General features: G+C 34.9%; 2 protein-coding genes across 2 annotated transcripts; one reads left to right on the top strand and one right to left on the bottom strand.

Moving 5' to 3' along the window:
* The first annotated feature begins 40,447 nt into the window (after positions 1 to 40,447).
* LOC139839863 (CDPK-related kinase 4-like) lies at positions 40,448 to 44,648 on the top strand. Its single transcript, XM_071830060.1, has 11 exons — positions 40,448 to 40,840; positions 41,008 to 41,138; positions 41,270 to 41,311; positions 41,409 to 41,517; positions 41,610 to 41,688; positions 42,338 to 42,634; positions 42,774 to 42,883; positions 43,720 to 43,824; positions 43,931 to 43,993; positions 44,087 to 44,254; positions 44,410 to 44,648. The coding sequence occupies exons 1-11, from the start codon at positions 40,541 to 40,543 to the stop codon at positions 44,545 to 44,547; spliced, it is 1,542 nt and encodes a 513-aa protein (XP_071686161.1). The 5' UTR covers positions 40,448 to 40,540; the 3' UTR covers positions 44,548 to 44,648.
* Positions 44,649 to 48,541: 3,893 nt separating this feature from the next.
* On the bottom strand, positions 48,542 to 57,915 carry LOC139839865 (cytochrome b5). The gene is made up of 4 exons (XM_071830065.1): positions 57,823 to 57,915; positions 57,543 to 57,641; positions 49,488 to 49,554; positions 48,542 to 49,007 (listed from the first exon to the last, which is right to left on the bottom strand). The coding sequence occupies exons 2-4, from the start codon at positions 57,627 to 57,629 to the stop codon at positions 48,751 to 48,753; spliced, it is 411 nt and encodes a 136-aa protein (XP_071686166.1). The 5' UTR covers positions 57,630 to 57,641; positions 57,823 to 57,915; the 3' UTR covers positions 48,542 to 48,750.
* Positions 57,916 to 72,089: the final 14,174 nt, after the last annotated feature.

The raw sequence follows: 72,089 nt of genomic DNA on the forward strand, positions 1-72,089 counted from the left end.
TCATAATCATTTATTTCTCTCATTTTAATAGACCACAAGAATTTCATTTTCAGTTCTCATAAATATACGTCCCATGTATAGAGACAAAAATAATCATTCATATGGCGAACACCTGGTAACTGACATTAACTAGATACATATAAGAATATCCCCTATCATTCCGGGATCCTCCTTCGGACATGATATAAATTTCGAAGTACTAAAGCATCCAGTACTTTGGATGGGGTTTGTTAGGCCCGATAGATCTATCTTTAGGATTCGCGTCAATTAGGGTGTCTGTTCCCTAATTCTTAGATTACCAGACTTAATAAAAAGGGGCATATTCGGTTTAATAATCCAGCCATAGAATGTAGTTTCATTTACTCGTGTCTATTTTGTAAAACAGTTATAAAAGCAGCGCATGTATTCTCAGTCCCAAAAATATATATTGCAAAAGCATTTAAAAAGGGAGTAATGAAACTCACCATACTGTATTTCGTAGTAAAAATACATAAGCCGATATTGAACAAGTGTAGGGTTGGCCTCGGATTCAAGAACCTAAATTAAGTATATATATATTTATATGTTGGTCAATATTTGTCTAACAAATTAGGTCAAGTCATAGTGTACCACAATCCTAATGCTCGAGTCTAATATGCAAAACTCAACAAAAGTCAATTTGACTAAAAATGATTTCCAAAATTTATACATGATTATTATATAGTTTAAATATCGTCGTTTTGTATTTTAAAATATTTTTAAAAGATTTATTAGAGTAAATAATATAATTCATTCATTAATAAATAAAACTTTATATAAAAATATACTTTTATATATCTTAAGTAATAAATTTATAAAGTTTATTTAATATCATAAAAATATTACAATATGTTTTATTAAGGTAGTTGTATTACATATTTATTTGATAAAATAGCATTGATAATAATAACAAATAAAAGTTGTATTATTTTGTAATAATAATTATTATTATGCTATTAATAAAAATATCAATATTTATTTTTACTAAAAATGATATTATGGTAAAATGATAATCCTAATAATGGTAATTTTAATATTTATGATACTTTTTAATATTAACTTTAAAATAATAATTTTATTTAAAAATGATAATAATAATAATAATGATATTTTATAATAACAATGACATTTCTATTATAAATGATATTTTTAGTATGAATATTAATAATACTTTTAATAAAATGATAAAAATAATACGAACGATAATTTTTATCTAAACCAATATCTTACAATATTTTAATTTCATCATGATACTCATACTCATTATTTCCTAATTTATTCATTTAATAGTTTTTAATCTTCTTTTATATCGTTTTTGTGTTAATGGTAATAATAATAATTATAATAATTTGGTGTTACTAATATTAGTTCTAACTATAATACTAATAATAATAAATATTATAACAATATTAATACTAATAACTATTTAATGATAATAATAATATAACTTTAACGATAATAGTGATAGTAATGATAATAAAATAAATTTTTTTAAATGATAATACTTCTTATAGATAATGATAATAATAATAATTATAATAATAATGATAGTAACAATAATAATAATAATAATAATAATAATAATAATAATAATAATAATAATAATAATAATAATAATAATAATAATAATAATAATAATAATAATAATTAGATAAAAATTATAACAACGATAATAACGACGATAATAATAATAATCATTTTTAATAATAATACAAAGATTCAATTGACTATAACTTCTAATCCGTTCATCGAAACTATTCGAGTTCTAAATGAAAAGTTCTTAATTTTTCGTTAGCTTTCCAACGACATGCATATCTTATACCTTATCTCAACCGCATATGTAACTAATTCAAGATTCAACATATCCTATCACATGGCAATATCAAAAGTACAAGAATGCATAATCCTAAATACTCGAGCACTAGTCAGGGATACACTAATAATATATAAAAGTTAAGTTATGAGTGCTCACATATCAATATTGAGATTCAATATTGCAGGAAAGTTACGTAGACGCCACGGAGATAATAAACACTAGATTGACCTCATGAGCATACCCATGATCCATACTCATAACCTCCATAGTTATAACCCATAATTTCCTTAACCCTATCCAACTCGAAAACTCATTTTTGAAATCACGCGAGCAGAACCTCGTCGTAGTATTTTATGTATAATACTTATAATAACAATACTCCTTAACATAAGATTAATAATAATATTAATCTTAATATTAATAATAATAATAATAATAATAATAATAATAATAATAATAATAATAATAATAATAATAATAATAATAATAATAATAATAATAATAATAATAATAATAATAATATATCTATGTTTATATGCGTATGAAGTGAAAGATGAATCAGTAAACTAGAATGCTCACATTATATACAAGTTTAAGCCACCTAACCCTACTCATGTGCACTTCGATTAACCTGCCGACACTAATATAATTTATTTAATATTTATTTATTTAATTTATATATTTACTTATATATTATATTATATTTACGTTTATGGTAAAAATGTAATTTTCACTCAAATGTCACGGACGTTGTCACTTGACTCATGTCCCGCTTTCGGTTTTTCGAACGACTTTTCGTACGCTGAGAAAACTAGTCTTTTATGTTTAGTGACTCGTACCCTTAACAAAATATAATCTTAAATCATTAACAAACAATATTACACGAAGTATAACTTATGCATTTGAGTGTTGTGGTCATTTACTTCTATAAATCAGTGACTCATTGTTTATCAAAATATATTATTCTAAATCAAGACGTTTTATGACTAAGTTAAAATATATATATTTTTATATTTTTTATTTCGAAATATAAATTTGGGACAATATATAGTTTTTCATAATTAATAATATTCAGATTTATATATCTTGAAATCGTTTAAATAATAAGAAATATTATTTCGTAACATTTGTATTTTTAAAGTTTAAAATTGATATACTTTATTTATATAAAAACGTTTAAAAAGATATTTTAATATTCCAATTACTTTATATTCCAAAACATTATATTACAAAGGTTATATTAGTAGAAGTTGATATGTCATAAGACGTTCTTTAAAAAGTCTATTATATCGAAAAGACGTTTTCATTTATGAACGTAAAATCACATATGAATTATATCAGGTTTCAAGGTTAACTTCTAGTTTAATAATGACTCGTAGGATTAAGTCTAAAGGAAAAATCAAACGTAATGAATCATCTTAATGTAAAATGTCGATCTATTTAACTTGTCAACATCTATTTTCTAATTACTTATATCCCCTAATTTCACTTTCACAATACCTAAATTGAAGGTTAATTAATTTATCTTATCAAAAGTTACGAGGCAATTATTGTAAGGCATGTATTGAAATTTAACAGGACTTTCCACCAATCTGTCTAGCTCTCACTACTTGACACTTTGTCCTTACTCAAAGATCACTTTACCATTTATTCCGAATATCGTTAAAAAGGAAAATTGTTCTAAATCAAAGTGGACCTCTTAACAGAGACTCGTAATCATAATTTAATGTGTCTAATAAATTAATCGTTTGATATCATCTCCTAATCCCATTGATAATCATATTAAAACAATTACGCTTATGTAAAGTATTACAAGTTTAATACTTTGTTAACGTTCTCAAGTTATAATATATATACGTATATACATATCCATATTCAATTATATAATGGTTCGTGAATCGTCAAAATTTGGTCGAGGTTATAATGAATGTATGAACACAATTTAAAATTCTTAAGATTTAACTTAACAAACTTTACTTATCGTGTCGGAATAATATAAAGATAAAGTTTAAATTTGGTTGGAAATTTCTGGGTTGTCACAGTACCTACCCGTTAAAGAAATTTCGTCCCAAAATTTGAATGGGATGGTCATGGCTGACAATAAGTATGTTTTCATGACGTATACGAGTTGAAATTTAGAGTTTTATTATCATCAAATAATATAGATAAAGCAATTTGATTTTTGTGGAGAGTACGAGTGAAGTTATCACAAGAGAATGAAATTAGTAAATGCACGTTCTTTTTAACCAATGACATAGTCACGGTTGATTTCCGGAATTCAAGGAATTTAGAGAAAATCTTCGTAATAAGATTTGGTTCTTCGGTAATTAAGGAAGTTAGGATCCGCTTTGATTAAATGCGATAATCTGTTTTGATTTCTCTGTTGGATATTTTACTATATATCCACCCCCTTCGTTTCCTTATTTCCACAGCTCACACCTTTTATTCTTTCTCCCTCAATTCATACTTTATAGCATTCGCTAATATGCTCCATCCAGTTCTGATTCTTGATATACTCCTAACTTTCATATCTGTCATTCTTCTTTTTCATCTACAGTCGGAAGAATCTATTTACTTCTACTATACTCTTGGTTTTATTGTGTTTTTAGTTCTCCCGTGTCTTTATATTGCTATATGCATCGATATATATGGTTTGTAATTTCTGGGTTATTGTTGGGTTTTATATCTTCCCTTATACTTCAAAGTCCCTGCTTCTGTCTTCTATAATCATTGTCATCCACAGTTAATACTCCCTCCTATTTACTGCGATTTATACTCCAATTTCTATTTTGGAGCTTTGTCCTTTCGTTTCTTCTTCTTGCGATTAAGCATCGCTTGTAATATAAATTTCGGAATGAACATTGTTAATGTTCTCAGAAGGAAATGGTAATGGCACGGTCTTGATTTGTTAAATTACCAGAATATCCTGGAAAATACCGAATCATCAAGAAATATTTTCTTAATATTTTATAGGTTAAATAGAATACAAGAGTCGTGTAACATGGCATATGATGAAGTTATGATCTGTGAATCATCACGTTTCATTTAAAAACTCAGCATGACTTACTGTAATATAATCACGTTGATCAAGTGTCATTATATTATACTAACTCATGCTTCAGTTCCCAACACTACTTCAATAGTATACATATTTTAAATTCGAATTTTTCAGAATTTAGAACTAAAATAGTTTCTTTTATGATGTAACACAGATAGCGCAAAGAGATAAATGATTTCGAATAACAATAGTTATGAAGATATCTTCAGAAACATTGAAGATATTTATAATGAAAGATATGATGATATCTTAGAATATCTAAGATCAGAGGATGATGAAGAATATTATTCATAAGGGTTTAGAGTTATGAGTAAGGTATTTGATAATAATTTCAGCAGACACTGAATCATTTGGATTCTTTGAAGGCAGGTTTAGTCTTTGTGATTTGTCCACAGCCTCCTTCATGGTTTGCTTAATCCATTTTCCAGTTCCAAACCTTCTCTTTTTCTGAGCTTTTCCAACACACTATCCTTTATTATCAAACTTTTGACTATTAAGGTAGTTTACAGTTTTTACTGCTTCATCAGCATTTTCCAAACTTCGGAGAACTAGTTCGCAGTTTAAGGTGTTTTTCAGAAACTTCACATTCGAAGTATATAAGTCTAAGAGATAGATGTTATATATACACCTATAATCGTTGGCGGAGACATGCTGCAAGATTTCAAAATACTGATTGCTGATTCCCAGTAATTGGCATGACAATTCTTGTTACAAGATGCGGATGAGTAAATGATGGGGTTTCGATAAATATAATGATATTTCAGAAAGTCAAAGATCAGTGAAGTTGTTGGTAAGTTTATTACTAATGTGGTGAGACATAAAAGGTTCTCCGGTCACAATGACGAAAGGGCAACGTCTATATCAAGATTATAATAAGACTGTTTCAACTAAAAAGTCGAAGTTGACTTGCTGGAGCTGTGACAAAACTGACTAATTTGAAAAGGAATCGCAAAGTTATTTTTGCTAATAAATGCCAAAGAATCTGACGCGGATACATTGTTTAAACTTTTACTTTGGTTTCAAGAGTTTTTCGGGTACATAACTGTGGGTAACATGTGGTTGGATCATCATCTCGATTGTTCACCATTCGAAGTGTCTTCAGAAATTTTCGAAGGGTTTGAACACAGATTGTAATCGTTAACATACATTTGATATTCTAACACAGTTTTGAAGTCAAAATATAGCTTGTGAAAGATGTAAGGATCTAAGAGTGATGATTCTGGTCATATCTCAAGTTGAATTTTGAGATTTCAAAATCAGAATATGTAATTAAATTTTGAATGAGTATGGTTGTTTTGATTTCTATAAAAGAATGTATATTGTTGTGAAAGTAGGGAGTATAATGGATGATTTGCTGAATCAGATTCGAAGAATGTAACATATTAATTGTGAATTTATATATCTCTCGGGTATTACCTACCCGTTAAAAAAAATTCCACAATTAATATTTTGTACAAAAGAATTTTATTACAGTCTTTATGAAAATATATATATATATATATATATATATATATATATATATATATGTATATTTTCTTCAGATGTAACATAGATTTAATGAGTTAATGTTAAATTAAACTCATTTGATTTACGGTTGAAACTAGAATTGAATATTCCCTAAAGGCTTTAAAAAGTACATAACTTTTACGCAGTATTTCTTTAATGACATTGAAATTATGAATCAATACTTCGTTATTTGTTGATGTATGATGTTCGGTTCACGGAATTCTTGTGAATTTTGCAAAGTACGAATGATGTTATCTGAAAAGTTTCGGGTACATCGATGATGAAAGTGTAAAATCAAATATATACTTGATTTATTATGAATTGGAATTTGTTGAATTGCGACAGAGATTGTAGTTAATGCTGGTTAAGTTGCGGCCGAAGGACGTACATTATTGCATATTTGTAATATGAATTAACCGAGTAGTTAAGATTCACACACAATAGCTTAGCACGGAAAGATTTATTTCAATATATATATATATATATATACATATATATATATATATATATATATATATATATATATATATATATATATATATATATATATATATATATATATATATATATATATATATAATATACATATAATTTCTTCAGAGGGAATGAGTTAATTCTTCATAACTCGTTGATACAATATACACGTTATTGATTCGTAATGATGTCCACAGTGATTCTTGAACTGACGAAGTTTGTGATGTTATCGGTGTTGTTGATTCGGATGTTGACTGTACTGACGATGCTGGTAACGCTGACGGTACTGTTGATGCTGTTGGTAAAGCAAGTTTAGCTTGTTAATCACACACCATTTTTGTCAGGGTTTCTACTCTTCCTTCTATCATTTTGGTTCGCTTAACTGATTTATGGTTAGGGCTAGGTTAGATAATCTCTAAGACTTTAGAGATTACATAATCGCCGCAGAATGTTTCTCCAATGAAGTTATGAATTAATACTTCGTCAGTTATTGTTGTTGGTACTCCTTGGTATCTATGGTGCGTATGACGTTGATGCTCGTGGGACAGATTGTGAAGTTGAGGTTTACGATGCGGTTGTGGTTGGAGGTGGTAATGGTAGTGTTGGCGTTGATGATGGTGGTACTGGTTATGCTGCTGATGCTGCTGCTGGTGTTTGTAATCTCTGCACCATATTCTCCAAAGCCACTTCCCGAGCGCGAAGCTCGTTGACTTCTTCTATTACAACGGGGTGATTGTCGGTTCGGACGAGCGGATAAATAAAATCTAAAATTTGATGTAATATATAATCGTGACGAGATACTCTGGAAATGAGCGAAAAAATGGTGATTCGGACAGGTTCGCCGGTAAGTGCTTCAGGTTCTTCGTCAAGAAGGCAATGTGGTGGATGGAAGGGATCACCTTCTTCTTGTCTCCAATGATTGAGGAGGCTACGAACCCATCCCCAATTCATCCAGAATAGGTGATGACTGATTGGTTGATTTATTCCGGTCACACTGCTTTCGGAGCTTGAATGGGATTCCATTTCGGAATCTGAGTGACTTGAACTGATGACGAATTCCATTTCGTACGATTGGATAAAGGATTTTTTTTTTCCGATATGAAATGATTTTGGCTAACGGATGGTATTCTAATTACTAAGAATATATATATATATATATATATATATATATATATATATATATATATATATATATATATAGATCAAAAGATTTCGTAGATTACGGAGCACTTTGCGGGATATGTCAGGCAAAGTTTAAAGTAACAGATACGATAAGATATGATTTAGCAGATATGCTAAGATATGAATTTTTTTGTCTATACACTATTCATGCAATCAATGCAGCAAGACGTGTCTTAGACTAAAAATGATAAGCAGGTAATTTCCTGAGGATGATAAGTAGTTAATTTTCGACACAAAATGATAAGCAAAACTTTTGACATGCAGACACAGTCGAAGTCCAGACTCACTAATGCATCCTATCGACTTATCAGTTAGACACACTAATGCAGACCTGATTCGCTAAGACCACCGCTCTGATACCATTCTGTAACACCCCAGCTTAACATGACCACAATATTGTCCGCTTTGCCCGCAGGCGCACGGCTTTTTCTTGGCGACCACACACGAGAAGCACTTTCCCAGGAGGTCACGCATCCTGGTAGTGCTCTCGCTCGAGCATGCTTAACCACAACGTACTCGCACTTCTACTTAGCCTGTGATCCCAAAACGCGTTGTGTCATTTAAGCGTGAGTATTACCTTATAATCCCATGATCACTCATGTTCGTGGGCGATGTGGGATTTGCCTAGGGTGTTACAATGTAATTGTAAGCATTTTTGTTAAGTAGAAGTATTTTGATAAGTGTATTGAAGTCTTTCAAAAGTGTATAAATACATATTAAAACACTACATGTATATATATTTTAACTGAGTCGTTAAGTCATCGTTAGTCGTTACATGTAAGTGTTGTTTTGAAACCTTTAGGTTAACGATCTTGTTAAATGTTGTTAACCCAATGTTTATAATATCAAATGAGATTTTAAATTATTATATTATCATGATATTATTATGTATGAATATCTCTTAATATGATATATATACATTAAATGTCTTTACAACGATAATCGTTACATATATGTCTCGTTTAAAAATCATTAAGTTAGTAGTCTTGTTTTTACATATGTAGTTCATTGTTAATATACTTAATGATATGTTTACTTATCATAGTATCATGTTAACTATATATATATATATATATCCATATATATGTCATCATATAGTTTTTACAAGTTTTAACGTTCGTGAATCACCGGTCAACTTGGGTGGTCAATTGTCTATATGAAACATATTTCAATTAATCAAGTCTTAACAAGTTTGATTGCTTAACATGTTGGAAACATTTAATCATGTAAATATCAATCTCAATTAATATATATAAACATGGAAAAGTTCGGGTCACTACAGTACCTACCCGTTAAATAAATTTCGTCCCGAAATTTTAAGCTGTTGAAGGTGTTGACGAATCTTCTGGAAATAGATGCGGGTATTTCTTCTTCATCTGATCTTCACGCTCCCAGGTGAACTCGGGTCCTCTACGAGCATTCCATCGAACCTTAACAATTAGTATCTTGTTTTGCTTAAGTCTTTTAACCTCACGATCCATTATTTCGACGGGTTCTTCGATGAATTGGAGTTTTTCGTTGATTTGGATTTCATCTAACGGAATAGTGAGATCTTCTTTAGCAAAACATTTCTTCAAATTCGAGACGTGGAAAGTGTTATGTACAGCCGCGAGTTGTTGAGGTAACTCAAGTCGGTAAGCTACTGGTCCGACACGATCAATAATCTTGAATGGTCCAATATACCTTGGATTTAATTTCCCTCGTTTACCAAATCGAACAACGCCTTTCCAAGGTGCAACTTTAAGCATGACCATCTCTCCAATTTCAAATTCTATATCTTTTCTTTTAATGTCAGCGTAGCTCTTTTGTCGACTTTGGGCGGTTTTCAACCGTTGTTGAATTTGGATGATCTTCTCGGTAGTTTCTTGTATAATCTCCGGACCCGTAATCTGTCTATCCCCCACTTCACTCCAAAAAATCGGAGACCTGCACTTTCTACCATAAAGTGCTTCAAAGGGCGCCATCTCAATGCTTGAATGGTAGCTGTTGTTGTAGGAAAATTCTGCTAACGGTAGATATCGATCCCAACTGTTTCCGAAATCAATAACACATGCTCGTAGCATGTCTTCAAGCGTTTGTATCGTCCTTTTGCTCTGCCTATCAGTTTGTGGATGATAGGCAGTACTCATGTCTAGACGAGTTCCTAATGCTTGTTGTAATGTCTGCCAGAATCTTGAAATAAATCTGCCATCCCTATCAGAGATAATAGAGATTGGTATTCCATGTCTGGAGATGACTACCTTCAAATACAGTCGTGCTAACTTCTCCATCTTGTCATCTTCTCTTATTGGCAGGAAGTGTGCTGATTTGGTGAGACGATCAACTATTACCCAAATAGTATCAAAACCACTTGCAGTCGTTGGCAATTTAGTGATGAAATCCATGGTAATGTTTTCCCATTTCCATTCCGGGATTTCGGGTAGTTGAAGCAGACCTGATGGTTTCTGATGCTCAGCTTTGACCTTAGAACATGTCAAACATTCTCCTACGTATTTAGCAACATCGGCTTTCATACCCGGCCACCAAAAATGTTTCTTGAGATCCTTGTACATCTTTCCCGTTCCAGGATGTATTGAGTATCTGGTTTTATGAGCTTCTCTAAGTACCATTTCTCTCATATCTCCAAATTTTGGTACCCAAATCCTTTCAGCCCTATACTGGGTTCCGTCTTCCCGAATATTAAGATGCTTCTCCGATCCTTTGGGTATTTCATCCTTTAAATTTCCCTCTTTTAAAACTCCTTGTTGCGCCTCCTTTATTTGAGTAGTAAGGTTATTATGAATCATTATATTCATAGATTTTACTCGAATGAGTTCTCTGTCCTTCCTGCTCAAGGCATCGGCTACCACATTTGCCTTCCTCGGGTGGTAACGAATCTCAAAGTCGTAATCATTCAACAATTCAATCCACCTACGCTGCCTCATATTCAGTTGTTTCTGATTAAATATGTGTTGAAGACTTTTGTGGTCGGTATATATAATACTTTTGACCCCATATAAGTAGTGCCTCCAAGTCTTTAATGCAAAAACAACCGCGCCTAATTCCAAATCATGCGTCGTATAATTTTGTTCGTGAATCTTCAATTGTCTAGACGCATAAGCAATCACCTTCGTTCGTTGCATTAATACACAACCGAGAACTTGCTTTGATGCGTCACAATAAATCACAAAATCATCATTCCCTTCAGGCAATGACAATATAGGTGCCGTAGTTAGCTTTTTCTTCAATAACTGAAACGCTTTCTCTTGTTCATCATTCCATTCAAATTTCTTCCCTTTATGCGTTAATGCAGTCAAGGGTTTTGCGATTCTGGAAAAGTCTTGGATGAACCTTCTGTAGTAACCAGCTAGTCCTAAAAGCTGGCGTATGTGTTTCGGAGTTTTCGGGGTTTCCCACTTTTCAACAGTTTCTATCTTTGCCGGATCCACCTTAATACCTTCTTTGTTCACTATGTGACCGAGGAATTGAACTTCTTCCAACCAAAATGCACACTTTGAAAACTTAGCGTACAATTCTTCCTTCCTCAATACTTCTAACACCTTTCTCAAATGTTCACCGTGTTCTTGGTCATTCTTTGAGTAAATAAGTATGTCATCAATGAAAACAATGACAAACTTGTCAAGGTATAGTCCACACACTCGGTTCATAAGGTCCATGAACACAGTTGGTGCATTAGTTAAACCAAACGGCATGACCATAAACTCATAATTACCGTAACGTGTTCTGAAAGCAGTCTTTGGAATATCATCTTCTTTCACCCGCATTTGATGATACCCGGAACGTAAGTCAATCTTTGAATAAACAGATGAGCCTTGTAGTTAATCAAATAAGTCATCGATTCTCGGTAGTGGGTAGCGGTTCTTGATGGTAAGTTTGTTCAACTCTCGGTAGTCGATACACAACCTGAATGTACCATCTTTCTTCTTGACAAACAAAACAGGAGCTCCCCACGGTGATGTGCTTGGTCGAATGAAACCACGCTCTAAAAGTTCTTGTAATTGGCTTTGCAGTTCTTTCATCTCGCTGGGTGCGAGTCTGTAAGGAGCACAAGCTATTGGTGCAGCTCCTGGTACAAGATCTATTTGAAATTCAACGGATCGATGTGGGGGTAATCCCGGTAATTATTTCGAAAATACATCGGGAAATTCTTTTGCAATGGGAACATCATTGATGCTCTTTTCTTCAGTTTGTACTTTCTCGACGTGTGCTAGAACAGCATAACAACCTTTTCTTATTAGTTTTTGTGCCTTCAAATTACTAATAAGATGTAGCTTCGTGTTGCCCTTTTCTCCGTACACCATTAAGGGTTTTCCTTTTTCTCGTATAATGCGAATTGCATTTTTGTAACAAACGATCTCTGCTTTCACTTCTTTCAACCAGTCCATACCGATTATCACATCAAAAATCCCTAACTCTACTGGTATCAAATCAATCTTAAATGTTTCGCTAACCAGTTTAATTTCTCGATTCTGACATATATTATCTGCTGAAATTAATTTACCATTTGCTAATTCGAGTAAAAATTTACTATCCAAAGGCGTCAATGGACAACTTAATTTAGCACAAAAATCTCTACTCATATAGCTTCTATCCGCACCCGAATCAAATAAAACGTAAGTAGATTTATTGTCAATAAGAAACGTACCCGTAACAAGCTCCGGGTCTTCCTGTGCCTCTGCCGCATTAATATTGAAAACTCTTCCGCGGCCTTGTCCATTCGTGTTCTCCTGGTTCGGGTAATTTCTAATAATGTGTCCCGATTTTCCACATTTATAACAAACTACATTGGCATAACTTGCTTTGACACTACTTGCTCCGCCATTACTCGTTCCGACACAATTTGTTCCTTTCGTTCTATTAACCCCTGGTCCGTAGACCTCACACTTCACCGCGCTATGACCATTTCTTTTACACTTGTTGCAAAATTTGGTGCAGAACCCCGAGTGATACTTTTCACACCTTTGGCATAGCTGCTTCTGATTGTTGTTGTTGTTGCGGTTATTATTGTTGTTGGGATGATTGTTGTAGTTGCTGTTGTTGTTGTTGTTGTTGTTGTTGTTGTTGGGCCGTTTGTTGTAGTTGCGATTGATGTTGCGATTGTTGGGATAATTGTTGCGATTATTGTTGTAATTGCTGTTGTTGTTGTATTGGTGATTCTTATCATCGTTTTCCTCCCACTTTCTTTTGACTTGCTTCACATTGGCCTCTTCAGCAGTCTGTTCTTTAATTCTTTCTTCAATCTGGTTCACTAGTTTGTGAGCCATTCTACAAGCATGTTGTATGGAGGCGGGATCGTGTGAACTTATATCTTCTTGGATTCTTTCCGGTAATCCTTTCACAAATGCGTTGATCTTCTCTTCCTCATCTTCGAATGCTCCCGGACACAATAGGCACAATTCTGTGAATCGTCTTTCGTACGTGGTAATATCAAATCCTTGGGTTAGTAACCCTCTAAGTTCTGTCTTGAGCTTATTGACCTCAGTTCTGGGACGGTACTTCTCGTTCATCAAGTGCTTGAATGCTGACCACGGTAGTGCGTATGCATCATCTTGTCCCACTTGCTCTAGATAGGTATTCCACCATGTTAACGCAGAACTTGTGAAGGTATGCGTAGCGTACTTCACTTTGTCCTCTTCAGTACACTTACTTATGGCAAACACCGATTCGACCTTCTCAGTCCACCGTTTCAATCCGATCGGTCCTTCGGTTCCATCAAATTCCAAAGGTTTGCAGGCAGTAAATTCTTTGTAGGTGCATCCTACACGATTTCCTGTACTGCTAGATCCAAGGTTATTGTTGGTATGTAGCGCAGCCTGTACTGCGGCTACGTTTGAAGCTAGAAAAGTACGGAATTCCTCTTCATTCATATTCACGGTGTGTCGAGTAGTCGGTGCCATTTCCTTCAAAATAGTCAAATGGAACAAGTTAATCATACAGAATATTAAGAGTAGTTAATAGTATTTTGTAGCATAATATGAACTCATTTATAAAAGCTTTTTCTTCATATTAGCGTTTTATAAGTTTAAATTCGGGTAGTACCTACCCGTTAAGTTCATACTTAGTAGCTAATATACAATTCAACTACTACAATTCTATATGAAAAACTGATTATAATAATATTTCGCGTTCAAACTTTTACACAATATTTTACAAACTTACAATACCGCTTATTTTACATATAGCATGAAATATAGCACACAATAAATTTGATACAAGATGGTTGTGAAGAAAATTCTAGCTAGTACACAAGTCATTCAGCAAAGGCAATAAAGACACGTAATTCATACGTCCAGAAACAAGTCATGCATTCTGGTTTTACTAGGATTACTTCCCATGCTTGGTCTTGTGGAACATAACCGTTATGGTCGTTGATAAGACAGCGTGTTGTAACGTCGTCAAAGGGACGAGGGTTACGTAATGTCCAACAGTCCCGTAACAATCTAAAAACCTCATTTCTTACCCCAATTACCGACTCCGTCACTTGTGGGAACGTTTTGTTTAATAGTTGTAGCCCGATGTTCTTGTTCTCACTTTGGTGAGAAGCGAACATTACTAATCCGAAAGCATAACATGCTTCTTTATGTTGCATGTTAGCCGCTTTTTCTAAATCACGAAGTCCAATATTCGGATATATTGAGTCAAAATAATTTCTTAACCCATTGCGTAAAATAGCATTTGGGTTCCCCGCAATATATGCGTCAAAGTAAACACATCGTAACTTATGGATTTCCCAATGTGATATCCCCCATCTTTCGAACGAAAGCCTTTTATAAACCAAGGCATTCTTGGAACGTTCTTCGAATGTCTTACAAACTGATCTCGCCTTAAATAGTTGTGCCGAAGAATTCTGACCGACTCTAGACAAGATTTCATCAATCATGTCTCTGGGTAGGTCTCTTAAAATATTGGGTTGTCTATCCATTTTGTGTTTTTATACTGTAAAATAGACAAGAGTTAGATTCATAAAAAAAATACTTATTAATACAAGCAATTTTTACATATATCATAAAGCATAAGCACACTATATTACATATATTACACCACACGAATACAACTATCTTATTCCGACTCGCTTGTTTCTTTTTCTTCGGTTTTGGTTCGTTTTGCCAGGTTTCTAGGGATATATGATGTTCCCCTAATACGAGCCGTCCTTTTCCACATTGGTTTAGAAAAACCTGGTGGTTTAGAGGTTCCCGGGTCATTGTTACAACTTAAGGACTTCGGGGGTTGACGATACATATAAAGTTCATCGGGGTTGGAATTAGATTTCTCTATTTTTATGCCATTTCCCTTATTATTTTCTTTTGCCTTTTTAAATTCAGTTGGGGTAATTTCTATAACATCATCGGAATTCTCGTCGGAATCCGATTCATCGGAGAATTGGTAATCCTCCCAATATTTTTCTTCCTTGGCGGAAACACCATTGACCATAATTAACCTTGGTCGGTTGGTTGAGGATTTTCTTTTACTTAACCGTTTTATTATTTCCCCCACCGGTTCTATTTCTTCATCCGGTTCCGATTCTTCTTCCGATTCCGATTCTTCTTCCGGTTCCGACTCTTCTTCCGGTTCCTCTTCGGGAACTTGTGAATCAGTCCACGAATCATTCCAATTTACATTTGACTCTTCATTATTATTAGGTGAGTCAATGGGACTTGTTCTAGAGGTAGACATCTATCACATAATATCAAACGCGTTAAGAGATTAATATATCACATAATATTCACATGTTAAAAATATATAGTTTCCAACAAAATTTGTTAAGCAATCATTTTTCAAGTAAACACGGTCGAAGTCCAGACTCACTAATGCATCCTAACAAACTCGATAAGACACACTAATGCAAAATTCTGGTTCTCTAAGACCAACGCTCGGATACCCAACTAAAATATCCCGTTCTTATTGATTAAAAACGTTCCATATTAATTGATTTCGTTGCGAGGTTTTGACCTCTATATGAGACGTTTTTCAAAGACTGCATTCATTTTAAAACAAACCATAACCTTTATTTCATTAATAAAGGTTTAAAAAGCTTTACGTAGATTATCAAATAATGATAATCTAAAATATCCTGTTTACACACGACCATTACATAATGGTTTACAATACAAATATGTTACAACAAAATAAGTTTCTTGAATGCAGTTTTTACACAATATCATACAAGCATGGACTCCAAATCTCGTCCTTATTTAAGTATGTGACAGCGGAAGCTCTTAATAATCACCTGAGAATAAACATGCTTAAAACGTCAACAAAAATGTTGGTGAGTTATAGGTTTAACCTATATATATCAAATCATAATAATAGACCACAAGATTTCATATTTCAATACACATCCCATACATAGAGATAAAAATCATTCATATGGTAAACACCTGGTAACCGACATTAACAAGATGCATCTATAAGAATATCCCCATCATTCCGGGACACCCTTCGGATATGATATAAATTTCGAAGTACTAAAGCATCCGGTACTTTGGATGGGGTTTGTTAGGCCCAATAGATCAATCTTTAGGATTCGCGTCAATTAGGGTGTCTGTTCCCTAATTCTTAGATTACCAGACTTAATAAAAAGGGGCATATTCGATTTCGATAATTCAACCATAGATTGTAGTTTCACGTACTTGTGTCTATTTTGTAAATCATTTATAAAACCTGCATGTATTCTCATCCCAAAAATATTAGATTTTAAAAGTGGGACTATAACTCACTTTCACAGATTTTTACTTCGTCGGGAAGTAAGACTTGGCCGCTGGTTGATTCACGAACCTATAACAATATATACATATATATCAAAGTATGTTCAAAATATATTTACAATACTTTTAATATATTTTGATGTTTTAAGTTTATTAATTCAGCTGTCCTCGTTAGTAACCTACAACTAGTTGTCCACAGTTAGATGTACAGAAATAAATCGATAAATATTATCTTGAATCAATTCACAACCCAGTGTATACATATCTCAGTATTGATCACAACTCAAACTATATATATTTTGGAATCAACCTCAACCCTGTATAGCTAACTCCAACATTCACATATAGAGTGTATATGGTTGTTCCGAAATATATATAGATGTGTCGACATGATAGGTCGAAACATTGTATACATGTCTACGGTATCTCAAGATTACATAATATACAATACAAGTTGATTAAGTTATGGTTGGAATAGATTTGTTACCAATTTTCACGTAGCTAAAATGAGAAAAATTATCCAATCTTGTTTTACCCATAACTTCTTCATTTTAAATCCGTTTTGAGTGAATCAAATTGCTATGGTTTCATATTGAACTCTATTTTATGAATCTAAACAGAAAAAGTATAGGTTTATTTTCGGAAAAATAAGTTAAAAGTCATTTTTGTAAAGGTAGTCATTTCAGTCGAAAGAACGACGTCTAGATGACCATTTTAGAAAACATACTTCCACTTTGAGTTTAACCATAATTTTTGGATATAGTTTCATGTTCATAATAAAAATCATTTTCTCAGAATAACAACTTTTAAATCAAAGTTTATCATAGTTTTTAATTAACTAACCCAAAACAGCCCGCGGTGTTACTACGACGGCGTAAATCCGGTTTTACGGTGTTTTTTGTGTTTCCAGGTTTTAAATCATTAAGTTAGCATATCATATAAATATATAACATGTGTTTAGTTGATTTTAAAAGTCAAGTTAGAAGGATTAACTTTTGTTTGCGAACAAGTTTAGAATTAACTAAACTATGTTCTAGTGATTACAAGTTTAAACCTTCGAATAAGATAGCTTTATATGTATGAATCGAATGATGTTATGAACATCATTACTACCTTAAGTTCCTTGGATAAACCTACTGGAAAAGAGAAAAATGGATCTAGCTTCAACGGATCCTTGGATGGCTTGAAGTTCTTGAAGCAGAATCATGACACGAAAACAAGTTCAAGTAAGATCATCACTTGAAATAAGATTGTTATAGTTATAGAAATTGAACCAAAGTTTGAATATGATTATTACCTTGTATTAGAATGATAACCTACTGTAAGAAACAAAGATTTTTTGAGGTTGGATGATCACCTTACAAGATTGGAAGTGAGCTAGCAAACTTGAAAGTATTCTTGATTTTATGTAACTAGAACTTGTAGAATTTATGAAGAACACTTAGAACTTGAAGATAGAACTTGAGAGAGATCAATTAGATGAAGAAAATTGAAGAATTAAAGTGTTTGTAGGTGTTTTTGGTTGTTGGTGTATGGATTAGATATAAAGGATATGTAATTTTGTTTTCATGTAAATAAGTCATGAATGATTACTCATATTTTTGTAATTTTATGAGATATTTCATGCTAGTTGCCAAATGATGGTTCCTACATGTGTTAAGTGACTCACATGGGCTGCTAAGATCTGATCATTGGAGTGTATATACCAATAGTACATACATCTAAAAGCTGTGTATTGTACGAGTACGAATACGGGTGCATACGAGTAGAATTGTTGATGAAACTGAACGAGGATGTAATTGTAAGCATTTTTGTTAAGTAGAAGTATTTTGATAAGTGTATTGAAGTCTTTCAAAAGTGTATAAATACATATTAAAACACTACATGTATATACATTTTAACTGAGTCGTTAAGTCATCGTTAGTCGTTACATGTAAGTGTTGTTTTGAAACCTTTAGGTTAACGATCTTGTTAAATGTTGTTAACCCAATGTTTATAATATCAAATGAGATTTTAAATTATTATATTATCATGATATTATTATGTATGAATATCTCTTAATATGATATATATACATTAAATGTCTTTACAACGATAATCGTTACATATATGTCTCGTTTAAAAATCATTAAGTTAGTAGTCTTGTTTTTACATATGTAGTTCATTGTTAATATACTTAATGATATGTTTACTTATCATAGTATCATGTTAACTATATATATATATATATATCCATATATATGTCATCATATAGTTTTTACAAGTTTTAACGTTCGTGAATCACCGGTCAACTTGGGTGGTCAATTGTCTATATGAAACATATTTCAATTAATCAAGTCTTAACAAGTTTGATTGCTTAACATGTTGGAAACATTTAATCATGTAAATATCAATCTCAATTAATATATATAAACATGGAAAAGTTCGGGTCACTACAGAGATAACATGCTATTTCAAATTGTTTTACATATTAGACACGAGTAACTTAAACTAATATACATATGAGTTCAGATCAAAAATCCCTTAGCTTGATTATATTAATTACTTTACGTAAGCTCGACTTATAGGGACGGTACCGTTAGGTTTGACAAACCTCGTCCCAACACACGGGGGTGCTTATGTAGTTGTAACTTGTACACTTGATCGGTGTATGCTTAGAAAGGGTAAAAGGAAGATGTGTAGCGAATGAGCTATCCGCAGGTTAAAGTCTTATAATCAAGTGCTCATGACAAATGTATACATTTACGAAGCTTTCAAAGAAATCTCGTGGCCTAACTTACGATAAGTGTTAACAAAGAATTATTACACTGAATACTGTTTTTTCAGACTGTGCTTTATGCTACTTAAACCTGTGGTTTACGAACTAGAAACTAGACATGGCAATGTCTACAAACATTTGAAACAAAACCTTTTTGATGTCACACACAGTTGAAACTTGATGTCGCTGATTACAAACAGTTTAACACTTGACATTTGCTGTATGCAAACTTTTGACATTAAACCCTGGTGGTTTTATACTGATAAATGTTTACTGATTTCTGAATATTGATTTTCGGATACCGAATACTGATAAACAATTAAGATAACTGATTTTTCGATAAACGAGTTTTGAAAACTATTTTATGAAACATACGAGAACTATTTACTTAAACCTGTAGATTCACTCAACTTTATGTTGACCCGTTTTGCATGTTTTATGTCAGGTATTAATTGCTTCCATTGTAGATCATTGATGTTACATAGAAGTCAAGCCAAGCATTGGGACCAAAGTTAACATTCCGTTAGTGTGTTCTGACGGGGTGTTATAGTTTGCTATAGATTTTTAGTGTAATTGAGGTAGGTTTTTTTTTTAAATGCAAAGATATTAGATTATTATTATAAATCAAAAATTACAAAGAGGCATTTGAGATCATGCCGAACATATAAGCTAAACATTAGCATCGAATTTTTCCTGACTAGAGAGGAGTATCATTATATATCTTCTAATTGTGAGCCTATATTGGCTTCTTCCATTGGTCCATTTTTCACTATTCACCATTTTTATCCCCTTGAATTTTTATTTTTTTAAATGCTTTATAATAGGTTTTAAATTTTTTTTTTTATATTTTTTTGGCTTGTGTGAGCTTCTTCTCAAGAAAATACTCCTTAAATGGGCTCTTTTGCATCAGTTGAACTATTATTTTGCTTAATTGGGCTTATTTCAATTAGTGTTGAAACCCACTCTGCCCAAACACCGAATCACCGTACTGCCGCCCATCACTTTCGCCACCTACCTGTCACAAGTAGCGTCGCCACCGCCACCGCCACCGCCAACACCACCTCTCTCGGCAACCCAATTCCTCACCTCCATCGCCACACATGGCGAGCAACGCCAACACCACCTCTCCCAGAAACTTGATTCTTCACCTCCATCTCCACCAGTGACGAGCAATTACCTGTCTCAATGTGATGCCCCTAATCTTCAAAAAAGGTACTTGCTTTATCCTATTTTATTGATTTTGTAACTTGGGTTTTTTCTTTTTGGTGTGATGAAGTGGGTTTGTAGAAATCTGTGATCAATTTATTTATTTTGGTGGGTTTCACAGGTGTGAGAATTGGAGGTAAAAATTGTACAAATCATGTTGTGAAGGGTGTTACTAACCACTTTCACCTGAGCTAAGTGAACTCAAGGCCATATTCAAGTAATCTTTGAGTACTATTATTAATAATAAGCTTATTCTCTGATACTCTAATTTACACCTAACTTTTGTGCAAATTTGTTTATTATAGGTTTTTTACATATGACATTTGTTTTGGGTTTTTTTTTTTTTTTTTTTTTTTTTTTTTGGCGAATATGACATTTGTTAGATACACATTGTATTTCACATATGGTTTATGTATTTATCAATCCAATTAAGTTTGTAATTTATTTTAGTGCTTTGTAATGTCAATTCCGTTTGTTTGTTTTGGATTAGAGTTGTTTTGATTTTCAATTTGTAATGGTCAGGTTAGGGAAAAGCGGATATTCCTTGCGCACTGAATAGTCTACATTGGTAAGTCTCTTGCTTGCTTATGTATTTATTGTTTAAATTTAATTTTGTAGCTTATAGTTCTGTTGACTAATTAAGGTTGGTTTATTTGCTTTTGTATTTATTAATTGCATTGAGTTCTGCTCAGGTTGTTTGTGTTTCTTGCTGCAAGTTTAGGTACTTTCACTTTTTATTTGTGTCGTTTCTTTTGTTTTGGGTTTGTTTTATTTTATGTCGTTACTAATTTTGGGTTTTACAACGGCTTATGCAATTAGTATTCACCTGAGTACTACAACGGGTTTGTTTTGGGTTTGATTACATTGTTGAATTTGTCCCAACATCGAATAGTTTACAGAATGGGAAACGTATGGAGGTAATCACCTGAGTATGCAATTTTTATCACGTTTAACGTGAGTTTTATAATATTAGTTTGTACGAAATTTTGATAAATATTACTTAAAATTATTTGCAGGTGATGTCTAGCCGGCCAAGAACGGATATCTATGTGAACCTTCCAGCGTGAAAGAAACTTGATGCTCTACTCTTAGTAAGACAATCACATCTTCCAAATTGTGATTGTGTTAAATTTACTTTTTTCTTATAATACAGAAAGATATATTTATTATTTCCAAATCTCATATTCTTTCAAATGTCAGATTCTTTCAAATGTCAGATTAGAATCCATTATTTCTATTTCTTTGCTTTAAACAAATTAAAAAAATTTGAGAAAACATAAATTTGAGATCAACCTATGTGCTAGAGTTGTCATAAGGGGAAGGTTGGCTAGCAAGCTGAAATGGGTAATGTTTGCTACATCTGTTGGGTTGGGTCGACTGGAACTTTTGGTCTTCCAAGTTTTCATCTTTGTTTTTTTATGTGGCGGATTATTGTTTGTTCTGAATTCCATTTTTTTTGCCGCCGACTACGATCTGCTGCCAATTAATGCAATTGAAGATGGTGTAAGGTGAGGGTTTCCTTTCCGTTTATTTCTTGCAATTAACCTTTGTGATTGTTCAAATAGCACAATTGCTTTTACCCTGATTATTTTACTCGGTCCTCTGGCCCATCGATGATTTTTTACCCGTTTGAAGCGATCCACATGGTGAAAGGTTAGGGTTTACTTTCAGTTTGTTTCTTACAATTAATAATTTTTAGAGTCGTCGGTATTTACGTTGTCCTGGATGAGCAAAATGAACTGTTGAATGTGGTTGATGTTATGCTCATTGTGTTTATGAAGCTTTATATTTTTTATTTTTATTTTTGTATTTTAACGGGATGCTTTTGGCTTATTCGGTATCTTTAGTTTTCATGTTGTTATAATTGCTATCATGGTTTTTTACTTTTTAAGTTGATGTTAATGTTGGTTGTCGCAGGTGAATCTGGATTTAACTTCGTTCATCAGTTTTTGGTTAGTATGTTTCATTGTTTCCGTTTAATTAACATCAGCTTTTATCATGTGTTCTTTGTTTCTTATATAGTCACTTTTACGAATTTATTTTCTCCTCTGTTAGGTTTGACATTCTTGCTGCTTCTATTGTGAGGTATTTGTATTTATATGCCTAATTATGTTATACCTATTTATTTTATAAAGTTGTTGAACAGTTGTTAGTTATTTTTGTTTCTTTTTTTTTCCTTTCTAAATCAGTTGATTACCTATCATGCTTCTTATAATTTGTGGTTTTATGATGTTCTTCATATTTGTAGAGTTATTATTGTCATGGTTGATTATTGGAAACGTAAAAAATATGGAATCAACAGACCATCTTCAGGTCTATTAACACTCAAAAGCAAACAACAGGGGAACACCCAGTCTTGACATCGGTATACTAGAAAGAATTCAATCGGGTGACATCAAAGTTGTACCCGTGATCAAGAGATTTTACCGGGGTTCAGTCGAGTTCATCAATGGTGAAATTCTTGATATCGATTTAGTTGTTTCGGTATCTGGGTATCGTAACAATGTTCCATATTGGCTTTAGGTATTACTAAAGTTCCAGTCTTTGTTATGCTTTCATATGGAATTGCAGTTGAATGTAGTTTAACTAATTAAAGTTTACTTTTTGCCACCTTTAAAAAAGGTTTACTTTTTGATGGTCAAGAAAAAGCTGTTTGAAAAAAATGGCTTCCCAATGAGACTGTCCAAATGTGTGAAAAGGAATCACCATGATTTGTTGATCCTGAATTCCATGATTTGTTTATGCTAATATGATTATGATCTATTCTGCAGCCTCATCACCATCCGCAACTCATCAACCGTATCGACATCAGCACGAGGAATGTAACACCCTGTTTCTGTTTCTGGCATTTTATTTATTCGGGACGCCGTCCAAACATTCGGGACGCCGTCCAAGCAAAGAAGGACGGGACGCCGTCCAAGATGTGGGATGCCGTCCAAAAATAAAGGACAGGATGCCGTCCAAGATTCGGGACGCCGTCCAAAGTGTCTGTCGAGCCAGCTGTTTTAATTAATTAAAAAGGGGTAAAATTGTAAATTCACTTGGGTGCCGGTTTGGAGCCTTCAAGGCTGATTCATTGATCACTTTGGATCATTTCTCACCAACCAAAAACACTCTCAACCTTATCTAGAGAGAGAAGAGAGGTTTTAGAGAGAGATGTGGATTTGGAGAAGGAGGAGTCGGATTCTCGCAAAAGCTCAGGTTCTAAAGTTGTTCATCTCGCTCCTAGCTACTTTGTGGTGGTATTGGTAAGCTCAAACTCCGAATTTCATTTGTTAGATTTGATGTTCAAGTTAGGGTTTTGAGCTAGATTGTTGTGAAACCCTTTTAGATGATGAAGTAGGTTCATGGTGACTTGTTAATCTTGTCACTTGGCGGGTTTTGGGTTGGTTGACGTTTTAGCCTTGATTAGGGTTTGATCTTGAGTTTAATCACTAGGTTTAGTGATTATGGAAGTGTTGAAACTCTTTTGGGTGAGTTTGGCTAACTAATTTTGAAATGGGTCAAAATTAGGGTTTTGGTGTCAAAATGGGTATGACACGTGTTTAACACTTGTGTTCGGGTTTAATTGGCGTGTTAGGACCATTTTCACTCGTGTTAGTGATTATTGGTTAGTTTGGGCGCGTTTCGTGCTTAGAAGTGCAAATGGGTCGAATTTGCACTAAGGGTCAATTGGGTTGGTTTGTAAGTCAACCCTGATTGTGTTGTTTGTATTGTGATAATGGAATAGGTACGTTCCATTGACGAGTTGCGGATTATTTGGAAGCATTCATCAAGGCGACAAGGTGAGTGTTAATATCCTATGTGCATATGTATGTGTAGGATGGGTGCGGGTCGGGTGAAGTGGTTCTCGGTTATAGAGCTCACTTCACATATAGGTGGATTTAATGGACTTGTGTATAGGTCCAATTGGCACGGTTGTGCGTTTTGGTTGTTTACCTTTGGCGAGGTACACGTTGTGTGTACGTTATCACACGTGGTTGTGATTTGGATGTTATAACCCCAAAGGCGAAGGGTTGATATTGTTGTGATGTGGATAACCCCGATGTGGTGGATTTTATAATCCCGTGACCGTGGGTTTGATGTTGAGAAGTGAATCTCGGGTAGTGCGGATTCATGATGACTCGGGTTGTTCGGTCATCTTGTGATGAGGTAGTGAATCTCGGGTTGTGCGAATTCACTAAGGCTCGGGTAGTTCGGCCAACCTCGGTTGTTGAATTGGTGAAGAAGTGAATATCGGGTTGTGCGAATTCACTAAGGCTCGGGTTGTTCGGCCAATCTTCATTGTGGTGTTTGGTATTCGGTAATGGGTTAAGGGGTTAACCTTATTCGTTTATATATTGTTATATATATATTGTTTTATTGTCGTGATGTAGCAAACTCTCCGGGTGTAGCTTCTTAGCGTTGTTCACATCGTCGTTGGTGAACTTATATTTGTTGATGTATCTATAGCTTGTTGCTTAGTGACTACGGTATGCTTAGCTTAGCTTGCCTTATACTTGGATGCTTTGGTATGCGGTATCTGATATTTGTGTGGCGTGTCTATTTTATACATATATATGTATGTAGTATATTATCATTCACTAAGCGTTAGCTTACCCTCTCGTTGTTTACATTTTTATAGATTGCATGGATGCGGTGGCTCGGGTAAGCGCGGGGACTAGTGGACTTGCGTAGTTGCTTTAGAAGACTTGCTTTTGGATTTGATTAGGATTGGGTAGCGTGTCCCCAATCCCATGCTCGGTCTATATTTTTGTATAAACTAATGGGTCGAAATAGTCACTTATGGTATTTTGGGTCGATGTGGGCCCGGTGTCGTAAAACTCGGTTTTTATTGTGAAAAACTCTTAGTTTAAACTATTGTAATATGTTGTGAAAGTGTTTTGGTTTAAAAGTGTCGGGAAGCGGGTTTTCGCCCGCGTGAGTTCGAAAAACTGATCAGAATGTTTTAGTACATCTGGACGTCGTCCCAAATGTCTGGACGCCGTCCCAGTCTTAAGAGCTGGACGCCGTCCAAGCTTTTGGACGCCGTCCAGATCAACTGTTTCAGAAAAAAAAATTGTGGCACGTTTTCGGATGGTTAACGGGTTGGGTCGTTACAAGTGGTATCAGAGCATGGTCTAAGGGATTTAGGTGACTTGAGATAGGTGCCTAGACTTAGACTTTTGTGTGTGCTTATTTGTTGCGGGACTTGTAGGATTACGGGCCAGAATGGGAATTTGGTTAGTGCCTTAATTGATAGGTGGACTAACGTGTATATTAATACGTGGATATTATTAATACACGATTGTGTTATGTTTATGTTTATGTTGCGTTGCGAATATCATCGAGCAAGATGGTCGTTGTACTAACGAGGGGATACGATGTGTGTGCGTAATAAGGACTTGCAAACCTTATTTCGGGTGCAAATCGTGTTTAACAAGTGATGTACGACGAGTGTTGAGCAAGATGGGGCGGTGTTATGCGTGTTGTTTTATACGTTCGTGGACTAATAGTTTTGCATTCTTTAGAATGACGACGCGAAACGAGATCGAGACGAATGACGAGGAGTTTAACTCTAGAGTTGCGGCCGCCGTTGCGGAGCAAATGAGTGCGTTTCGAGAAGAAATGGATAGGAAGTATTCCGAATTTCGGGGTAGTAGTGAAATGGAGCGTTGTCTTAAGAGCTTCATGAGGACTAAACCCCCGATGTATGACGGGAAACCGGATCCTTTGGTAAGCACAACTTGGATTTTGGATGTCGAAGGGTGTTTTCGTACTATTGATTGCCCTCCCGAGAAAAAGACGAGACTCGCTACTAGTCTGTTGCGGGGCAGGGCAAGGGATTGGTTGGATGGTAAGATCGATCTTGTCGGTGGCGAAACGTTTATGGCCTTATCGTGGAACGAGTTTAAGGAGGAATTCTTCGAGGAGTTCCGGACTTCGGCTGATTTGTGGGAATTGCGTAATGAGTTGAGAAATTTGCGGCAAGGATCTATGGATTTGAATACTCTCAAGACGACCTTTATGGCGAAGGCTCGTTTTTGCCCGGAGTATTTGGGAAACGATCGCTTGTTGATGGGGGATTTCTATCGGACCTTGAATGATGACTTGAAAAGTAAAATTAGCCGGGGTCAAGTGAAATCGTTTGCGGAATTATACGACTTGGCTAGAGGTTTCGAGTCGTATACGCGATCAAAGATGTGTGAACCTTCGAGTAAGGTTCGGGTTGATTCGTACGGCGCCCCGGGTAACAAAAATAAGGGTGCAAGTGCGAGTACGGGTAATGTGGGAAAAGGCACGGTGGATTCTCGTGCACCTAGATGTTTCAATTGTGGTATTAGGGGCCACAAGTTGTGGGAGTGCACAATGCCGAGAAGTGATGACGGGATGTGCTACTATTGTCATAAGGAGGGGCATCGCAAGCCGGATTGTCCCGAGTTGGTGGTGAATGCCGCAAGGAGACGTTGAGGTACGTTTCATTTTAATGAATATGTCATTTGAATATTTATTTATGTGGCGTTTAAGTTCGGATTTGTTATTGCATTGTGTTGTGCATGTTATTGTTAACGGTGACGTTCCTAATGGAAGTACCATATGGTAATGACTGATTTTTGGACGAGGGGCGTAAGACTTGGTGTAACTAAGCATTCCTTAGTATTTGGGAAATGTTTCTACCAAGCCATGGAAATGGGTTTTGGTGTTCGATTGTTAAGCGCGTGTTCGCTTGTATGTGGAAGTTGATGAACTATGAGGTTCGTCGGGTGGTTGAAACCCTTGAAATCGAGTATTTTGAATCTCGATGTATGTTGGTAATGGAGTTTATATGACGCGACATTAGGTGCCTCTTTTATACCTACTAGTGTGGTGTTCAACTCCGATTGTGTTGCGGTTATATTGTACTTAGGGTACCGAAGTGAAACCCTTAGGTACATGAGTGACCAGGTGGAAATTGACAAACTAGAGCAATTGGATGATTGCGAGGGTGTGGTTTGTGTAATTGTAGTACACTTTCCGTTCGAAGTGTTTGAGGATTGATTTAGATCCTTCGTGTGCTCTCGGTTGGAGCAAGATGTGGTGATGGGTCGTGAGAGCCCAATTGTTGGTAAAGTCTACCTTTGGTAGCATGGTACGGTTGTAAGAGATGCGGTTATGTGATGTAGTTCCAAGTGGGGGAGTTACACTCCCGCCCGAGGAAGTTTTAGTGTGAGATTTCGGATGACGTTTTAGTAAGATCCGAAAATTGTGTTGGGACCTAGTTTGGTTGGTTTGTGGTAGATTACAATTTCGGATAAATTGTACTTATGGTTTGGATTTGAATTATCACCGAGGTGGTAATGTGGTAAATCTCGTTGAGAGATAATGGACGTGTTTGGTGAGTAAGGTGAAATCCTTCGGTTAAGGGAGGTGAGTGTCGGATTCTCTTCTAGAGAATTATTGTCTTGTGCCTATGTTTGATATAGGTGGTTCTTGCTCGAGTGTGTGAATGGTTAGTGGTATCCGCTAGGATTCACTATGGCGTAACAGAGCGCGATATTACGCTACTCGTCGTTCGAGGCCAAAAGGGCGTTGATTGATGAAGCATGACCTTCGAGGTCCGCTGACTTCATCATGGTAGTACGTGATTGGTGGAGCATGACTTTCGGGGTCCGCTGACTTCATCATGAGCGAGTTGTTATATTGGTGAAGCATGACTTTCGGAGTCCGCTGACTTCATCCGGTATTGAGATTGGTGAAGCATGACCTTTAGGGTCCGCTGACTTCATCATGGTTGTTGATTGATGAAGCATGATCTTCGGGTCCGCTGACTTCGTCAAGGGAGTAGTGTTATGTCGTATGGTGTAACATTATCGGGAAATGCGAGTACCGGTGGGAAATGCGAGTACCATTCCTGAGTTGTGTTGTGGGACGTGAATATCGGGTTGTTCGTATTCACAATATTTCGGGTAGTACGATTGTCCCTGTTGGTTGGACTCATAGTTTGAGGTAGTGAATGTCGGGTAGTTCGGATTCACTAAGGCTCGGGTTGTACGGCCATCCTCGGTTATACTATGTGGCGGTGGTAGTGAATATCGGGTTGTGCGTATTCACGATGACTCGGGTTGTGCGGTCATTTCGTTGTGAGGTATATGGATTGGGTAGGTGAATTTCGGGTTGTGCGAATTCACTAAGGTTCGGGTTGTTTCGACCATCCTCCATATGTGTTCAGGCTCGGGTTGTTTCGGCCATGTTGAGTTGTGATCTATCGGTTGTTTTATACGCCGATGGTGGGGTCGTAAGGACCGTTTGGTTTGATCTATTGGTTATTTTATGCACCAATGGTGGGGACGTAAGGACCATGTTGTGTGAACTATCGGTTGATTTATACACCGATGGTGGGGTCGTGACAACCATGTTGTAGGATTAGTGATGCGATAGCCGTGCTTCGCTCACATGTTGTTACAGGTGTGACGAATTGTCGATTTTGGTACACCTTTGGATTAGCATTGCCATAGTCGTTTTGGGCACTATCGGTTTTAACCGTTTGTTATGATGTTACGGTAGTTGCGTATGGGTCGTATTGCGCACTACAAGGGATGTTTAGTGATTGGTGTTATCTGTAAGGATTCGTTTGGTTCGGTCTCCATCATTTCGTGTTGTTGAACTTAGGTTGACTTGGTTACTTTTATAGCATTGTACTCGGTAAGGATACGCTAGGGGATTGATATCTAGGTCCGAGATTGGTTGAGTTTTCCCGATGATAGGGAGTGAGCATGGTTTTAGTGCTCGGATAGTGGGTTTGATAAATCGCGGGAGACGATTCTAGTTGTTAAAGGTGATTCAATGGGAAGAGTTGACTAGGAAAGTCGGATTGGGACTTATGTTGAGGACCGTAGAGTGTGGCCCGTTTGGTTAAGTGACGAGGATCACGAGGACGTGATCGATTCTAAGTGGGGGAGAGTTGTAACACCCTGTTTCTGTTTCTGGCATTTTAGTTATTCGGGACGCCGTCCAAACATTCGGGACGCCGTCCAAGCAAAGAAGGACGGGACGCCGTCCAAGAAGTGGGACGCCGTCCAGAAATAAAGGACGGGACACCGTCCAAGATTCGGGACGCCGTCCAAAGTGTCTGTCGAGCCAGCTGTTTTAATTAATTAAAAAGGGGTAAAATTGTAAATTCACTTGGGTGCTGGTTTGGAGCCTTCAAGGCTGATTCATTGATCACTTTGGATCATTTCTCACCAACCAAAAACACTCTCAACCTTATCTAGAGAGAGAAGAGAGGTTTTAGAGAGAGACGTGGATTTGAAGAAGGAGGAGTCGGATTCTCGCAAAAGCTCGGGTTCTAAAGTTGTTCATCTCGCTCCTAGCTACTTTGTGGTGGTATTGGTAAGCTCAAACTCCGAATTTCATTTGTTAGATTTGATGTTCAAGTTAGGGTTTTGAGCTAGATTGTTGTGAAACCCTTTTAGATGATGAAGTAGGTTCATGGTGACTTGTTAATCTTGTCACTTGGCGGGTTTTGGGTTGGTTGACGTTTTAGCCTTGATTAGGGTTTGATCTTGAGTTTAATCACTAGGTTTAGTGATTATGGAAGTGTTGAAACTCTTTTGGGTGAGTTTGGCTAACTAATTTTGAAATGGGTCAAAATTAGGGTTTTGGTGTCAAAATGGGTATGACACGTGTTTAACACTTGTGTTCGGGTTTAATTGGCGTGTTAGGACCATTTTCACTCGTGTTAGTGATTATTGGTTAGTTTGGGCGCGTTTCGTGCTTAGAAGTGCAAATGGGTCGAATTTGCACTAAGGGTCAATTGGGTTGGTTTGTAAGTCAACCCTAATTGTGTTGTTTGTATTGTGATAATGGAATAGGTACATTCCATTGACGAGTTGCGGATTATTTGGAAGCATTCATCAAGGCGACAAGGTGAGTGTTAATATCCTATGTGCATATGTATGTGTAGGATGGGTGCGGGTCGGGTGAAGTGGTTCTCGGTTATAGAGCTCACTTCACATATAGGTGGATTTAATGGACTTGTGTATAGGTCCAATTGGCACGGTTGTGCGTTTTGGTTGTTTACCTTTGGCGAGGTACACGTTGTGTGTACGTTATCACACGTGGTTGTGATTTGGATGTTATAACCCCAAAGGCGAAGGGTTGATATTGTTGTGATGTGGATAACCCCGATGTGGTGGATTTTATAATCCCGTGACCGTGGGTTTGATGTTGAGAAGTGAATCTCGGGTAGTGCGGATTCATGATGACTCGGGTTGTTCGGTCATCTTGTGATGAGGTAGTGAATCTCGGGTTGTGCGAATTCACTGAGGCTCGGGTAGTTCGGCCAACCTCGGTTGTTGAATTGGTGAAGAAGTGAATATCGGGTTGTGCGAATTCACTAAGGCTCGGGTTGTTCGGCCAATCTTCATTGTGGTGTTTGGTATTCGGTAATGGGTTAAGGGGTTAACCTTATTCGTTTATATATTGTTATATATATATTGTTTTATTGTCGTGATGTAGCTAACCCTCCGGGTGTAGCTTCTTGGCATTGTTCACATCGTCGTTGGTGAACTTATATTTGTTGATGTATCTATAGCTTGTTGCTTAGTGACTACGGTATGCTTAGCTTAGCTTGCCTTATACTTGGATGCTTTGGTATGCGGTATCTGATATTTGTGTGGCGTGTCTATTTTATACATATATATGTATGTAGTATATTATCATTCACTAAGCGTTAGCTTACCCTCTCGTTGTTTACATTTTTATAGATTGCATGGATGCGGTGGCTCGGGTAAGCGCGGGGACTAGTGGACTTGCGTAGTTGCTTTAGAAGACTTGCTTTTGGATTTGATTAGGATTGGGTAGCGTGTCCCCAATCCCATGCTCGGTCTATGTTTTTGTATAAACTAATGGGTCGAAATAGTCACTTATGGTATTTTGGGTCGATGTGGGTCCGGTGTCGTAAAACTCGGTTTTTATTGTGAAAAACTCTTAGTTTAAACTATTGTAATATGTTGTGAAAGTGTTTTGGTTTAAAAGTGTCGGGAAGCGGGTTTTCGCCCGCCTGAGTTCGAAAAACTGATCAGAATGTTTTAGTACATCTGGACGCCGTCCCAAATGTCTGGACGCCATCCCAGTCTTAAGAGCTGGACGCCGTCCAAGCTTTTGGACGCCGTCCAGATCAACTGTTTCAAAAAAAAAAAAATTGTGGCACGTTTTCGGATGGTTAACGGGTTGGGTCGTTACAAGGAACGAGCGGCATGTTGTATAGTTTGTGTTTGTATCGATTGATTATTTGTTGTAATCGATTGATTGGTCGGAATCTGATGTTGCACGGACCCTTCATTATATTCAATTGCACGTTTGAAATACCATCAACGTCGCTTTTTTCTATGCATTTTTGCCGCCATTATAATCATGTACTTCATTTGCTAGAATTATCATTCCAAAAACACATGCACGTTCATGCCATACATTATGTAGTAGACACACATGTGTTGGGTCGTTATATAGGTTCGGATGTGTGTTAACTTTATAATGAATACCTATAATGGTAAATTTTGAACTATATAATACTTTGACAATCGTTATCTTTATAGAATAGCAATCAATAATTAAAGCGCGCATCACGCACCCCTCAGTCTTGTTATAAACATTTGTCTTGTCAACCATGATCATCGAAGGATTTTGGGTTTAATAGCCATTGATTCCAATCAAGCGATATCTTCCTTGAACGTTTTGAGATGCACACGAAAAATTTGATTTGAATCTCATTTAGACCCATAGGTCCGTTTCCTTTTTTCTTATGAAATAGAGTGAGATTTCTATAGCGCCAAATGATGTAACCGCACGCCGATTCAATAGCTTGCCACAATTTTGAAGTCGAATTTGAGATGCTTTTTCTGTTGAACATTTCCTCCATATTCGAGCATATATTGTTGCCTAAGTTCCACCATCGATATACACGCGCCCATAAATCTTTTGCAAAAGGGTAATGGAGCATTGTCTCAATGTCTCCGTCACATACAAGACAGCGAACCGAGTCCAAAAGTGTAGAGGTTCGTGTATTTCAGTTTAGGTTGTATTTTTACTTTTGGTTTACGTATTGATTTTCTAAGGTTATTGTTTTGTGTCGTTGCCATTAGGTTTGGTTGTTTTGCATTGATTGATGTTTGTAGCTTGTAAGAATATCCATCTTCTTGCTAAAAAGCTCATCTAATTTGTTTATTTTTAGTTTTCTTCAAAAAAAATTAAAATAATAATTTATACTTCTTTAAAAGATCCCAACTTTAATCCTTGTAAAGGCTATATTAGTTTAGATCATAATAATGGTGGTTGTCATTTTAATATTTTGGTACTATTAGTTATGAGAAATAACAGCAGTGACATGTCATAAAGGTTGACTCATAAACAAGGACATGAAATTAGTTGATAAGTTAGGTAAAACTAAATAATACGATCCAAGATCGGATAGTGTGAATTTAAGCTGGTTGTAAGAAGGTGTAAACGTTTGCATGTTCAAACTTTACGGTTTTTTTTCTTTTTAAATTGACTTCATAACATAATTGTTATAATTCAGTAGGCTTATAACTACCTTTAGTGGTTTGATTCTTGATGTTATAATTCAGTAGGCTTATAACTACCTTTAGTGATTTGATTCTTGATTAAGAATACTAATAATGAAGTGTAAGAACAAAGATGATAATGGAGAGAAAGAAAGAAAACACTTTGTAAGTGTGAGAAATGGTGCAAGTTTAATGCTTGCATTCATGGCTATTTATAGCAAAAATATCACAAGTTTAGGTAATACAATAATATTACTTTTGTGTATCAATAATTGACTATCCATTTATATATATATATTTATATATTATAACACTCCCCCTTGGATAGCAATTTTGTTTGTTGAAGATCAACTGTAAGTTACTGCCTCGTTAAAAACCTTGCTAAAGAAAACCCAGTGGGAAAAACTTTAGCTAAGGGAAAAAGAGTGCAGCATGGAGTTGACTCCCCCTCAAGTAGACATCGCTTCGGTTGTTACATCTTTTGAACATGTCTCATGCCAATGTTATGAACGTGTGTTCTGAAAATAGCAGTTGGAAGTGCTTTCGTGAAAAGATCAGCAGAGTTTTTGCTGAATTGAACATATCTCATTTCAATCTCGTTGTCCTTAATGAGATTTTGAGTGTATGAGAAGAATCTAGGAGGTATGTGTTTGGTTCGGTCACTTTTGATATACCCTTCTTTCATCTGTGCTATGCAAGCTGCATTATCTTCATAGATAATTGTTGGACTTTTATCGCGTTCTAGTCCACAAGAATCAGTAATGATTTGTGTCATTGATCTCAACCAAAAACATTCCCGAGTAGCTTCATGTAATGCAATCACTTCGGCATGATTTGATGATGTAGCAACAAGTGTTTGTTTTTGAGAACGCCATGATATTGCAGTACCTCCATTTAGGAATACATATCCAGTTTGAGATTTAGCTTTATGTGGATCAGATAAATAACCTGCATCAGCATAACCAACCAAATCTTGTTTTGATTCGTTAGAATAAAATAATCCTAAATCAGTAGTTCCTCGAAGGTATCGAAATATGTGTTTGATCCCATTCCAGTGTCTTTTGGTAGGAGCAGAGCTGAACCTTGCCAACAAATTAACTGCAAAAGAAATGTCAGGTCTTGTACAATTTGTAAGATACATAAGAGCTCCAATTGCACTAAGATATGGTACTTCTGGTCCAAGAATATCTTCATGATCTTCACATGGACGAAATGGATCAGTTTCAACATTGAGTGATCTAACAACCATAGGAGTACTTAATGGTTTTGCCTTGTCCATATTGAAACGTTTCAAAATCTTTTCAGTATATGTTGTTTGATGTACAAGTAAACCATTAGGCGTATGCTCAATTTGTAAACCAAGGCAATACTTGGTTTTTCCGAGATCTTTCATTTCAAATTCTTTCTTTAGAAGTTGAATGGCTTCATAGATCTCTTTATTTGTACCTATGATGTTAAGATCATCAACATAAACAGCTATGATCACATATCCGGATGTTGTTTTCTTAATGAAAACACAAGGGCAAGTAAGGTTATTTGTATACCCTTTGCTTATCAAGTAATCATTTAATCGGTTATACCACATACGTCCCGATTGTTTTAACCCATATAAAGATCTTTGTAATTTAATCGAATACATTTTTTTTGGGTTTTGCATTTGATGCTTCTGGTACCTTAAATCCTTCAGGTATCTTCATATATATATCACTATCAAGTGATCCATATAGGTAAGCAGTCACAACATCCATGAGATGCATTTCTAAATTTTTAGAAACTGCCAGGCTGATTAAGTACCTAAAAGTAATTGCATCCATAACAGGGGAATAAGTTTCTTCATAATCAATTCCCGGTCTTTGAGAAAAACCTTGAGCTATAAGTCTAGCTTTATACCTTGTAACTTCATTTTTCTCATTTCTTTTTCGGACAAAAATCCATCTGTATCCTACAGGTTTCACATCTTTAGGAGTGAGAATGATGGATCCGAAAACTTTTCTTTTATTGAGTGATTCTAATTCAGCTCGTATTGCTTCTTTCCATTGAGCCCAATCATGTCTATTTTGACATTCAACCATAGATGTTGGTTCTGGATCATCATCATTATTCATGATGTCATATGCAACATTAAATGAAAATTTCTCATCAAGATTTTTCATTTCATTTCGGTTCCATAATATTTTTGAATATGCATAATTGATTGCAATTTCTGTATTGACATCATCAATCTCCTCTGCAGTAGGAGTACTGATTTGTGGTTCTTCTTGAACACTTTCTTTTACTTCATTATCAGCTGATTTTCTTTTTCGAGGATTTTTATCCTTTGAACCAATTGGTCTTCCACGTTTCTGACGTGGCAAAGATTCATGAGTGACGTTATTGCCAGCTTTTGGAATTTCAATTCGAGCTGGAGTATTTACTGCTGGTATATATGATTTTGTCACCGTTTTTGTATCTGTAAATGCATCAGGCAATTGATTTGCAAGTTCTTGTATATGCATTATCTTTTGAACTTCTGTCTCGCATTCTTTTGTGCGAGGTTCAAGATACTTTAATTGAGGTTCACACCATGAAACATCATTTTCTTTATTTTTCATTTCTCCCCCTAATCTAGGGAACAATGTTTCATTAAAATGACAATCAGCAAAACGTGCTGTAAAAACGTCACCTGTCATAGGTTCAATATATCTTAATATTGAAGATGTTTCATATCCAACATATATTCCCAACCTCCTTTGAGGACCCATTTTTGTACGTTGTGGTGTCGCAATTGGAACATACACTGCACAACCAAATGTTCTAAGATGGGAAATATTTGGCTCTTGACCAAAAGCAAGTTGTAGGGGGGAATATTTATGATGCGAATCAATGCAGCAGCATGTAAAATTGCATGACCCCATATAGATACAGGGAGTTTTGTTCTCATTATCAATGGTCTAGCGATTAACTGTAAACGTTTAATCAATGACTCGGCTAAACCATTTTGTGTATGCACATGAGCAACAGAATGTTCAACAACAATTCCTATAGACATGCAATAGTCATTAAATGCTTGAGATGTAAATTCACCAGCATTATCAAATCTCACCCTTTTAATGGTGTAATCAGGAAAATGAGCTCTCAATTTAATAATTTGGGCAAGAAATTTTGCAAATGCCACATTACGGCTTGATAACAGACAAACATGAGACCATCTGATAGATGCGTCTATTAGAACCATGAAATATCTAAATGGTCCACATGGTGGATGAATTGGTCCACATATATCACCTTGAATTCTTTCAAGAAACATTGGTGATTCTTTCTCAACCTTAAGTGGTGAGGGTCTAGTTATCAATTTTCCAAGAGAGCAAGATGTACATGGAACCATTGTATCATGATGGATTTTTCTATCCTTTAGTGGATGTCCATGAGTACATTCAATAATCCTTTTCATCATTGTTGATCCTGGATGACCTAATCTGTTATGCCATAAACTGAATACACCAGGATCAATATATTTTTCGTTAACTACCATATGTATTTCTGGTACATTTATATGTGTATAATGTAATCCAGAACTAAGTCTTGGCAGTTTTTCAACCACATGACTCTTGTCAGTGATACTTAAATATTTCTCATTTTCTGTTGTCACTGACTGATAATCATACCCGTTAAGGTATATGTCGGAGAAACTCAATAAATTTCTGCTTGACTTGGGAGAAAATAAGGCATCATTTATTAAAAATTTTGTACCATTTGGTAGTATGAAATTTGCCTTTCCTATCCCTTTTATCAAGTTAGCAGGTCCTGATATTGTATGTATAGTTCCTTCCGTTGGTTTTAGATCAATAAAATATTTCTCGGATTTAAGTATAGTGTGTGTAGTTCCACTGTCTGCTATACAGAGATCTCCACCACTTGATTGATGTTGTATTCCAGCAAAATTCATATTGAACTTCATATATAAGAAATAAATAGTGAGTACATTAATATTACACAATATTTTAAACGCAAATATATAGTACTGAAACATTTAGCAAACATAATGACAAAGACAGACGATATTAAATCGTTTATTTTTCGAAAGACACACAACTTAAACATTCAAGAAATCTTCATATAAATCAGATGGTTTCTCAGTGACTGTTGGATCGACGTTATCCACAAAGTTTACTTCCTTTTCTTTATCTTTCAGCGAATCCTGATACATCTTAACAAGATGTTTAGATGTTCGGCAAGTATTAGCCCAGTGGCCCATTCTACCACATCTGTAGCAAGATTCTTCAGAATTTTTAGAAGAATTTTCTTCAACATCTTGTTTAGTGGGCTTGTTTTGTGGTTGATATTTATATTTTCGTGGATTATTATTTCTTTGACCACCACGGCCACGACCACGACCACGTCCTCGCCCATTACCATTACCATTACCATAAGGATGGTTTCTACCATAGTTATGGCTTTTGGCATGATGATGGTGATGGTTATTATAACCACGACCTTGCCCGCGTCCTTGTCTCTGTTTATAATTATTTGTAGTATTTGCTTCAGGGATTGCAAGTGTACCAGTAGGACGGGATTGCTGATTTTTCATTAATAGCTCATCATTTTGCTCTGCAACTAAGAGATATGAATTAAGTTCAGGATATGTTTTGAACTTTAGCATTCTCAAATTTCTTTGCACTGTGATGTTTGCAGCATTCATTGTGGAGAAAGTTTTCTCCATCATGTCTGCATCACTTATTTCATGTCCACAGAATTTAAGTTGTGAACATGTATTATACAGAGCTGAGCTATATTCATTTACTTTCTTAAAGTCTTGGAACCTTAATGTTCTCCATTGTTCCATAGCAGCTGGAAGTAAAATTTCTCTTTGATTATTGAATCTGCTTTTGAGACCTTCCCATAAAACATGGGGATCTTCTACAGTCACATAATTATTTTGTAAGCATTCATCAATATGTTGATGAATAAAGCAACATGCCGTTGCTTGTTCTTTTTCAGAACAAGTGTTGTTTTCATTTATGGCTTCAAGAATGCCCATTGATTTAAGATGCATTTTTACTTTTATAACCCATGGCATGTAGTTGTTTCCAGTTGATTTTAAAGGAGTAAATTTAAGCTTTTCCAGATTCGACATTTTCTATTAAAACAAACAACATGATAAATTATAGTCACTTTATATTCATAAGTATATAAACATTAAACATAAATTTAATATAACATAAATGATAAGTAGGTGACAGTGTCGACCATATGTAAGCAATCATTAATAAATGTTATATAACATAAATATAAATATTAGTAAATATAAATGATAATTAGGCGACAGTGTCGGCCATATAAATGTTAGATAATAGAAATATAAATGTTAGTAACATAAATGATAATTAGGCGACAGTGTCGGCCATATAAATGTTAGATAATTGAAATATAAATGTTAGTAACATAAATGATAATTAGACGACAGTGTCGACCATATATTATTCAGGTGGTATAACCGACCATATATCATTTAGGTGGCAGAGCCAACCATAATTAGTATTAAGATTATCGTGCTGATAACGTGTTATAATTCAGTAGGCTTATAACTACCTTTAGTGGTTTGATTTTTGATGTTATAATTCAGTAGGCTTATAACTATCTTTAGTGATTTGATTCTTGATTAAGAATACTAATAATGAAGTGTAAGAACAAAGATGATAATGGAGAGAAAGAAAGAAAACACTTTGTAAGTGTGAGAAATGGTGCAAGTTTAATGCTTGCATTCATGGCTATTTATAGCAAAAATATCACAAGTTTAGGTAATACAATAATATTACTTTTGTGTATCAATAATTGACTATCCATTTATATATATATATTTATATATTATAACAATAATCTTATTAAGAGCTTATTTAGAGGCCATTCAAATATACAACTTATACAAATTTGTTTTTGTATGTCACTTCATTTAAAATGGCTTTTATAGGCCATTCAACTTATAACTTTTTGTATTTATATCAAATTCTATAAAATAAAAATAAAAAAAATAAAAAACTTATCCAACATTGTAAAATGACCTACGGATAGCTAATTTTCTTAAACACAATCATATTTTATAATTTAGTTTATTTTAATAAAGATTACTTGTGTCACCTTACAATTTATGATAAATTTGGCTTGATTTGATCGAAAAACAACAAATCATAAGTTTGAGTAGCTAATAAAGTTATTTTAATATACGAGTGATATACAAAATGTAAAACTATATATTTAAGTGGCATCCAAATCCAAATATAATAATATACTCATTCCATTCTAAAAAAATAATATTGTTTGACTTTTTGTTGAATTTAGTATATTAATGAATTATCTAATTTGCCCTACATTTAACGTTGTTATAAGTAATAATTAATAAAATTGCTATATTTAATGTTAAATTTCCATTTATAAATAAAAGGCACATAACTGAAATTTTGATAGTATTTTATTGTTATTTAGAGTAAGGAACAATAATTTAAAACAAATAAAAATAGTAATGTACGTGTTTAATAATATTATATATTTTATCTATTTCGGTTAAAACGTTCACCTTTTATTTTTATCTCAAATCTTCACATATCATAAATAATTAAAAAAATTAAGTAGACAAAAACAAACTTAAGTAGTGAATAACGTAATTTGTGCAAATTTTCCAAAAATTAAAATAATATTATTTTATTACAGAGTATTTTTATATAGGTTTACTACTGTAATAAACAATGACGGTGTAATTCAACACTCAAATCAAACTCTATTTGAATTTTTCCTCGTAATCATCTACATTTACACACAAGATAACACTTTCAATTCAATACAATTGCAAGTCAATACATACAGATATATAAATATTTAAGTATAAAAATTAAAAATATAAATATATAAATATAAATATAAATAAATAATTATTGCAGAGTATTTGTATAATTTGTATTTGAAAAAAAAAAAAAAAAAAAAAAACCTACTAAGTCAGTGGACTTTTTATTATTTCACCGGAAAACGTAAAAATAACACACAGACTTAAATCGCTGGTTGATGGGGCATTGCTGCAGCAAAGACTCCGTTGTCAAAGACGAAAATGCCCCTCGATCCACCGTCCAAGACCACCATCATCCACCACCACGGCCACCTCGTAGTCCCAAACCAAGAACACGATCGCCGGCTGTTAATGGTAACGCTAACGGCAGGTCTAGTAGTAACAGTAATACCCCGAATCATTCCTTCACCGGAAGCCCATGGGGACAAACGTATCCTGCCGGAGTACCGCCAACGCCGTCGCCGGCGAGGACTCCGAGACGGATGTTCAAATGGCCGTTTCCGCCACCCTCTCCAGCGAAGCCGATCATGTCAGCAATTTTAAAACGGCACGGTGGCGGGAAGGGAAATACGGCTGCGACCGGCACTGCGATACCGGAAGATGACGTCAGCGCAGAGAGATCGTTGGATAAAAGTTTTGGGTATGGACGGAATTTTGAGTCAAAGTATGAGTTGGGGAAAGAAATTGGAAAAGGGCATTTTGGTCATACTTGTATGGCTAAATGTAAAAAAGGTGTTTTTAAGAATCAACCTGTTGCTGTAAAAATCATTTCTAAAGCTAAGGTGATGTTATTTTTTTATTTTTATTTTTGTTTAGTCAACTTTTTGAATTTAATGTTTGATCATACATACATTGTTGTTACAAGAATGTTGATTGGGATGATAAAAATGTGAACTTTAGTATTTTTTTTGATATTGGTTGTTAAAAAGATTTGATCTTGTTATGGTAGATGACAACAGCAATATCGATTGAGGATGTACGTAGGGAGGTTAAATTATTGAAGGGTTTATCAGGACATCAACATATGGTTCAGTTTCATGAGGCATTTGAGGATGATCAGAATGTGTATATAGTTATGGAGTATGTATTTTATCTTGTCTTGATATAACATAAATGATTAATGGCAGTTTCCTGCTCTTTATCGCTTTTAGGGGATACCATTCGTCTTTGGTTATTGATATCAATATAAAAATTATGTATGATTTTGGCAGATTGTGTGAAGGTGGGGAACTTCTTGATCGCATTTTATCGAGGTGATTATGGAGCACCATATTTTTATTTAATGATTAGTTGCAAATGCTATTTGTTTTGTTAAGCTATAACGTCGTGATCACCATTTTCTCATTATAGAGGTGGGCGATATATAGAAAATGATGCAAAATCGATAGTTGTTCAAATTTTGAGTGTAGCTTCCTTTTGTCATCTTCAGGGTGTTGTGCACCGTGATTTGAAGCCAGAGGTATATTTTTTTTTTAGGGTTTAACTTGATTTTTTTACAAGTACATCTCATTTTATAAAATAGATACTAATACAATGACCTGTTTCGGGCAGAACTTCCTTTTCAGCACAAAAGATGAAGAATCTCAATTAAAAGTTATAGATTTTGGTTTATCCGACTTTGCCAGACCAGGCAAGTTGTATTTTCTTTACTAGCTTCTTTTCTTTTCTGGTATATGATATATGAAATAATGAAAATCTGAACTAAATACGAATCACTTTTCAGAGACGGGTTTTCTATAATGATTCTAAACTTTACTCTGCATAAGTAATCAATATTAATTGTAATACTTGACTTATGCTTAACCCTAATTATAGAGTTTGGTAATTATGGAAGTAATATCGTACGGAGATGCCTATTTCAATTATTGGAATGCTAGTATTGCCTATTTTTCCAATGCCACAAATCAACCCTAAAAAACACTAGTCTAAGATATGCTACTATCCCACCATGAAAACTTGCAGCTAATGAGAGAATAAAATTTTAACGCATATGATTCATATCATTCTTATGCCGTTGATTAACCATCTCAAGATAGCCTTTTGGTTGAGGTCTTGATATCCTCGCAAGAGGTCTCAGGTTCAAACCTCACTAACAGCATATCTTTATGCAACTAGGGAAAGGATCTTTATGCAACTAGGGAAAGGGTTGGAAACGATCACATGATACCCAGTTAGGCCACGTACATCTGAGCAAAAATACTCGTCCTTCTAGCCTGAATAGGGAAGATTATGATGTTGATAATAAATTTAACAAAAATAATCTCTTATACAATTTTCAGATCAACGACTCAATGATATTGTCGGCAGTGCATACTATGTTGCACCAGAAGTACTTCACAGATCATACAATGTTGAGGCGGACATTTGGAGTATCGGCGTTATAACGTACATATTATTATGTGGAAGTCGTCCCTTTTTTGCTCGGAGCGAATCCGGAATATTCCGTTCTGTTCTGAGGGCCGATCCTAATCTTAGTGACTCACCTTGGCCTTCAGTAACTCCAGAAGCCAAAGATTTTGTTAAACGACTTCTCAACAAGGATCATCGGAAACGAATGACCGCATCTCAAGCCTTGAGTAAGAATTTTACTATTTAATGTATCTTTTAATTTTTAGTTATTACGTAGTATTATTTTGAATTTGAAAGTGAAGTGATATGTGGTAGCCTATCGGGTATTATAATAAATCAATAATTGGTAGATAAATGTATGTGCAGCTCACCCTTGGTTAAGAGATGAAAACCGTGCGGTCCCATTGGACATTTTGATCTACAAGTTAGTCAAGTCATATCTTCGAGCCTCACCTTTAAAGCGCGCAACATTGAAGGTATTTTTTTCTGGCTATAGAGTTGTGTTTAAAATCAAATCTTCTTTTGAATACGTTCTTACTTATGTTAAAATAATGACGTGCATACCAACTTTAGAATTGATCATATAGCATTAGAACTGATCGTATATTAGACTAAAATAAAACGGGTAAACGGAGGAGGTTTTTTCCTATTCAGGTTACCCGGGAGGGCGCGTCTTTTTTACTCAGATATACGCGGCCTAACTGTGTTATCCCATTATCATTTAACTTACTCAGATATACGCGACATACCAACTTGTGTCGACAGCAAGCGTTGATTTATTGGCAACTTGACTGACCCCTATAGCTTAAAGTAAATTTCAGGCAGGATTTAAAACCCATGAAAGTTCGATTTTACCATTTTCATGGCGTCTCTATTTTATTTTATTTTTATTCAATCTTATTTAATTTTTTAATTCTATTTTATTCTTAATATAAAAATTTTCTACTTTTTGGCCGGAGGTCCACTCGGAAGCAATCTCTCTATCCGTCGAATAGAGAGAGGGATGACTTTCCCTACTTTGGGAGTTTTACTCTGGGTAGAGAAAGAAATGACTTGTCTTTATTCTCAGATAGAGGCAGGATTGTCTACATCTCACCTCTCCATACACCACCTATATGGTGGTGGTGGTGGTCGTCGTCGGGGGGGGGGGGGGGGGGGGCGGGGTCGTCGTCGTCGTCCTCGTCAATAATGTAGTTATCTAATTATTATAAGCTCAAACTGCAAAATCACATCCGTACACTATCCAATTATTTGATATAAACATAAGTCCAAATACACCAATAATCTTGTTTATTGATGTGTGTTGTGCAAGGCTCTCTCAAAAGCTTTGACTGAGGATGAAATCGTTTACTTAAGGGCTCAGTTTAATCTCTTGGAACCTAAAGATGGATATGTTTCCCTAGACAATTTTAGAACGGTTAGTTAGTCTCACGTCCTTTTCTTTTATATATAAACTTGCGTCCTTTTCTTTTATTATTTTATATAAAATAAAATGTACATGCCTCACATACATAAATTTGCAGGCTCTTGTGAAACATTCCACTGCTGCCATGAAAGAATCAAGGGTCCTTGACATTTTGGACACGGTAAAAAATATTTCTTGACGTATAAATTTTATGTCAACTTGTTAAATTCATGGTAATGAATAATGTGTTTATTTTTTTCGTTTATGATTGAAGATGAAGCCTCTTACTTATATTCGGATGGAATTTGAAGAGTTTTGTGCTGCTGCAATTAGCCCGCTTCAACTTGAGGCCCTTGAAACGTGGGAAACCATTGCCAGCTCAGCTTTTGAATATTTTGAACTAGAAGGAAACCGAGTCATTTCTGTAGATGCATTAGCACAGGTACTTGTTCGATTTTTCAATCTTGGTTATAAATAAAACAGTAACTTAATTGGCTGATATATTAGTAAATGGGTTAAAATGTGCACACTTGTCTTTACCATAGTTCGATATTAAAATGTTATTTTGATCTAAACCATCATGAAACACTGATGCAGGAAATGAATGTGGGGCCAACAGCGCACTCGATATTGAAGGATTGGATAAGAAGTAGAGATGGAAAACTCAATTTTTTTGGATATGCTAAGCTTTTACATGGTTTAACTATTCGCAGCGCCAACACAAGGCATCATTAGGTAAACTGAGATTAATTGAATAGGTGATTCTTGTTTGTTTATTCTTAAAATTATTATTATTTTTTTTCCCTGATGCTTAAACAAAAAAAGATAAGGCGATATGCCCGTCAGATGACTTATTGTGTATCCTTGTTGAAAGAAATTGTAAAGGTCAGTTATTTTTTATTTTCCAGTTTATGCTTTAATCTTCTTTGTTATTGTAATATTCTTTCGGAGACGCACAATAATGGAAAAATATAATTAGGAGAAGGCACTTGCACTGATGTCTTGATCTCTACTAGTTATTTCATCTAATCTATCTAGTGTTATATAAATACGGAGCAATATATGTTTATATGTTTTTAACTAAATTGTATAAGTCGTTACACTGATGCTCAATATGGTTAAACAAATGTTTGCAGGCTTAGGCCAACAAATGTATAAACAAATGTTCTTCTATATACAAACAGCTAAGAGTGACATCATCACTGTCACACTAAGAATGTTAATTCTCATCATGATAGTTTTATTGATCACCAACTAACTTAACTCACACACGAACAACCTAATAACAACCCCATAGAATACACAATAGCAAGCCCACAAAAGACCACTACTTGGGAATTAGAAAGAGTACGACATGCTGTTTGCATAGTCTGGTTTGTTTTGTGAAGTTTAAGGTTTCACAGAAACAAGGTGGAGGAGCTCGTTAATGGCATAACTAGACACAATGAGAACAAGGAGAAGACACACGGCCTATAAGTTGCGGATGTTAGTTAGTATATTTATCCAGATTATTTATGTAAGCCCAAGTTTATAAGGGCCTTCTATTCCTATAAGCCCACTAGGTTTGCTAGTGTTGGCGCTATTTAAGCATATCACTTGTACGCCTATTTTGTCAATCAATAAACAATATTACAAGTCATCATGGTATCAGATAACTCCCACAAAACCTAAAAAAAAAAAAAAAACCGATCAGTTTCCCTCTTGTTCATCATCGATATCCACTGCTTCTTTTCTTTGCCTTTTCATGGCGCCTACGGGAAAGTTTGATAAACTCTATACGGTCACGTCGGTAACTCACCTAATACCGATTAAACTTGACCTAGCTAAGCTTAACTATACCCACTGGAGCACCCTATTCGCTACTCATTGTGCCGCCTTCAACGTCTCCAGTTTTCTCGTAGAATCATCCACCAGCGAACCACCTGATGAAGAAACCACGAAGGCCGATGCGGTGGTCTTGGGTTGGATTTTCCTCACGATCTCAGAACCTCTCCTTGAAAGGCTCCTAAATTCCCAACCCAAAACCGCGCTAGATGCTTGGGACTTCTTGAAAAAAATCTTCCACGACAATAAGCGATCCAAAGTGGTCGAACTAACCGCTAACTCCTCATATGATTTCCTTGACCCTCCGCCAAACACATTCTCCCGTACTTTCCCAGATACCCCTGATCCATCACCCACACCCACACCCACACCCACCGACACTCCCACACCAACACCCCCACCTCCAAATGCTCCACCTACCACACTACCCAATGCCCCACACAACACCATTACGACTTCCACACACCCTATGGTCACCCAGCACCGTGTTGGCACCACCAAACCTGTTGACCGCTTGAACCTTCATGTCTCCACCATATCTCCCATTCCGTCCACGTACTCCCACGCTTTTAAAGACCCTAACTGGCAACACGCTATGACCGAAGAATACAATGCTTTAATTAATAATAGTACTTGGATTCTTGTGCCACGCCCTACGGACACGAACATTGTTCGCTCCATGTGGTTATTTAAGCACAAGTTTAATGCAGATGGATCCTTGAGCAGGTATAAGGCTCGACTCGTCGCTAACGGTCGCAGCCAACAGGTTGGTATAGATTGTGATGAGACTTTTAGCCCGGTCGTTAAACCGGCCACCATTCGGACAGTTCTGAGCCTTGCTATTTCTCGACATTGGCCAGTCCATCAGCACGATGTTAAGAACGCGTTTCTCCATGGTACTTTATCTGAGACTGTCTACATGCATCAACCCCCAGGATTTCGTGATCCCACACGTCCCGATCATGTATGTCTTCTGCAGAAATCCCTCTACGGATTGAAGCAGGCTCCTCGGGCATGGTACCAACGCTTCGCAAGCTATGCCCAAAGTGTTGGTTTTCAGCAGAGCAGATGTGACACGTCATTATTTATTTATCGACATGGGGTTGACACTGCATACCTTTTACTATATGTGGATGACATCATACTGACTGCATCATCGCCAGCTTTTCTTCAGCGGGTTATTACTTCATTGCATCATGAGTTCTCCATGACTGACCTCGGCCCGCTGAACTATTTTTTGGGCATCTCTGTTATGCGTAACTCTTCAGGGATGTTCTTGTCTCAGAAAAAGTACGCTGAAGACATTCTTGAGCGTGCAGACATTACTGGCTGCCATCCGAGCAGGACTCCGGTTGAAACCGGTTCCAAACTTTCAGCCTCGGGTCCCTCTGTTGCAGATCCGACTTTATATCGCAGCCTTGCTGGTGCTCTTCAGTACCTGACTTTTACACGCCCGGATATTTCTTATGCCGTACAGCAGATATGTCTATTTATGCACGATCCTCGTGAGCAGCACATGTCCGCCCTCAAGCGGATTCTCAGATATATTCAGGGCACACTTGACCTTGGCCTTCAGCTTTATGCATCATCCACCACTGCTTTGACAGCATACTCTGATGCTGACTGGGCGGGCTGTCCTAGCACTCGCCGCTCGACCTCAGGATATTGTGTTTTTTTGGGTAATAATCTTCTGTCCTGGTCCTCTAAACGACAGCTGACTCCATCCCGCTCTAGTGCCGAAGCAGAATATCGAGGAGTTGCTAATGCTGTTGCAGAGACATGTTGGCTTCGTAATCTTCTCCGTGAACTTCATTGTCCTTTGTTCTCCGCCACCATTGTCTACCGTGACAATGTCAGTGCTGTCTATATGTCAGGGAACCCGGTTCAGCATCAACGCACAAAACATATAGAGATCGATATACATTTTGTTCGTGACTTGGTGACGAAAGGTCACGTGCGTGTTCTACATGTTCCGTCTCGATATCAGTATGCCGACATCTTCACCAAAGGACTCCCCACTGTATTGTTTGATGAGTTTCGGACCAGTTTGAGCATCCGGAAATCTCTCGCTCCAACTGCGGGGGGCTGTTAGTATATTTATCCAGATTATTTATGTAAGCCCAAGTTTATAAGGGCCTTCTATTCCTATAAGCCCACTAGGTTTGCTAGTGTTGGCGCTATTTAAGCATATCACTTGTACGCCTATTTTGTCAATCAATAAACAATATTACAAGTCATCAGCAGAAACCTTGAAGGTGGAGGGAAGAAAAGACTTTCTTTTAATGTGAAAGAAAGATGGAGTACAAAGAGACGATATAAAGGATCGAGGAGAATGAGCGCGATGATTAAGAGCGTGGTTATTCCAAGGCTTTATGACTGATTGTTGTTAAACGATGATTTAAAAGAGAGAAAAAAAAAAAAAAAACGTTTGGCACTTCCTCACAGCGTTCTCTGAGGGCACCAATAGTACGGGTACCAACCGCGATCGCCCTTGAGCACGCGCCCTCTACTCTGCCTTTTTCAAGCATATTCAACAACAATAATAGTGGGTCCTTTCGGTTCGAAAATGGCCTAAATTTTAACTTTTCAACCATGATTTTTTTTGCTAAGGTTTGAAAATGCTGGTATATGCATGTTAATGACAGTCCTTGGTGTCGTCCAAAAAATCCAATAATTACATGCCAAAAACTTTTCACCCAAACATTGCTTTCTATTATAGGAGCTTATCTTTTCACAAAAAAATATTAAAATTAACTGAAAGTTAAAAACTACTAAAAGTTTGAGACGTCACAAACATGCCCAAAGGCAACCTAGTCAAAAAGATTTTTTAATAACATAACCTTGAAAATTGCAAGATGCCAATGAACCAAAAAAAACCCTGATCCAACCCAATACACGAGTATAATTTAAGACAACCATGCTCACTTGGAGCAATTATTGGTTAAATAACCAAAAACGATACGAGTTACAAATAAATCTTAATGCAAAAACGACAACAAACTAACCATGTATAATATGGTAGCCACCAAAGTCACATACACCATGAACCAACACAAACAATCCCAATAACTTAAACATTCAACACGATAAACAATCTAGACCTCAAATAACTTCTCAAGCAGACTTCTCCTTTGTGTAAGATCTGACTACAAAAGCCAACCCAAGGATCACAAGAGGCACGAGAAACTGTAAAATCTTAACAACGAAATCTTGAGTCTTGTCCTGATTGTATACCTTGTCAGCAGGTGCAACGTATTGACGTTTCTTAGGAACCGTAGCCTTGTCTACTTTGCCGATCAAATATTTGTGCATCAACTCTCGTGCATCATCACTGTGACCCACATCCTCAAAATCATCCGTTGCATCTTTCCCTGCAATCATTTTAACCATAAATCAATCGCCAACATTTAGACTGTTTTCAACCCTAACTATGATGTCAAAGGCAAGTAGTGTACTTTTTGATTATGTGTCAATGTCAAGTGGTGAAGTATTATAAAGGGAAATGTCAAATTTGAGTGTTAAATTGTGTGGTGGGTGATGTGGTAAAATATTATTAGTAGTTGAATATAAAATATATTAAATAATAATATTTAAAAATAAATGGTGAAATCTGATTGGCTGGAAAATATTTGGCACACCTTCTCTCTCCCGTCAAATTTTCGACTGACGCAACTGAGCGTCAAATTTTGACGCCCCGTTAGAGGCGTCAAGGGCGTCAAACTAGTGCCACATTGGATTCCATGTCATTTGACGGATTTTTTTGACGCCCCATTAGAATTAGTCTTATTGTACATATTCGTGTAATGGTTGTGTTAGTTTGCCTTAAAAAAAATCACTCTTATCAAACTTACCAGTTGCTGCTAGCAAGACTTCATCACCACCAGGGTGATCCTCCATAAACGGAGTTACATCATAAACCTGGAGCACCATATATTCATCATTAAATAATAATTCCATACAGTGATGCAATAATGATGAGACCCTTAAAGGTTAATCGAATGATATAACATTAAGAGCCACGTGACAACAATTTACTTTGATGATAAATCCATTAACAAACTTAATCACTATGTAACTATGTTTTTTATTAGCATGATGTAGCGAAAAGGTATTGTGATTAAGCATTGTAAAATTGATGTTAATTAGATGACTTACGCCTTCCATAGGTAATAAAGTTCAATGATAATAAAAAAATGACTTGTATCTTAAAGTACATGGAAGGTAATAAAGTTCAATGATAATAAAAAAATGAGTTGTATCTTAAAGTACATTATTTTTTACTACAAAAAGATACCAATAGAACATATAACGTATAATTTATGATATATCGTCAATGATAATAAATCAATACAAAATCAATTCAGCATAAATTGCGGTTGAAATTGAAAATCGTTTTCTAAATATAGTTTGTAGACGATAGAAAATGCAGTAATAACTTTGTGCCAAATATTTGTTCAGATCAAAAATTGAAATTATCAAATCGAAACTAATTTAAATTAATTAATTAAATCAATTGCGCATGTAAATCTTTATTAGCTTCAAATATTCTAGTTAAATACTACGAGTACGTAACAACAAAAAACAAGTTTTATTCGGTACTAATTCTTCAAATCACTAGCAAACCCTAGCTAAATTCACCTCAAACCGAAATACCATAATCACTGTACGATCACATGAATCATACAATTAAGATAATATAGTATTGAACTATAAAACAGATCGATTTACTTAAAAGAGCATAAATATGTTTTTAACCATACCAAATCTGATCATTCCAAGCAAAAATGAGCCAGATCCAGTACTCCGATAAATACTTTGATGATACTTTCGAGTACAGGTAATTAATTACTGTTTTTGTCAATTTTCTCCTTATTCCATTATCTTTCTCCTCCGTTTGACTTCCGTCATAATCCGCCGTCGTCATTCAAAAATGTCTTCTTCAACTCTCAAACGCTGGTTAAGGCCCGAGGTTTGTAAGTCTTAATAATCAGTCCATCAATCGATCACACTCTACGTTTTTATCAATTTCTGATTTCAATTTTATAATTTAATCCAAACCCAAAAACCAAATCAGATCTGAAACGAAAAACGCCAAAACTGAAACTATTGAATATCTAAATAAACGAATAGGGAAGAAAAAAAGGAGTGTGGTGGTGTTGAAACCGCCGACGGCGTCGGAGTTGATGAAGTCACCACCGAAATTGCTGCCGGAGTTGATGAAGTGACTGTCGACTTTGCTATTCTATTTGAAATACTCTTTTATCATGTCAAACATACCGACATCCCCTTTTACACCAAAAGCATCGAACAATCAATCCCAGTCGAAACAATCTTTCTTTGCTGATAACAAGCATATCCGATATCAGCCTATCAATCAGGGTATTTGGGTTAAAATTGATCATAATAAGCAAAACTCACCTTCAAAAAACCCTAACCCTAATTACAATAACCAGCAGAATCCAACCCACCTTGTCCGATCCAAATCTGGTCTCAATCATCACTCGACAAGGTTAAACTCATCCTACAATCAATTATACAACAACTTCAAAATACGGGAATCAGCCACCAACCTTATCAATCGTTATGGCAAGCCTTTTCCAGATGCGAATAATTCTAAAACAAATCAATTGCCAAAACCGATCGACAAGTCTAGAATTACTTCATACCTCTTTCACAACTTTCCCGAACACTGGTGTTCAACGGACTTATGGGATGTTTTCAAAAAATATGGCAATATCCACGAGGTTTATATCCCCAGGAAGACCTTAAAAAACGGAAGGAAGTTTGGTTTTGTTAGATTCTTAGACGTTCCAGATTACCACAAAGATTCTCTTGCGAGGAGACTAAGTCTCATTGTTGCGGGTGACAATTTACTCAAAGTATACAAGGCCCGTGATCCCGAAGGAAAGAAACAAGCTCCACAGCCTAACAATGCAAAATCGGGTTCTAGGAACAATGTTAAGGTTGCATTTAACTCACCTGTAGACGAAAGGAATTTCAAAGAAGTGGTCCTAAACAAGCAGGCTACAAACTACGGCATCCCCTCGATTAAGGTAAATTCTAATGATGATCTTATCCAAATACTTGGTCAAGCGGTTATTGCCAAAGTTAAAGATCTTGAATTCCTTGAATATTTTAATGAAATATGTGAAAGTGAAAACCTTGGTGGGTTTACTATCAAATACCTGGGCGGGCATGATCTAATGCTTATATTTGAGGAACCCAACCCGGCCCTAGACTTGATTAACAATTCGGAACACCCATTATGGAAATGGCTTGAAGATATAAACCCATGGGATCCCGAAATTTACAAAACCTCTGGTAGACTTGTTTATGTTAACATATTCGGGGTACCTATTACTTGTTGGTTAGAATCCACATTCATTGACATAGCAAAAAATTGGGGCGAGGTAATTGAAACGTTTAATTGCTCTATAACCAATGAGAACAACCAAGATTTATCGCATGGCTCGGTAATTATCAAAACAAACAATTTCTCACCGATAAACGGCCAAGTTATTATCAACCCCGGTGACGTCAATCAATCTAAGGCTTACATCATTGAAGTTCAAAACTTTTCTATGTTTAACACTTATGGTGATATCGATAATTCGTCGAATTGGGATGATGAAATTCTTTCGGACGATCACATTTCTGACGAAGAGTCCCACTTGGATTGTGAAAATCGAGTTGAAGGAAACGCTGAAAAGACCACCCGTAACAACAACCACGATCCCACGCCTCCTCACCAAACCTCCTCTAATTCCTCTAAACGAATGGATACTCGTCCCTTTAATAATAATGCCGATAACCAATCTCTCCAATCTCCTAGCATATCGAAACCCATCAACCACTTTGACACCACAAACCCTCACACCCATAATCCTTCCAATCCCGAAACTGTTTTAAATAATACTAGCTCTACAAAAGAAACTAGCCCATCGAATGAAACTGATCCAATTGAACCACCTCCTATTCCTGATTTTAATACAGCAAGGCCATATAATACCACCTCATATCAACCAAAACCAAAAACCATCCCTTTGGAGTCCACTGTAATCACGCAGCCCATTACCACCAATACCCCCCCAAGCCCACCAAGAGAGGATACCCTTGCAATCCCGCAGCCCAACACTGTTATTAACGGCCCATCGAATCATGTAAATGATACCCCTGTTACACCTAGCCACATCTCGGGTAAATCTAATATGGACAGCTCACCTCAACACATTCTAACAAATGATTTATGCTCACCAATAGTGACACAAGAACATGCAGATTCTGTTCCCGAAACCCTCCCTCACCATACCACAAACGACACCCCCTGTACTACCCCTTTAAACCCTCAATCCAACTCTCCATTAAATTTTATGCCTGCCCCTAACGCTACACAACAAACAAATTTCGATCCTTTCAACCTCGAACCTTTACTTTATACGGGTAAAGAAATTTCTAAAAAGAGAAAAATTTCTAGCACCATCGCCAAACCTATCATTAAGTCAAAAAACACCTCTCAAAACCCAGATTTTAAAAGACCTAGATCCAATATGCTTTACATCAAACATCTAGCTAGAAGTGGCCAAAAGCTTAGAATCTCTCAACTGGCTAAACGTTGTAAGTCCTCGTCTAACGGTGGTGGTAGCACATCCTACTTCTCGAAGGGATCTCATATGGACATGGTACATAACAAAAAGACTAAAAAGACAGGTTCTACCTCTAGCAAAAGCTTGGATACGTTCGAATTCGGGAAAAGCATCGGGATTCGTCGCAACAACCCATGAATCCACCTCCGTCACATCGATTCTGTAAGTTTTTTCTCATGTGTACGATTTCTCTTAATATTCGGGGTATTGGACAAACGGGTAAAATAAGCTGGCTTAAACGTATTTGCTATAAAGAAAAACCATCAATTCTAGGCCTCCAGGAAACCAAATGCGGCCAAACACGTGATAACACCATTGAATCTTTCTGGGGTAATTCTGATTTTAAATTCATCCAAAAGGATTCGGATGGTGCTTCCGGAGGTATCCTAACTATTTGGGATACTAATATCTTTTCGTTCAACTATGCTATTGAGGGTGAATTCTTTCTTGCAATTTGTGGCACGTGGGCGGGTCATGACTCTGAAATTGCCTTCATTAATGTTTATGGCCCCCATTCCCATTCAAAAAAACTTAGACTTTGGAGCGAACTCTCATCCCTTACTAACTCCCTTAATATCCCACACATTGTTTCTGGTGACTTCAACGAAGTAAGAAACAAAACAGAACGCATGAACACAGAGTATAATCAAAATTGGGCAGATAATTTTAATAACTTTATAAATAACTCTGGATTAATTGATCTTCCTTTAGGCGGTAAAAGGTTCACAAGGATTTGTGAAAAAACAATGAAGTTTAGTAAACTTGACCGATTCCTCATTTCCGATGGCATCTTCACTATCTGGCCCAACACATCCTCCAAAACTCTTGATCGGGACCTTTCTGACCACTGTCCCATTATCCTAAGAAATAACCTCCTCGATTCTGGCCCTAAGCCAATACGTGTCTTTGACACATGGCTAGATTTAAAAGATGCCGACACCATCATAGAAAAGGCTTGGTTGATCCCAATTAGTGGGAATAGGCCTGACTGCATTTTCCGTAACAAACTAAAAAACGTTAAATTAGAACTTAAAAAACATAGTAATCAACTTGATAACTTAGACTCCCAAATACGTGATCATCTTACTGAATGTAATAATTGGGAACAAACCGCCGAAACTAGACCTTTATCCGAAACTGAAAAACAAAAATGGATCGATGAAAAAATGCATCACATCGTCAAAGAAAAAAAGAAAACAAACATGCTTAAACAAAAATCTAGAATCAAATGGGCGCTTGAGGGTGATGAAAATTCGAAATACTTTCATAACTATATCAAAAGAAGAACAAGTAAAAACAACATCCACGGGCTTTCAATTAATGGTACATGGACTGAAGATCCTAATCTAATAAAACAAGAAGCATATTCCTATTTTAACAACATCTTCCGATCCAAACACTTACGTGACGAATGCCCTTTCGATCATGTTTCACATCTTGAATACATTTCTTCCTTGGACAATCAACTCCTAGAAGCTAAATTTAACGAAAAAGAAATATGGGAAGCCATATGTAATTGCGATAGCTCTAAAGCTCCTGGGCCGGACGGTTTCAACATGAGATTCTTTAAAAAACATTGGGAACTGATTAAAACCGACCTCATTAAATCTCTAGATTGGTTCTGGGAAAACTCAGAAATCTCCAAAGGATGTAATGCATCTTTCTTCACATTAGTCCCGAAAAAACCCAACCCAATCGGATTAAATGAATATCGCCCAATCTGTCTAATAGGTAGCTACTATAAAATTCTCACCAAAATACTCTCCAATCGCCTTGCCATGGTCATTCATAAAATCATTGGTAGTGAACAAACAGCTTTCCTCAAAGGTCGAAATATCCTAGATAGTGTCCTAATTGCAAACGAAATAATTGATGAATTAAAACGTAAAAAACAAAAAGGTTTAATCTTTAAAGTTGACTTCGAAAAGGCATTTGACTGCATTGAGTGGGACTTTCTATTTAAAACCATGCACTTCATGGGTTTTGGTCCAAAATGGATTGGTTTCATTCGGGCATGCCTTTGGTCATCATCTATTTCTGTACTAATCAATGGCTCTCCCACCAAAGAATTTTCCCCTGAAAGAGGAATTCGACAAGGTGACCCCATTTCGCCATTCCTGTTCATCATTGTTGCTGAAGGTCTTAACATACTTGTCAAAAGAGCATTAGCCAATGGTCATTTGCAAGGATTAAAGATCGGACATGACAATCTCAATATTACACACCTCCAATATGCTGATGATACAATCTTCTTCGGCGAATGGAATAAAAGAAACGCCAAATATATCTCCAAACTACTAAAATGTTTTGAAAATATTTCAGGCCTCAAAGTTAACTTCCGTAAAAGCAAACTTTACGGTATAGGTACATCTACGACCGAAACCGAACAAATGGCTTGCTACATGAACTGCTCTGCGGGTCATACCCCGTTCTCCTATCTTGGACTTCCTATTGGTGTACCCACATCTCACGCCTCCTCGTGGCAGCCGATCGTTGAGAAATTCGACAAAAGGCTTTCAGATTGGGCTGCTAAATCTATTTCTTTCGGAGGTCGACTTACGACCATCAAATCAATTCTTAGTAGTATCCCATTATACTACTTCTCCTTATTTCATGCACCATCCGCTATCCTTAAGGTACTTGAATCTAAAAGACGGAAATTCTTCTGGGGAGGATCTTCAAACGATAATAAAATTAATTGGATCAAATGGGACCAAATAATTTTGCCATACGATTGTGGGGGTTTAAACGTGGGGTCCCTCTTTGCTAAAAACATATCATTACTTTGTAAATGGTGGTGGCGTTTTAAAAACGAAGATGATGCATTATGGGTAAAAATAATCAAAAGCATTTATGGGCCGGGGGGAGGGTTGGATACTAACTTTTTATGCAGGAACTTTTCAGGTCGCACCATTTGGAAAGAGATTATTAAAGCTGGAAAAGTTGCTGACAATATAGGCACAACCTTCACATCCTCGATTTCAAAGCGCATAGGAAATGGCACATCAATAAGCTTCTGGCATGATATATGGATCGGATCTGAGTGCTTAAAAGATACATTTCATAGACTATTCATGTTGGAATCCCGCAAAGAAGCAACTGTTGCTGATAGAATAATGAACGTTAACTCTACCTCGATCGGTAATTGGGATTGGTCCCGACCTCCTAGTGGTCGTGCAAAGGATTATCTCACGGAGCTCAACAACCTAATAACATCTGTTATTATTTCAGATCGCCCCGACTCATGGAAATGTTCCCTTGACACATCCGGCATCTACACTTCAGCAGCACTGTCAAATCTGATCAATAAACTTAAATACGGCACAAACTCTAGAAACCTTTCACTACCTCAAAACAAATTCGTTCCACAAAAGATATTCATTTTCTCATGGAGGGCCGTTCAACAAAAAATCCCGGTTAGAAGCGAACTCGATAAAAAAGGAATTGACCTTCACACCATCTTATGTCCCTTATGTGAGCACCAAATTGAAACCATTGATCACGCGTTGTTAAATTGTCAAAAAGTATCTTCAATATGGATACAATTTCTCGATTGGTGGAATCAAAACAACATAAGTATCTCTAACATCAATGATGCCATCATCTCGGATCAAGGCATATCACATAATTCCATTGGTTCTTCAATATGGCAAGCTGCTAAATGGATTGCGTGCTACATTATTTGGAAACATAGGAACTTAAAGATTTTTTCCGGAAAAATATGGAACCCCGCTGTGATAATCTCCGAGATCCAATCTCAAAGCTTTAGCTGGATCTCAAATCGTTCACGGAAGAAAACACCTATCGATTGGCATCAATGGCTACTCAACCCGTCATTTTACGTGTCACCTCCTTCAAACCGCATAGGCGTCGGTTAACATAACTTAATTCAAATCGGGATGGTTTCGTTATTCTATATAGCCTATGTGGGTTAGATTAAATGGGTTGGTAGTGTGTCAACTTTGTAGTCGCTTGATCGGCACGGTTGTCCCCTCCTTCCCCGCTTGTTGTTCTTTTACGCAAGTTCGTCCCTCGTAGTGTTATCTAGTCTACGTCTCCCCCGATCATAAGTTCAGATAATTATTCCATATTTTCTCAGCTGATCCGTTTCGTTTATAGCATTGTATAAAAGCATATAGGGACTTGTATTGTAATATTACATATAATAATAATAATATTTTTGCTTTTCAAAAAAAAAAAATATGTTTTTAACCATATATAAAAACGAAAGGAAAAAAGAAAAAGAAGAAGAAAAGGATTAACCTTTCCATCAATTATGAGCCAACAGTCCTTAGTTTTGTTGTGTTTTGAGACATCGTCGAATACGAATTGCTTCAGATCTGATGCCATTGGTATCTGATACTACAAGAAACAAAAGATATAAATTAACTTAAAATTTAAAATTAAAATTTATATAAATAAGAAAGTTGAAATCATTCGATATTTACAATTGTACCAAAAATTTAAAAAGGTATACTGTAAAGTGAGCAAAAAAGAATCGATCTAAATGAAAGAATAGTATTTTGAAACATCGGAGACTTACGTTGTAAACTTATTGATTTAACGCCGGCCCGATTGTTTTCAACGCTCTGCCGGTCCAAAATTTATTGGATTTTATTCAACATAAAAGTACGATGGATCCTGTGTTTGTTCCTTGACTTTATAGTGCCCTTATATTGACTTCACCAAAATTACGAAATTGACCTTCTAATTGTGCATGGCTGAATTTTTGTATCCACAATACTTTGCATCTCTCTTTAACACGTTTAAAACAATTGTACATATCAATTTTTTAACAATAATATCGACATCGAATGCTCTCATTTTTTACTTATATACGCGTGATGAAACACAAATTGCAACAATATTGATAGTACCATCGAATGTTTGAAAAACCCCAGAGACATTCCCAAATCGCATTGATGTTGACAGTACCATCAAATGTTAGAAACTCACTGCGTGAAGTTTGAATTAAACCTGGATTGTCAGTACCCCAAGTTGAATCTTACCCCATACCACTCAAGTCAATCTTCGATGGTAATTGTTTCGTACATACCAATTAATTGATAATTTTATAGTGACAATTACGTAAGTATACAATTTTTTATGCAGTCGTTAGAAATATATATATATATATATATATATATATATATATATATATATATATATATATATATATATATATATATATATATATATATATATATATATATATATATGCTAATTGCTAAGTTTAAACTACTTCAATAATTTAACTGAGACTTTGCAATATGTATTTTGTCTTGGTCTAGTTTGATTGTTTAACGGGACTTTTTAAAACCACCCTCATTAACCGGATTCAAATGATTGAATTGCTAGCTTAGTGAATCTCTGAGACTTGTTAAAAAAATGAAGGTTGTTTTTAAATTGCAAATAGTAATATTAGTAATGAGAAATGGTCCAAAAAAAAAATTTAGTAATATTGAAATTATATATGACATATTTACATGATAATCAATACTTTATCTGTTTTAAAATAAGTGCTTACCTTAATATTTATAAATTTTGTAAAATAATTTTTCATTTACAAAAAACTAACGATTGGATATCATTAACTCTCAATTTTACGATGATTTATTACTCTAAATTTGAGTATTCATTATTTAAATAAATTCAATCAAACTTATTTTGAATATAAGGGTAACTCTAATAAGTGACAATATCTAACTTATCTTAAATTCAATAAATATCGTTAAAGGACATTTAAAATATGACGTAAGAAGTAAATGTTAAATATTGAATTCTAATTAATCAATCAAATTTCAATTCTAAAATTGAATAACTGAAATTCGATCAATGTGTGTGTGTGTGTGTGTGTGTGTGTGTGTGTGTGTGTGTGTGTTTACTAAATTTAATGAGAATGATTATATTTATGAGTTAATTAGTTATTCTTAAAACATCAAAGTATTTTTGAATGCAACTCTAATGGCAATGCTACCTGATTAATGAAATGTTATATTCACAATTTATTACAATACGATTTTTTTCCGTAGGTTTTTTCCTCATAAGTAGTGTCATATATGGGTGGATTTATTATCATTTAGAGATGAAAAGGACGTTGATAAATAATCATAATTATTTTGGTTATCAATGTAATTTTTATTTTTCTAATATATAATTTAGAGTAAAAAACTTTATGTATATTACCCGCCTCTAAAATAACAACCATATGTTATGTTATCATTTTACTAGAGTATAAAATTTATATTTTTTTGTTCCACTAGTAACATTACACATGTATTTTTATTCAGTTATAATAAGTTATCAAATCAAATCAAATATAATACGGAGTATATTGCAACAACAAAATGAGTAGTCAAGTCAAGAAAACGTAACTTCCAATAGGGTTAATAAATCAACTAAAGTCTCAACTATTAATGTAAGTTCGTTTAATCTAATATTTCGGCTATAGAATTAGGAAAAAAAGGAAAAATCTATATCTATATATCTATATATATATATATATAACTAAAAATTGACTCCCATTTTCAATAAATGAGCATCATTAACCCTTTTATTAAGCAAAGAAAAAAAAATTATTACTAATTAAGCCTTTTAGTAATGAAAGGAAAAAAAGAAAAAAAATAGTTTTAAGCTTAATTAGTTGTCAGCCGTTAATAAGCTTTTAAATTATAGCACAAATGTAACAACCTTTGGGTTATTGTAACAACTAACAACCTTTTAGTTATCCATGTAAGTTATGTATTAGTATAAACTATCTAATAAATCAATGGAAACTCAACCATTTGTGCAAAAACTAACAACCTTTGGGTTATCCATGTAAATTATGTATTAGTATAAACTATCTAATAAATCAATGGAAACTCAACCATTTGTGCAAAGAGTAGTAAAACAATGTTGTTACTCTAAAAATAATTGAAAGCTATATATTTGGGGCACTCATAAGACAAGCACGTAATAAATAGCAACTTAACTTAAAATAAAGTATTTAATACTTATAAGTTTTTTATTATTCATATTCTTCTAGAACCGTTTAAATTAACATAAAAGCATTAAGTTCCTGCCCATAAATACTCAAGTCTTTTGCTTGCTGACGCATATTAATCGTCAGCTTTAGTATCACATTCCTTTCAATCATTAGAATTACGATAGATTGGATTGTATCTTACATTTGCAGGCGCATGATTTTGTGGTGTTTAGAGACTATATCTTAATTAGTTTATACCATAATGGTGTGTTAGTTTATACAATACTAGTGCATGCATGTATATAACGAAACGATGATGATGAAAGCTCAGTCACATTTACACGTAATCATTCTTGCATATGATCTATACTCTTTTTTGTATATGTACTTTACCATTTGAATATGAAATAAATTGTTTGTTCTTATAAGAAATAAAATGATTATTTTTTAAAGAAACATATAAAAACTCAATGTGATCTAATTCTAATTCTAATTTATGATATTAACAAACAAAAAAGTAACCTTGAAGAGTTGAAGTGTTGCGTGTAGGTTGGCTATATATATATATATATATATATATATATATATATATTACATAGCATAATCAATGTAACATCCTCAATCGGGCCTAGTTGTAAGATTACTATTTTGCCCTTAAGTTAGTATTGTGTTACTATATGCTTTTATTTTTATTTAATATTTATTATTATTTAATGATGTGGTTAGGACCAGTTTGTGACAAGGGTCACAGAACAGGTTTGTTTATTTAATTTGGACTCCGTTTGGGTTGCCAAATGACGTACGAAAGATATCAGATAACTGATAAATACCCGCGTATCGCACAGTGTGGGAATTAAACCTAAATTAAGTGACTAGTGCATGTGTTGTTCTTCCCATTTCTAAAAAATTTCCAAACACACCCGTTCTTCATCTTCCTCACCTACAATCAAACCATAATCCTTAATCTTTATCTAGAGCTCAAATTGTTCATATCTTTGTATTCCTTGCGATTCACTGATTCCTTTAAGGTAAGAATCACAAGCTTCCATGCTCTAATCTTTGTGAAATTTAAGGTTTTGTGTTAGTTTTGTAAAAAGCTTGAATTTGTGTCAAAACAAGTGATTTAAGTGTTGTTATGGTCAAATTGTTGTGGGTTTTGAGTCTATAACAAGTAGTGAACAAGTTGTGGTCGATTTTGGTGTTTAAAACGAGCTCTAAATCGAGATTTGAGGATTTCATCGTGAAGTCCGTAGCCTTTGCTCAGTTTCTGATGAAGATGAACACAGTCGGCCGACTGTCGATCGACAGTCGACCGACTGAGGGTTGAACCGGCCGATTGACGAAGACAACCGACCGACTGTTGAGTGAACCGACCGACTGAGATTTACCTTCGGCCGATTGATGTAATACCAAATGAATAGACCGACTGGGAAGGTCAGTCGACCGGTTGTGTCGACAGTCGACCGACTGTAAGAGTCAGTCGACCGACTGAGTGTACAGGGCAGAATATTTTACCTAAGTGTTGATTTTTAGCCGTTATGCTGCCCGTTGGTATTTTGATGTTTATGATGTAAATTTTGAAAGTGCACAAGTGTTAAGCAAAAAATTTTAGCGGACACTTTTTCTGACAAAAATTTATGTATTGTGCTATTTGGGGTTAACGGACAGAAACTAACTTGTGTATATGTTTTCTCAGGAGAAAAGAAGACAGAGAAGGTTCAGTGATTAGATAGCTGAATACCTTCTCGTTTGCTGGTAATCGGTGAGTGGAACTGACTGGTGAATATAGTATATAGTAGCATGTTATATTATGATTGCCATGCTTGTTAAATATACTTATTGTTGTGATTAGTTAGTTCCTTGTGATGACTGCATGTTGGTTGATGCTTGCCTGTTGGAACCCAGTGCGTCCCTATCATGTGGTAGCCTAATTCGATAGGAGAGATCAACCTGCGGGTTGGGTTCCTCATGTGGTAGCCTATTTGCATCCGTGTAGTATATGTTTGAATAACGCGTTCGTCGCGTGTGGATGATTTATGCAGCACGGTATGTAGGAGGAACTTCCGGTAAACCCCAGCCCGATCAACTGGAGGTTAATGGTTTGGCCGAACCGCCGAAGTCTCTGTAGACTGCACTACTGGGTGATGTTTATGTGTTAGACTATGTGACATGATTAGTATAACACTTCTGTATGCTATGGCCTGTAGTTAGTCGTACTCACTTAGCTTCGTGCTAATTCCCCTCCATCTTCTCCCTGCAGGTTGTAGCTTGTAGATATTGCTTTTGGGAGAAGACGGGCATGGTGATGTTATGTTTGACAGGAGTCAACTCTGATGTTGTCTTGCTTTATGAAAACAATAATCTTTTGTAAACTTATTGTAAATATGTCTTCTCTGTATAAACAAGTATTTTGTAATAACACGTGACACAGGTTATATTAACAATAGTTAATGTGGATATCGTATTTAATTAATATTATGCTTCCGCCACGTAAAAAAAAAAATCAGCGGTGTCACAATCAATTAGTATGTTAACTTTTTTATTGTTATCTGCCCAATAATTGGTTTTCTTTTAGCTAACCGATGAGTGTTTAAGTTAGTTTGATTGCTTGATATTATGTATAAGTAGATAGATTTAGTATTCGTGCATTGAAATTTTTCTTTTTTAATTTTGATTCCTTTACTTTTGGATCATACATCTTATTTGTTGTGTTTTTAATTATTATTATTATTATTATTATTATTATTATTATTATTATTATTATTATTATTATTATTATTATTATTATTATTATTATTATTATTATTATTATTGTTGTTGTTGTTGTTGTTGTTGTTGTTGTTGTTGTTGTTGTTGTTTAGGTTTCTTTTATTGTTAATATGTAGTGATGTCAACATCTTACTAGGGCAAGTTTCAGATATTACAACATTAAGGGACAAAGCGTTGCGGAGTATTTCCTATTGCGAATATGTACATATATTAGAGAACACAAATTGTTCCATTTTTGTACTGGATTGTAGGTATGATTTGCTTAATTAAGCTTTTCTCTTGATGTTCAATATTTCTTTTTAACGTTGTATTATTAAATATTTTCTTTAGCAATTATTTGCATCATATAGTTCTTTGATAATGGATAAAGAAATTATGCTTTCTTTTTGTATCATATTTGTTATGGATGTAGGTTACAAATATTAAAGAATGCAAATTTTTTTACTATTCTATTGAATTGTATGTACGTTTTGTTTAATTTGACTTTTCTCTTGATTCTTAATATTTTTTTATGTTTTGTTGTTAAATGTAATCTTTTAGCAATCATTTACATCATAGAGTTTTTTGATAGATAATATGATATAAAAAAATATGTCTTCTATACATGGATAATACTTACTTCATATGATGATGAATAACATTATTATTATGATAGATTATAGTAAAATGATTATTAATGTAATTAGCGATGGTAAAAAAAATTGATTCTTGAATAACAAAGATAATTTAACATGTCCGATATTAAAGAAATTGAATAAGTCAACCATATTATATGTTATGTTTGGTCGAGTAGCTATTACGGAGTAGTTTAATTAGCCTATAATTGTTACTTTTACTACATCAAGTTAATATTAACTGCTTATTTTTAAATATTAAGTGAATACTTACTACGTATCAAAATTTTGAGTTTTCATGTAGCTATAATTACTTAATTATTACTCATAATAGCTGTGTTTAAAAAATTAAAATATAAAGATGGTAAAATAGTTGATTAATTAATCAGGATAAGACAATATAGAACTAAAAAATTAATAATAAAATGTTGCGTATAAAGTCTTTTAGTTTGATTATTGATATTAAGTTATTATCATACATTTGATCCTAAATATTTTTAATCATAAATAAAATTAATGCATGTTATGCATAATAACAATAGTTTTAAACTTTTCATTTTTTCTGAACATTCATAATAAGTTTATGTTATGTCATAAATAATAACAATAGTTTTAACATTTTCACTTTCCTTATATTAAGTACCTAATTAAATTGATAGCCATTGTTGTCTACAAATACTATTTTTCATTTTTCACCTCACTACACTTTTCAAATGAAATAATGACATTTTTCAAATGAAACAATTGATAGAGTTATATAAATACACGTTTTTATCATTATTTTTTAAGATGTTTCATCTTCTATATAGTATTTGGTTGTAATATATATATATATATATATATATATATATATATATATATACCACAATAGACGACACAAATTGATTTACGTATGTTTATATTCAAATATTCCATATTCGTATTGTTAACCGTCGACATAAATCGCTTCACGTACCAACATTACAAGTGCGATACAACAACGATTACCATCTTCGTGCAACGCACGGACAATGCACCTAGTATAATCATAAATAAAGTTACTCAGCTCCTATTTGACAAACTATTTTAGAAAGTGGTCAATTCTAGTAGAAATATATAAAAAAACACCCATATTCCATTGAAGTGGCTGGTCTCTTACGGAAACACAATTTGCAGCAGGCCAATGTGAATCAAGAAAAACTGAAATTGAAATTTGAATACTTTAAAAACATAATAAATAAAAAAAAGGAAGGTTGTTACACCATCCCAACCTTGACTTTCCATACCGACCTCGGTGCTAATAAATGAATTTTTTTTCTAACTAAAATTAGAAACACTACTAGTATATACGATCAATATAAAATTACTCGTATTATTCTCCACCTAAACACTAGTTTTCAATAGTTGAAACTAGAAGTGAACAGCAATTTTTTGTGAGAAACCAAAAAGAAAATATGATATTTTTGACATTTTCAATCTTTTTGGATATTAAAGTTAGAGATTTATTGATATACTTTTAATTATCAAGGGTTATGATGAATAATGAAATATTAATTGAGGGGTTTAAACTAAAAAAGAATAAAGCTTAATTTTCCCCAAAATCCACATGCAACTTTTCCACTCTACATTTGAATAATTTAAAATTGTTATAATAATAATAATAATATAGATATGGATAGTCAATTTTGGTGTATACATATAGTCAATTTTGGTACACAAAGTATGTATTTTTATATTGAGATTTTAGGCTATAAATACTCATGAATGCAAGCATTAAACTTGCACCATTTCTCACACTTACAAAGTGTTTCTTTCTTTCTCTCCATTATCATCTTTGTTCTTACACTTCATTATTAGTATTCTAAATCAAGAATCAAATCACTAAAGGTAGTTATAAGCCTACTGAATTATAACATCAAGAATCAAACCACTAAAGGTAGTTATAAGCCTACTGAATTATAACACGTTATCAGCACGATAATCTTAATACTAAATATGGTTGGCTCTGCCACCAAAATGATATATGGTCGGTTATACCACCAAAATGATATATGGTCGGTTATACCACCAAAATGATATATGGTCGGTTATACCACCAGAATGATATAGGTCGGTTATACCACCTGAAAAAATATATGGTCGACACTGTCGCCAAATTTTCATTTATGTTTACTAATATTTATATTTTTGTTATATAACATTTATTTATGATTACTTACACATGGTCGACACTGTCACCTACTTATCATTTATGTTATATTAAATTTATGTTTAATGTTTATATACTTATGAATATAAATTGACTCTAATTTATCATGATGTTTGTTTTAATTTTTGATAATAGAAAATGTCGAATCTGGAAAAGCTTAAATTTACTCCTTTAGAATCAACTGGAAACAACTACATGCCATGGGTTATAAAAGTAAAAATGCATCTTAAATCAATGGGCATTCTTGAAACCATAAATGAAAACAACACTTGTTCTGAAAAAGAACAAGCTACGGCATGTTGCTTTATTCATCAACATATTGATGAATGCTTACAAAATAATTATGTGACTGTAGAAGATCCCCATGTTTTATGGGAAGGTCTCAAAAGCAGATTCAATAATCAAAGAGAAATTTTACTTCCAGCTGCAATGGAACAATGGAGAACATTAAGGTTCCAAGACTTTAAGAAAGTAAATGAATACAGCTCAGCTCTGTATAATACATGTTCACAACTTAAATTCTGTGGACATGAAATTAGTGATGCAGACATGATGGAGAAAACTTTCTCCACAATGAATGCTGCAAACATCACAGTGCAAAGAAATTTGAGAATGCTAAAGTTCAAAACATATCCTGAACTTAATTCATATCTCTTAGTTGCAGAGCAAAATGATGAGCTATTAATGAAAAATCAGCAATCCCGTCCTACTGGTACACTTGCAATCCCTGAAGCAAATACTGCAAATAATTATAAACAGGGACAAGGACGCGGGCAAGGTCGTGGTTATAATAACCATCACCATCATCATGCCAAAAGCCATAACTATGGTAGAAACCATCCTTATGGTAATGGTAATGGGCGTGGACGTGGTCGTGGTCGTGGCCGTGGTGGTCAAAGAAATAGTAATCCACGAAAATATAAATATCAACCACAAAACAAGCCCATTAAACAAGATGTTGAAGAAAATTCTTCTAAAAATTCTGAAGAATCTTGCTACAGATGTGGTAGAATGGGCCACTGGGCTAATACTTGCCGAACATCTAAACATCTTGTTAAGATGTATCAGGATTCGCTGAAAGGTAAAGAAAAGGAAGTAAATTTTGTGGATAATATTGATCCAACAGTCACTGAGAAACCATCTGATTTATATGAAGATTTCTTGAATGTTTAAGTTGTGTGTCTTTTGAAAAATAAACGATTTAATATCGTCTGTCTTTGTCATTATGTTTGCTAAATGTTTCAGTACTATCTATTTGCGTTTAAAATATTGTGTAATATTAATGTACTCACTATTTATTTCTTATATATGAAGTTCAATATGAATTTTGCTGGAATACAACATCAATCAAGTGGTGGAGATCTCTGTATAGCAGACAGTGGAACTACACACACTATACTTAAATCCGAGAAATATTTTATTGATCTAAAACCAACGGAAGGAACTATACATACAATATCAGGACCTGCTAACTTGATAAAAGGGATAGGAAAGGCAAATTTCATACTACCAAATGGTACAAAATTTTTAATAAATGATGCCTTATTTTCTCCCAAGTCAAGCAGAAATTTATTGAGTTTCTCCGACATATACCTTAACGGGTATGATTATCAGTCAGTGACAACAGAAAATGAGAAATATTTAAGTATCACTGACAAGAGTCATGTGGTTGAAAAACTGCCAAGACTTAGTTCTGGATTACATTATACACATATAAATGTACCAGAAATACATATGGTAGTTAACGAAAAATATATTGATCCTGGTGTATTCAGTTTATGGCATAACAGATTAGGCCATCCAGGATCAACAATGATGAAAAGGATTATTGAATGTACTCATGGACATCCACTAAAGGATAGAAAAATCCATCATGATACAATGGTTCCATGTACATCTTGCTCTCTTGGAAAATTGATAACTAGACCCTCACCACTTAAGGTTGAGAAAGAATCACCAATGTTTCTTGAAAGAATTCAAGGTGATATATGTGGACCAATTCATCCACCATGTGGACCATTTAGATATTTCATGGTTCTAATAGACGCATCTAGCAGATGGTCTCATGTTTGTCTGTTATCAAGCCGTAATGTGGCATTTGCAAAATTTCTTGCCCAAATTATTAAATTGAGAGCTCATTTTCCTGATTACACTATTAAAAGGGTGAGACTTGATAATGCTGGTGAATTTACATCTCAAGCATTTAATGACTATTGCATGTCTATAGGAATTGTTGTTGAACATTCTGTTGCTCATGTGCATACACAAAATGGTTTAGCCGAGTCATTGATTAAACGTTTACAGTTAATCGCTAGACCATTGATAATGAGAACAAAACTCCCTGTATCTATATGGGGTCATGCAATTTTACATGCTGCTGCATTGATTCGCATCAGACCAAGTGCAAGTCATAAATATTCCCCCCTACAACTTGCTTTTGGTCAAGAGCCAAATATTTCCCATCTTAGAACATTTGGTTGTGCAGTGTATGTTCCAATTGCGACACCACAACGTACAAAAATGGGTCCTCAAAGGAGGTTGGGAATATATGTTGGATATGAAACATCTTCAATATTAAGGTATATTGAACCTATGACAGGTGACGTTTTTACAGCACGTTTTGCTGATTGTCATTTTAATGAAACATTGTTCCCTAGATTAGGGGGAGAAATGAAAAATAAAGAAAATGATGTTTCATGGTGTGAACCTCAATTAAAGTATCTTGATCCTCGCACAAAAGAATGCGAGACAGAAGTTCAAAAGATAATGCATATACAAGAACTTGCAAATCAATTGCCTGATGCATTTACAGATACAAAAACGGTGACAAAATCATATATACCAGCAGTAAATACTCCAGCTCGAATTGAAATTCCAAAAGCTGGCAATAACGTCACTCATGAATCTTTGCCACGTCAGAAACGTGGAAGACCAATCGGTTCAAAGGATAAAAATCCTCGAAAAAGAAAATCAGCTGATAATGAAGTAAAAGAAAGTGTTCAAGAAGAACCACAAATCAGTACTCCTACTGCAGAGGAGATTGATGATGTCAATACAGAAATTGCAATCAATTATGCATATTCAAAAATATTATGGAACCGAAATGAAATGAAAAATCTTGATGAGAAATTTTCATTTAATGTTGCATATGACATCATGAATAATGATGATGATCCAGAACCAACATCTATGGTTGAATGTCAAAATAGACATGATTGGGCTCAATGGAAAGAAGCAATACGAGCTGAATTAGAATCACTCAATAAAAGAAAAGTTTTCGGATCCATCATTCTCACTCCTAAAGATGTGAAACCTGTAGGATACAGATGGATTTTTGTCCGAAAAAGAAATGAGAAAAATGAAGTTACAAGGTATAAAGCTAGACTTGTAGCTCAAGGTTTTTCTCAAAGACCGGGAATTGATTATGAAGAAACTTATTCTCCTGTTATGGATGCAATTACTTTTAGGTACTTAATCAGTCTGGCAGTTTCTAAAAATTTAGAAATGCATCTCATGGATGTTGTGACTGCTTATCTATATGGATCACTTGATAGTGATATATATATGAAGATACCTGAAGGATTTAAGGTACCAGAAGCATCAAATGCAAAACCCAAAGAAATGTATTCGATTAAATTACAAAGATCTTTATATGGGTTAAAACAATCGGGACGTATGTGGTATAACCGATTGAGTGATTACTTGATAAGCAAAGGGTATACAAATAATCTTACTTGCCCTTGTGTTTTCATTAAGAAAACAACATCCGGATATGTGATCATAGCTGTTTATGTTGATGATCTTAACATCATAGGTACAAATAAAGAGATCCATGAAGCCATTCAACTTCTAAAGAAAGAATTTGAAATGAAAGATCTCGGAAAAACCAAGTATTGCCTTGGTTTACAAATTGAGCATATGCCTAATGGTTTACTTGTACATCAAACAACATATACTGAAAAGATTTTGAAACGTTTCAATATGGACAAGGCAAAACCATTAAGTACTCCTATGGTTGTTAGATCACTCAATGTTGAAGCTGATCCATTTCGTCCATGTGAAGATCAAGAAGACATTCTTGGACCAGAAGTACCATATCTTAGTGCAATTGGAGCTCTTATGTATCTTACAAATTGTACAAGACCTGACATTTCTTTTGCAGTTAATTTGTTGGCAAGGTTCAGCTCTGCTCCTACCAAAAGACACTGGAATGGGATCAAACACATATTTCGATACCTTCGAGGAACTACTGATTTAGGATTATTTTATTCTAACGAATCAAAACAAGATTTGGTTGGTTATGCAGATGCAGGTTATTTATCTGATCCACATAAAGCTAAATCTCAAACTGGATATGTATTCCTAAATGGAGGTACTGCAATATCATGGCGTTCTCAAAAACAAACACTTGTTGCTACATCGTCAAATCATGCCGAAGTGATTGCATTACATGAAGCTACTCGAGAATGTTTTTGGTTGAGATCAATGACACAACTCATTACTGATTCTTGTGGACTAGAACGCGATAAAAGTCCAACAACTATCTATGAAGATAATGCAGCTTGCATAGCACAGATGAAAGAAGGGTATATCAAAAGTGACCGAACAAAACACATACCACCTAGATTCTTCTCATACACTCAAAATCTCATTAAGGACAACCAGATTGAAATGAGATATGTGCAATCTAGCAAAAACTCTGCTGATCTTTTCACGAAAGCACTTCCAACTGCTATTTTCAGAACACACGTTCATAACATTGGCATGAGACATGTTCAAAAGATGTAACAGCTGAAGCGATGTCAACTTGAGGGGGAGTCAACTCCATGCTGCACTCTTTTTCCCTTAGCTAAAGTTTTTTCCCACTGGGTTTTCTTTAGCAAGGTTTTTAACGAGGCAGTAATTTATAGTTGATCTTCAACAAAATAAAATTGCTATCCAAGGGGGAGTGTTATAATAATAATAATAATATAGATATGGATAGTCAATTTTGGTGTATACATATAGTCAATTTTGGTACACAAAGTATGTATTTTTATATTGAGATTTTAGGCTATAAATACTCATGAATGCAAGCATTAAACTTGCACCATTTCTCACACTTACAAAGTGTTTCTTTCTTTCTCTCCATTATCATCTTTGTTCTTACACTTCATTATTAGTATTCTAAATCAAGAATCAAATCACTAAAGGTAGTTATAAGCCTACTGAATTATAACATCAAGAATCAAACCACTAAAGGTAGTTATAAGCCTACTGAATTATAACAAAAATAAATTTTTTACCTTTAAGACACGCATTATACAAATTAATATTTTAGATACACAGTTACAATTAGGTGGCTAAGCACCCCTCCCTCAATTCCTATTAATGCATTATGCCCGCCTAATTGCATTGGTCAATTAGTGCTTCCATTTTCTAACCACAACTCTTCACTTTAACAGTTTAACAAGTAATAGGACCAAAAAGATTTGCCCCTTACGTAGATAGATTATAATATTCACTACTACCATTTAGTATATAAACAAAAATGAAAGTGCTAACAATTATTCATATTTTCTCTTCAACAAAATCCAAACTTTATGAGGTCCTACAAACAAGAGTATTAATCCCAGCTCACGGAATAATCTAAAACACATTCCACAAATCAAACCCGGAGCAACTATACATGAACCATCAAGTTAGCATTTTGCTTAGTTATTACTTTTTATGCCACACAAACACAACCAAACTTCCCACACACATGTCAATAGCAGAATAGTTGATTATATGGTACAATATAGGGTTTATCGTGTAATATTTTAACCCTAATAGTATTGCCGCCTATCTCAATTAATCATTTTTTCGGCCATTCTTTTTATTGTCGATAAATAATCAATTTTCAAGACACGACTCGCCTATTTAATTGTACAACAATCGTTGTCGTCGGGTTTTATTCACAATTTGATGCCACCTCAGCTTTGATTATGTTGGAAATATGTTCTCGGGTTGGCTACGGTTCGACCGTGGTTTGACCGTGGTACATATATTCTGAAGATATGTCCATGACATTAAATAATAAAAGTCCATTTATCCTATTCGGTCACACACAAAGGCCAATCGGAAATTGATTTATTAATCATTAGTTAATGGTTTAATAAATTAAGTAAGTTTTTTTTATGTGTATACATATACTTACAAATCTAAATATATAGAGATTTGATTAGATTTTGCAAATCATATTTTATATAAGATATAAGATTTGATTTGATTTATAAAATATGATTTGATTT

Source organism: Rutidosis leptorrhynchoides, chromosome 4 (assembly GCF_046630445.1).
Source record: "Rutidosis leptorrhynchoides isolate AG116_Rl617_1_P2 chromosome 4, CSIRO_AGI_Rlap_v1, whole genome shotgun sequence".
Lineage (NCBI taxonomy): Eukaryota > Viridiplantae > Streptophyta > Magnoliopsida > Asterales > Asteraceae > Rutidosis > Rutidosis leptorrhynchoides.

Excerpts from the sequence above, each read along its gene's own strand:
- LOC139839865 (XM_071830065.1), bottom strand. The coding sequence starts at position 57,629 with ATGGCATCAGATCTGAAGCAATTCGTATTCGACGATGTCTCAAAACAC. Across the intron at positions 49,555-57,542 it reads GGCTCATAATTGATGGAAAG|GTTTATGATGTAACTCCGTT; the intron begins GTTAATCCTTTT and ends ATGGTGCTCCAG. Across the intron at positions 49,008-49,487 it reads AGTCTTGCTAGCAGCAACTG|GGAAAGATGCAACGGATGAT; the intron begins GTAAGTTTGATA and ends AAATGATTGCAG.
- LOC139839863 (XM_071830060.1), top strand. The coding sequence starts at position 40,541 with ATGTTCAAATGGCCGTTTCCGCCACCCTCTCCAGCGAAGCCGATCATG. Across the intron at positions 42,884-43,719 it reads TAAAGCGCGCAACATTGAAG|GCTCTCTCAAAAGCTTTGAC; the intron begins GTATTTTTTTCT and ends GTGTTGTGCAAG. Across the intron at positions 43,994-44,086 it reads TCCTTGACATTTTGGACACG|ATGAAGCCTCTTACTTATAT; the intron begins GTAAAAAATATT and ends TTATGATTGAAG.